The sequence below is a fragment of the Megalops cyprinoides genome, chromosome 22 (assembly GCF_013368585.1).
Source record: "Megalops cyprinoides isolate fMegCyp1 chromosome 22, fMegCyp1.pri, whole genome shotgun sequence".
NCBI classification, from domain to species: Eukaryota; Metazoa; Chordata; class Actinopteri; order Elopiformes; family Megalopidae; genus Megalops; species Megalops cyprinoides.
The window spans coordinates 16,441,743-16,513,110 of record NC_050604.1 but is presented as its reverse complement, the minus strand read 5'-3'; the positions used below and the strand labels follow the sequence as shown (position 1 = coordinate 16,513,110).

At 41.4% G+C, this 71,368-nt stretch overlaps 4 protein-coding genes across 4 annotated transcripts; 1 reads left to right on the top strand and 3 right to left on the bottom strand.

Moving 5' to 3' along the window:
* The first annotated feature begins 22,264 nt into the window (after nucleotides 1-22,264).
* Nucleotides 22,265-24,214, top strand: LOC118769482 (secreted frizzled-related protein 2-like). The gene is made up of 3 exons (XM_036516606.1): nucleotides 22,265-22,763; nucleotides 23,523-23,603; nucleotides 23,898-24,214. Exons 1-3 carry the CDS (start codon nucleotides 22,265-22,267, stop codon nucleotides 24,212-24,214), a joined length of 897 nt encoding a protein of 298 aa, XP_036372499.1.
* A 1,589-nt stretch (nucleotides 24,215-25,803) lies between these two features.
* On the bottom strand, nucleotides 25,804-28,191 carry LOC118769481 (toll-like receptor 2 type-2). Its single transcript, XM_036516605.1, has one exon. The coding sequence runs from the start codon at nucleotides 28,189-28,191 to the stop codon at nucleotides 25,804-25,806; it is 2,388 nt and encodes a 795-aa protein (XP_036372498.1).
* A 5,087-nt stretch (nucleotides 28,192-33,278) lies between these two features.
* LOC118769386 (toll-like receptor 2 type-2) lies at nucleotides 33,279-35,666 on the bottom strand. The gene has a single exon (XM_036516420.1). It carries the CDS (start codon nucleotides 35,664-35,666, stop codon nucleotides 33,279-33,281), a length of 2,388 nt encoding a protein of 795 aa, XP_036372313.1.
* A 1,242-nt stretch (nucleotides 35,667-36,908) lies between these two features.
* tmem131l (transmembrane 131 like) lies at nucleotides 36,909-68,503 on the bottom strand. Its single transcript, XM_036516418.1, has 34 exons — nucleotides 68,054-68,503; nucleotides 67,232-67,302; nucleotides 63,800-63,843; nucleotides 55,056-55,127; nucleotides 52,978-53,101; nucleotides 52,514-52,630; nucleotides 51,894-51,998; nucleotides 50,395-50,478; nucleotides 49,578-49,728; nucleotides 48,809-48,867; nucleotides 48,603-48,708; nucleotides 48,359-48,461; nucleotides 48,091-48,238; nucleotides 47,725-47,892; nucleotides 47,351-47,420; nucleotides 46,528-46,645; nucleotides 46,291-46,360; nucleotides 45,660-45,769; nucleotides 45,419-45,488; nucleotides 45,051-45,163; nucleotides 44,455-44,597; nucleotides 43,932-44,118; nucleotides 43,271-43,456; nucleotides 42,456-42,605; nucleotides 41,669-42,215; nucleotides 41,162-41,289; nucleotides 40,836-40,999; nucleotides 40,027-40,227; nucleotides 39,258-39,336; nucleotides 39,025-39,134; nucleotides 38,577-38,706; nucleotides 38,047-38,123; nucleotides 37,803-37,939; nucleotides 36,909-37,271 (listed from the first exon to the last, which is right to left on the bottom strand). Exons 1-34 carry the CDS (start codon nucleotides 68,175-68,177, stop codon nucleotides 36,981-36,983), a joined length of 4,557 nt encoding a protein of 1,518 aa, XP_036372311.1. The 5' UTR covers nucleotides 68,178-68,503; the 3' UTR covers nucleotides 36,909-36,980.
* Between the last annotated feature and the right edge of the window lie 2,865 nt (nucleotides 68,504-71,368).

The following is a 71,368-nucleotide window of genomic DNA, read 5'->3' as shown; positions in this document are numbered from 1 at the left end:
AGAGGAGAAACTAAAATAAAGCTGAATGCAGGTATTCCATCAGATTTATAGAGAATAAATGGTCACTTCTCCTCTGAGAAGTGCTTATTGATGGGCTCCCCACGCATAGGAACCAGCCGTACAGTCACATGCATGTGCAGCTGCTGGATTCTGTGATCATTGCTGTGGGATTGTGGGATTGAGAAGTGTCTTCTCATACAAATGTCTGCTAGCTGCCAATACATAGAAGTCTGTCTGTTAATACTTTGCATGTGTTAGTACTATTTCTGATTGATCACCAGCTGAGACTGTGAAAGGTATACAGCCTGCATTTTAAATCCTTCCCCCTTTGTTTAAATCCTTCCTCCTCTATTACCCATCACATGTTTGGTTTCATTTTTGAAGGTTTTGTGTAGATTAACACTGCATTACATCGGGGTTGCTAAATTCCACACAAAGGCAGCTATCTGCTGGACTGAAGTTGGACCTTTTGTATTAAGTGTTTTCAGGTTTACATGTATTTTTATAATGGCACTTTACTGTACAAAATGTGATTTTTTTATTCTTTCATAAAAAATTTTGTTGTATTTTATTAATATTTACTAGATATGTATATAATAAGCAGGTAGAGTTTATAGTGAAGATGCATGTAAAATAGTAATTTCATATGCAGAAATACTGAAAAGATGGGGTATGTGATTACTTGAAGGTATCAATATGAATGCAAAGGCTACATTGTTTTCAAATTGGTTTCCTTTTACATGATAGCGTCCATGGTTATGCATTTTGATTGAATTATTTTTTCCAGAACGAGAATGCTAACTTCCTTTGTGGATGCTTTTTAAATAAACATTTACACTGGACAATATCTCTTTTTTGAACATTTTGTTTTTTGCAAATTGTTTCTTTCTCTTTAATGTACAGAACTGCCAAATGAATGACTGAAAATTACACACTAAAAAGTAGTTCCAGAATGGAGACTTAGCTTTGCAATTAGAAACCTGATCATACCTGGTTACTGAAAATCTTTTCATAAAGATGATGTGGTCAGTGCATAAACAGGAAAGGTAATACTTTGCCTTGAAAGGTTTGTCCTGAAATTACATCAGCACACGATCCATGTTCATATCTGGGATTGTTTAAAAAACAAAAAAAGATCTTCCACATGGGCCACCCTGACTGTTTCCTGTAAACCATTCGGCATTGGAAGTGGATGCGTGACGTAGAACAATTCCTTGAATCATTTTAATGTGATCCAGATAGAGGAACAGAGCCACTCATGGGAGAAGAACAGCAGGATTCAATAGGGGGAGATGCTGTGAAGCTGTTCCCACTGCAGAGCGGATTAGTTCCTGTTGTGCTCTCTGTACTGGTTCCCTCGCGCTGACCACTGCTCCCACTCCCACCTTAATGGGCACCCATGCTTGATGTTTAAACCATCATCACACGTCACAGGTTACAACCTAGCATGTATGTCTACTTTGAGCTTGGTATGAATTAAAATGAAATTTTCATGAATAAGAAAAAGTAAATATTTGGAAAAAAAGAACCAGGGAATGTGTATGGTTGGATTTTTTGTGTAAAATGCAAGCCAAGCCAGTGGGCCTTAAAAGGTTGTGCCATAAAGGCTTGGTGTGTCCAACCAAACACTTTTACTGGGTTTATTTTATCATGGTTTAAGCTAATGTCCTTGGCATAGATTCTTAAAATGACTAATTTTCCAACCAACAGACTCCGTAAACATCTAAATGCTTACTATTATAGATAAAGCCTCCTCTCCTTGGTTGTTAATGAATACACATAAACATTGATTACTGTGATGGACCAATAGCATTATAGCATTATAAAGGATTCAGTCTTCAGATTAAATCTTTTAATCTTAATTTCGTAAAAACTATATATTTTGAAAGCAAAAACCCCCCAAAAAGATGATCTGGAAGTATTTAAATAAAGATAGCATGGGATGACAAACTCAGACAGGTTTGCCCAGAAGGCTTGGATCCCATACCTGTATGATCAATTCAGACCCTACATTTGATATCTTGGATAGTGAATTATAAGAGAAGGATGTAAACCACAGCTATGATTGTATTTTGAAATGAAGGCCAAATAGCTTAAACTGAACAGGCAAAATGTGAAATTGATACTGACAGGTAATTTACGGAAAACAGGGCACTATTTCTCATTGATTGCAATGCCTTTAGCAGGAGTCGGGAGCTTGTTAGTCAATAAATTTACAGGACTTGTTCATGGTTTTTCGTTTGTGAAGGAGGCTGTTAAATGGGCTCCAGGACCACCACAGAGGAAAAGGGCCGCTACACTAAATTTGTCCTGTCATCCAAGCCACCGGCTGTTGATTTGTGATGAATCTCAGCTCCAGTTCTCATGCCTTACTTTCTGTCTGTCCGTACAGCAGTGGTGGTCTGAACATCTCAGTGCTGTAAACCCAAAGGCAATAAAATCCAGGCAGGTCAATGTGGCTGCAGTGGGTCTGGTCTCCATCCAAAAAACATTATTGATTATTAACATGCTGTACACAGGGGAAGGTTTTAGTGGTGATAGCATGGTTTCATTAACAATGAAAAAACAATGAATATCTGTTGTGATCTGTTATTCAGATCATTGCCATATGGAGGTGAATTCATTATTGCTTTTTGTTTTCTCTGGGTACCTTTTATTTGAGGCTGGCTTTCTTTGGACTGTTACCGCCTTCCCATGTTTGTGATTTCAGCAGTCCATTGGTCTCCAGTCAGAGATACAGAATCATGTCAGATGATACTGTTAAGTACCTGTGTGTCAGCGCACAAAACAGAAGTCAGAAGTCCAGAGAGAGAGGTGAAGGCCATACACCTTCTATATGTCATTCCATACCACTTTGGATACCATGCAGAAGTACTGCAGGTAGCAGGTAGGATGGCAGGTAGCAATCGATGAATACTAGTCACAGGAAGGATAATGATAGTGATGACATGTACTTCCTGTATTATTGTCCCCATTCTTAGGTTGTATTAACAGGATTGCCAAAGGAAGCCATTATTTCTTTGTTTTTGTTTAGTCTACTCAATGCTATGTCATCTGTAGTGTAATTAGCAAACTTACTTCTGGCCATCCTGATCTGTGATGGTAACACTTAAAATTTGCATTGTGTCACTAACCCAGGAAGTGCGTAGCAAAACAATGGGAAACCAATGATTGCAATTGTTTGCAGGTCAACAGCACAAATGGTTGAGTGAGTACTCAGCATGTTTCACTAATGCATTACACATATTGCAACCATACCTCTCATTCCAATTGAAATATAAAATGTGTTTCAGAGAATGATCCCTAGTACACCAGCAATAAATAAATAGGGACCATTACAGGTAATTAGTATCTTAATGCTTGCTAGTGGACCATGCTCAAAGACATATGATCAGATAAGTTAGACAGCATTGAAAAGTTGATTTGACAGTTTTGTCTGATTTGTGAGCTACTGATGAACTTTACAATGAGAACAGTCTCATGTGTTACACTACCTCAGCTGCAAGGGGCATACTGGCAACTGTAACGACTTGCTCAAGTCTGGTTGAACAACAGCAAGTTCATTAAATCTGTTCTTTAATCCCCGCAAATCATGTCATGTCATAAGTCCATAATGCTTTTCCCAGTTACTTCACACATTTTGTGCTCTGTTAACTTTAACTCCGGGGGTCGAACTATAGTGATCTATATTAGTAAATACCTCAAATATCTGAGTGCAGGCAACTCAATGACTGTTAAATTTTAGCAAATAAGCAAAAACCTTTTAGAACTTCAAACTGTCATTGAACAGCAAACCTATTGCAATTGCAGCATACATACTTTCACACTTCTTGTAATTATGACTAAACAAAGGTTCACATCCTTAATAAACTATCACATGAAACCAGTGTCGTAGGAGCAACTGTGTACACAGGACAAGCAAATAAATGACACTGACATGCAATTACCAATGGTTAAATTGATGAACTTGGATGTGTAGTAAGTCTTCCAGAACAAAGACTGGCAATAGTTGTTCAACCTAAAACTATCAAATCAGGTAAAATATTTTAATGCAACTTCCAGAGAAAAGGGAGAGTGCTAGGCTTCTGTTGAACCTTTGAAATATTTTGAATTTGTGATGTCTTGGATCAGCAGCACAAAGTGTTTTTTTTTTTTATCCGTAAACTGAGAAATGGAATTTCGGACTCCACCTGTGTCGTAAATCGCAAGTTTTATTTGCACTTTTACCTCACAAATATAGCACAAAGGGCAGTTTGGATATGAAAGAGAGAATTCATGTCCATGGCTTGTTTTACTGGTTGCTGTGCAGGAATTTTACTGCAGTTGGCTGGTCAGCTCACTAAAATTCCATGTCCTGCTAAGGAACTGCTTTCTGGAGGTGTTAGTAAACCAGTCTCTTGATACAATATGCCTGTTAAATGTCTGTTGTTTTATTGACCTGATATATATTCCTGTAAGGGGAGAGACTTCTTTCTCCCAGTTGGCTTTATAGCTACTTATATGTTATAAATGAAACTAAAATGTGGAAAATATGTTTTCACCTGTACAGTGTGCTGTCGCTCTCTTATTAAAAGCACTCAGAGCAGCAAGCTGCTGCCAACCACTGTGCTGCACCGTTCCAACAACCTTAAACCTCATGGGCTTCTCCTTTCACCAACTGTCATTTCCAGAAGGTGGGAGGTGAAGTCTGTAAAAATAGCTCCATCTGCTGGAGAAAATGTAGCAGATCGTTCTCGCCATCCCTCAACCACACGTTCAAACAGAAAGTTCAAAGTGAAAGCTGTAAAGAAAGTCAACTGCATGTTTCTAACTTTAAACTTAATAAAAAAAAGTGAAGTTGAGATTATTACCATCAAAAGTGGTATTCAGTTTACAGCTAGTAGTTCCCCAGTAGCTGCAGAGACATGGTGTATCCCTCAGTGCCATATTAGGTGAGATGGTTGTGAAAGTATTGGAAAATAAAGCTATTTTGACACATATATTAATCACCCCTAGTCTGTTAAGGAGGGATAAAGACTTTTTAAAGCTGTAAAAAAAGGCTTATAAATTTCATAGCAGACCAAAACTATTATGCTAAAAATACTTGCAGAGTTTAGACTAAGATTCAGAAAATATTGCACATCTTACTTAGAGTGAGCATATAGGAGCCCTGTAATTTTCCTACAAATAACCAAAGCATCTTATATTTATCCATAATTTACTGACTATTTTATATCATACATTTGCTCAGCAGACACAGAGCAACCTGACCTGTTTAAATGTTAAATATTAAATTCTATATTCTGAACTATTTTAGGCCTGAATTTGTACGTAAGAAATTATAGTTGTTAAAGGATGGAACAGGGTTATCCCCATTTCAAATGCACATGCCATACATTACAATCTCAGTTTCCATACTACTATGATGAACCACATGGAACTAATCTCATCAAGCAGTGCTACTTCCATCAATGTGAGAAAGATTTGTGCCTTTCCTTAAGCTTAGTGGTAATTACTCTTGCTTCGTACTGCATGTCAATAGGGACAACTGTGAGATACAATTATCAAATTTACCCTTTTAAATATACCCTGAAAAATATTTTTGCATCTAATGGTCTTTTTTCAGTTATCAATCAAGCCCTTTGGCCTACATGATGCCACTGGGACCAATGAAATGAACAGGAACATAGTAACCACTACTATCTGAGCCACTGTGCTATACAGCTCATTTATCACCATGATCTACAACAACATTGATGCCAACCCCAATTCAAGGAGTTCCTGAAGTTTATTACATACATGTTCAAGACAAAGGATCCCTGCACAGGGCTCCAAGACACCTGGCTGAGCCGTACGCTGATTACTTTTGCTTTCTCACCTCCGCCTTCTGTCTTATAACAGACTGTTAACTCCCCAGTTTGAGAACTAGTATGAGCCTCTTTGGAAATGGATGGTGCTGTAGTGAATGCAAGACTCCTGCTATTCAATGTGGCTGACATTTCAGCTTCGACTTACCATTTCACATAACACTGAGTTGCCCAATAGCATCTGAGTGACTCATGTCCACTGTTGTTTTCTGTCTAGCCTCACTGTCAGACTCAGCTTCTGTTCCTGGACTCACAAACTGATAGGAGAGCAGCAGGTGTGACTCACTTGCTGGTGTTAAGCAAAGGCACGGCCAGGAGATATGAGACAGATGCTTCTCAGATGGGTAACGCATTGAAAGAGAATTTTCCGTTGAGCATCTCCCAGAAGAGACTTGCAGTTTTGGGAAATTATGCAGATTCCTTTGTGAATGTTTGCTGGGGTTTTTTTCCACAGTATTTAGCCAAAATCGACCTTGAAATACAAAACTCGATGTGCCTTCTACAGAACATTAAAGGGACCTAATTAAAGGGAGAACTTATCTGAAGCTTTCTTTTTGCTTTAATTATGTAAATGAGTTTGCTGTTGCATGGAGCATAACTTAAAATCAAATCATTGATCATTAAAGTGAGATCCTTAAATTAGGGTTATATTTATACAGTAGTCTGTCGCCTTTTCCTCAGATATCCTGCAGAATGAACATTTTATTCATTGACCTGTAAATATTTTAAGAAGAGTATTGCTATCAGAATTGTAGACTGTTGCTTGCTGTAAGAACAAGCACATGAAATGTTATACGGTCACTGTTAATTTCTAACAACATACTGCCATGTCACATGAGCTGCTTACTGCTGTAATTGCTGTCAGGGTATTTTGACGTAATTCAAAAAATATTTATTAAGTGGGTTGATATTGTGTTAGATGACACTCTTTACTGACATCTTGTAGCACTTAGCTTGTCTTTAAGAAAGACTGTATGTTGAGAAACTGAAAGAAGGGTAGAGGAAATGTTGTTCTATGTGTCATTTTGCAACATATAGTCATAGCACATATAAGCCCCATGTACCTCTTACAGTTGCTTTTACTTAAGCAATGTTTGAATCTCTACTACTTTAACTTCAAAATAAATTTTATCTGAGGCTGTAAATAAGCTTGTGCATGCTTATATCCATGCATGCCTGTTGGAAAATATTCCTGCTACATACTGTTTTGTCTCCCTTCTTAGTCTGTGGGTTTACAGAATGTGAGTATTAGTGTGCAGCAGTCCTAGGGCTATGCTACATTATACTATATATGCTACATATATAGGCTACACTATGTGTGTGTGTGTGTGTGTGTGTGTGTGTGTGTGTGTGTGTGTGTATGTATACACATACATAAATACACGCCAACATGCATATATATAACAGAGAATACCTCTGTGAAATTTTTAAAAACACACATCTGTGTTTGATTGTCCTTGTAAAAGCAATTTCAAACAGTGAACATAGATGAGTTCTAGTCCTTAAACAGAGCAAGTAATCTGTTTACTGTCTTTCATCACTTCTGTAGTGCTGAAAGTAAATGATGGGTGTCCATCTCATAAATCATTCTTAAATCCTACTGTTATACTTCAAACCATCAGCACGTCATGTGGCAAACTCCAAGATGTTTTCCTGATATCCATATAAATTCAGTTTAACGGACTAAATTTGTATTTGTTTTACAGTAAACCGCTACTTTTGACATACCAGCTTGATGCGCTTTATGAGGTGGAGACTTTCATGAGGGTTTTTTTCAAATAAACACAGTATTGGTAAGTCTGGGAACTCAGCGCAGAGCACTCTCAGAATCTACACCCGCCATCTGCTTTCACTTTGGAAAGAAAAGATCTTTCCTCACTGCCGGAAGGAATCGCGGAGGAAAGAATAACACTCTCGCAGCACAGAACTTAAAAATGGAAGAGTTCTTTCAAATGGCGTTTCGTGTTCACTGGATATACGATAAAATGAAATTCAGAACAAAACCTTGTTTTATAAAATCTGCATACAAAACTATTCAGTTGGTGTACACCACAATCCCTTGATGTGTGAAGGGGAGATGTTTGGATTATATTATAGTAGTGTGAGATCATACGTGCAAGCTTCTGCAACTGCTCTCCTAGCAGAACACCGAGCTCCTGAGAGTGGATCTGTTCTCAGGTTTTAAATTCTGTGAAAATCCACTGACATGTCAGCTCCCTGAGTGGTTAATCTCAAACAGCTGAAAACAATATTGTTTGATCCTCTTATCTAAAAACAACACATTATGAAAATCACCTGAAATATTGGGAGATCTGATTAAATTACTTATACAAGTACAATGTTTTGCATGAACAGCTAAGCTTGGCTCACCCACAATCACTAGTGTATCTACTTAACATATTGAAGGGGGTATGAAAGCTCATCTGTCAGTGTGTTAAAACTGTCACACATCATCACAGATGATAATCAAAATAAACCTCTGTGTAGTCTGTACCATTGCGGAGCTTGTTAATTTGCTGGGAGTTGGATGGAATTCATTTAAGGCTGTCTTTGAGACACCTTGGAATACCAGTCTATGAAGATGAATGCCAGTATACCCCCACATCTTAAATGTGTTGGTTTTAACACCCTTTCATCAAGATCCTGAGGAGAAATGGGGGTGTAAGGATCGGTGACCTGGGTTGGCCGAGAGGGGGTGGAGTGGTCACCACGGGACCTGTGCAGGGGGCAGGGGGGTTGTGTGTTCCTGTTCGCAGGGGAGTGTCTGCATTTCGCAGCACAGCTGCATCTGCACCGCACAGGACCTGCCAAGGGCCCGGACGGCCTGCATCTGTCTCCTAATTACAGAGCGCGAGCGCAGCGCTCCAGTGAGCACGCCTGGCAGGAAAGAGGATCTGGCTCACAGGAGATACACGAGGACAGGGATGAATGGCAGGATCTGGATCAGCACATTTGGCTCCAATCAGCCCATCAATATCTTCGCTGGCTTGAATATGTAACAAACGAACCAACGGCTGCAAACGTCAACTGTTCCCATTTTAAAAATTTGGGAATGAAAAGATAATGGTGTTGAAAAAAAGATGATGGTCAGCGAAACATTCCAAATTGATTTCAGTATTCATTTCTCTGCTTATTTGTGGGTTTTGTCTCTTTTTTCTTAGAGGGGGCTGAGTCTGTTCTTTTAATGCTGAAACAACATTGGTCAGCTATAACATGCATTTACACTGTTATGCTTTTCCCAAAATATATTGAAGCATTACTGCATACATAGCACAAATACTGCCTTTAACTGTGATGAATCATTGGTATAAAGGGTCAAAATACCACACTGGGTGAATAATTGGGCTAATACAGAGCCTAGATTGGACTAAAACCTTGCAAACATATGGCCCTCTAAGGAATTGAGTTCTCCTCAGTTCTCCCTGGATCATGACTATAATTCACCATGATTTAGAGTTAACTTATTTACCCTCACAGTCAGGGACCAGCAATGTGTGTGGTTGGGTCTATACGTGACTATCACAGCACCAACATGTTCCACAGTAAAGCAGGCCCTAATGGATTGGCTATGGTACCTGAGGGAGCAGCACTGAATTATGGGAACGAAGGGCTGTCCAGCTCACATGGGTTTATACTCAGAGTAGAGGCTTGACTACTTTTCAAAGTCAAGCTAATGGAAGAGTTGGGGAAGAGAGCAGATGCCATGTTCCGCCTGCCCCAGAGAAGGAATGATGTCATGGACATTCAGCGCTCCCATAAGACTGCTTCAGTAAGTAATGGACCTTGCACTTTGGAGCATTTTGCAGATCACCCAGTGAGAAATGGTCTGTATCAGACCCCCTGTTACACATGGGACTAACAGAGGCACAGATGATGTAAACATAGGGAGTATGGTACAATGTAAGCCTAAGTACGAGTACTCTGTGATGTCAGCTAAAGGAAGATTACCAGAAGTACCCATTCCTTAATATGACTTCTCCAGTGACATGAAGCAGGACACTTGTGGTGTTTGCTGATGCTTTCTATATGTAAAAATGGCAGTGCATCTGATGGCTCTTGACATCTCATCATACCATCCAGATTCACTTTATCAGACCTACACTCAAAATGACCATAGGATCAGTCCATGAGGTGTGCTATTCCTCTAATAAGATAAGCAGGAGAAACCTGTGCACTGCAAAACCAGCCACCACCTTGCCCCTTGTCGGGAAAACCCCAGATGTGGCTGCACTTCAGAAAATCGCTGACCGTTGAAATTTAGTTGGCTCAGTGGAGAGCTAATGAGATTCAGAAGCCAGGAGCCTTTGATGGACCCATTAGGCTTTACTTCATTGGAAGGTTTCAGAGAGAGAGTGAGAGAGGGGTATCAAACAATTAAGCGACCGCCACAGATGTGGGGAGAGCAAGGGGGCTTTCCAGGGCCGACTTACCTACTTAACTACTAATGGGTCCAATCTCTGTGTGGATCTCATTTTTCCTTCAGGGTATCTGCAGGGATCAGGTGCATGTGGTCTGAATTAATTACTAACGCAAATGTGGCGTGGCCTTCCACTGGGAAGCAATGTGCACCCCAAAAAATCCTGTTTAAGACTGAAAGGCTGTTCTGCTTGTTATTGTAAGCATCACCTTACTACACATACTACACATAGTAGCTACTAATGGCATAGGACAGGGGTACTTCATACGCCTGTAGGGGGCTTATTTGGGATTGAGGTAAGGGATTATAGATTTTAAAAAGCATTATAATATAATATAACTGATGGGGTATAATGTGTTACTGGAAGTAAAGCATTGAGCTAAGAAGGGTACAGTTCCAGAATAAGGTTGAAAACTACCGACACAGGAAATTAAACTATGAAAGCACCAACATTTCAATGGACCGTGAAAATAATTACATAAACAGAGAAAAAGACACTCACATCGCACCTGTAAACTGATGAAATATCTGCTTGTGAAGTAATAATAAAGCCAAGTTTTTGGCAAGAAAACAGCCATAAATTGAACCAAACAGAAACACAAATGCTGAGCCCCCACCATTGCCTCACTTGCAGCTATCCGGTTTCTGGTTTAATATATTGTTTATGAGCCTGGATATTTTATTCCTTTCCACTGGCATTAAAAGCAGAGTTTGCTAAATAGATAATCATTTTTTCCTAAAATATAGAAAATGAAATAAAGCTGAATTAAGATTTAAGATGGAAATATACTGAGTTTGTCATTCTTTACAATTCTTAAATGCTGAAATCCTTCAGTAAGTTAGTAACATGGAATAAAATGTAAAAACAACATGTATTGATGCCATACAATGGTTGGTCGATGTGAAGGATTCTGTTCTGTCTAGTATTCAGACAACATTCCCCCCAGCCATGCACTGAAAAAAATGATGTACTTCAACAGAGACTATGATGGAAAGGTAGATATATATATTTCATGAAATACATAGAAATGAGTATGACAGAGCATGTAACATCACACTGTATGTGGTGTTGAACTCTTATTCAAGGGTCTCATACACTTGAGTTTAAGCTCAACATAAACATTGACAGGTCTGAGGGATGAACCATTCCATTTTGTTCCCAATTCAATTGTAGAGGTTATATGACCCAGTGTATTGGGGAAAGGGATCATTACAAACTGCGCATTACTGGGGAGAACTAATTACACGGTCAATGCTGGCTCCATGAATAAAGCGTGACTCCTATAAAATAAGCAGACCCACTATGAACGCAATTACAGCAACGTGTGAGAAAGCACAGACTGCCAAAAGACAGGTCACTCTGCTAAGCTACACATGTCCAAGTAGGAAAGCAAACTTCTGGGGGAATTTTGGCTGTAAAGGGATTGCTTGTATAAGATTTCTATGCAGGAAGTACTATAAGTCTTATCCCTGTATGTAGAGAGCTTAAAATTGGTTCTTTGGGGGATCCATTAAAGAAAAAGTCTCCAAACAAAGTTCAGACCCAACACAGCAGCTGAAAGAAGATATTTGCAGCACCCTCCACGAAGTCACCATTCCCGCTCTACAAAATATGAATCATCTTACACTGTGGTTTGGAAATATTTTACTTTCAACATTTTCATCTGCACATGCAAGGAAGTGGGAAAATGAGGAACACTCAATCTGGATCAACATTCAGCAAGCATCCATTTTAAAGATGGTAATGAAACATAATCTTTAATCATGTTTTGCTGGTTGCCAATAGAGACTTTCCTCTTAATTTGAAGCTGATTCAGGGGATGGGGCACCAAAAGGAATTGTCAGAGCTATTTTAAAATATACTGGCTCTGATTTTCTGGAGATGTACAGCACAGTGATAAAGACACAGCATATCTATACTGCCTCTGACTAAACGGAAGAAAACTTTCTTAAAGTGATTTTATTACAGCTTGTGAAGAAGAGCCTTTACCTTTTCCCCCAAAACTGCTGATGGTTTGTTTAATTGTTAACTTCAATGTGTGGCTGAGGCTGTTTGTCTTTCCTAATTGCTGTTCTTTCCATAATTGACCTTATTTCACATCAGATGCATCAAAACAGGTTAATTGTTTCGTTGCTGATTGTCATTGTCTTGTGTGTGAAGCAGCAAATGGTTAACGAGCCTCAGCTGCCTAATCAGGCTTGTTAAATACAGGTGTGTGGCTGCATTGCAGGAGGCATACTTTGGAGGGTAGTTTGCTGCTGTGGAGCATGTGCTAAAGGCTGGTTGGGGGTTTTTAAAAAACGTATTATTTCACCTTTTTGTAGATTTTCACCTTTTGTGTTTATTTTTTGAGAGGTGTTGGCCAGCTTCTTAACACCTTAGCTTTACTGCTATTTACCGCTTGTAATCTAGAAAACATGAGGATTGCATTTATTAACCTTTTAATGTTAAAAAAACTATCAAACAGAACAAATCTGCATCCACAGTCTGCATATTTGGGGTTCTGTGGAAGCCTCTAGAACTATAGAGTCATTCAAAGACTTCATTTCTCTCTGTGCTATGAGAAGGAGGGAACATAGAGGCAATTCATCAGTAGCATGTATCATCAGGGTTGAGGTCAGATAGTTCTCTGACACCAGGTGAGTGGGCATTGACCTCAGTAAGTCAATGGCTATAAAGGAATTCACAAAAAGCAGAAACTACCCCTTTACACTATAGGGCCCATTACTTCATTTAATTAACTTTTCTGGTACAATGGTAACTCTGCCAGAAAAAGGCTGCATGTCTTGCCACTGTGGGTGGTGGTTCAGGATACAAACATAAATCCAGAGGCAACATTGGAGGTCTCTTAAACAAACTAGCAACTTTGGGTTACAAATATGTCAAAAAAAACTATTCAAAGTTCCATGCATGGATGTTGTATTCTTGGCCAGAGTGCAAGGAAGAAGCCTCTGTTGAAGGCAAGCCCCAAAGGAGGCAACATGAATTTGAGCTACATCTGAATGACAATTAGAAACATGTTTCACGGTCAGATGAAAGGATAATGGAGCTTTGTGGACATGCTGATCAGATTTATTTTTGGCTCAGAAAGGTGAAGTTTTTTTTTTTTTTTTTTCTCTGAGGAAAAAAAAAAAACTCATGACCATTGTGAAATATGGTGGGGCGTTTATTGTGTTTGCATGTAAATATCTTTGGTATAGGAGAATAACTGCAAAGACAATGTGAGGGTATGATTCGGACAGTGATGACTTCTCATTATTCATTTGCTGACTTTGCACACTATAAAATTACCGTTAAATCATTTTTATTTTGCAACGGGTTCTGCACAGCTGCAGCAGGTAACAGTGTGTGCACAGCAATGCCAGAGCATATAGCATATAGCACAGGCTGTGTTGAATTGTGTGTAGGCCCTTCTCCAAGAAAGGATGACTCAGCAGGGTGCAGTGTGAAGAGCCTTCGGCTTGTTCCATCCAGGGGTTCATTACAAACGCAGTCTGAACGCAGACCTCCGTACTGAGAAAGATGAGGAGCCCAGGCCGCTGTCAGTGCACTGGCGCATTGAGTTGGAGCTCTGATCCCAGCCAGTCTCTGGCAGGCTACAGTGTTTTTTGTTGCACGCACTCCCAACAGGGGGCAGTGGGAGGAGACGTTTGCTTCTGAAATAGTTCCACACAGGGCTTCAGTGTTATGAGTTTTAAACCTGCACTTCAGCTCTGTCCAGGGTGTTAAATGCGTGATTCATTTTGATAGACCGTGTCAAAAATAAATCTGGCAGATGCAGGGATTCTTTTCTTCACTTCCATATATGCCCATTAAACTACTCTGAAATTTGGCAACTAGCATATAATCTTTTGGGGTTGTTTTTTTTTTTTTTTTTTTAATATATCCATATTTAAAAGTATTTCCATAAAACAAAAGTATTTCCATGTTTGAGAAATAATTAGAAAAGCTATATTTGGTTAAAATGGAACTGCAAGTAAAATAATCGTGGAAAAAAAATCTGTTTCCCTTACGAAAATGTGATGGTTATCCAGACCATACCTTATCCATTTATCCTGGATTTCTTTTGACCTAATACATGTGTAATCTTTGGGACTTGGAGGATTCCAAATCCACTGCGGTAGATGCTGAATAAGAAAGGGAGTCCCACAGGTCAGTCACTGAATACCTCTTCAGCAAACTGAGAAGAGCCGGTTATTGCACATCCCAGATCTCATTCTGAAAACACACTCTACTCCCACTGATGTGACTGTTCGGAAGGCTATTCCAGGCTGACGCACACAGACACACACACACCCCTACACACAGACACACTTCCACTGTTCCAGACAGAAGCAAACATGAGCCTGGTGTGTTTCTCCAATTGCTGTCATCACTCAGCGTTTCAGGGAATTGAGGATTGCTATTCAAAGTCAAGGTCAAAAGGTCACGCAGGTGCCACTACTGCTGAACTGACATGAACAGTTTTTCATCTGGCTGTTTCACCAACAGGGCCAGTGTAGAAAATGGCTGAGTACTGATATGGAGCTACAGGCCAACTACACAACCATCAAAATGTTGAGGAGAAACATCTTACAAATACCCCTGTATGCTGGACCACAGGGATGCTGATCATAGCCCATAATATTATAGATTATTTTTCAGCCAAAAGAAGAAAAGAGTGCACAAATTAATCTTATTGTGTTAATTTGTATAAAGATGAAAATAATTTTAGAGATAAGTAGTAAAAAGTTGTTAAGTAGTAAGAGTGGGTGGTTTCCATTGCATGTTCTGACGTACACATGATACCCACATTGGTAAAAACAGACATGGGGTGTTATTTGAACTACTGAATTTTGAACTACTGAATTATCTGTAAAACTTACAACGTAGTGCTTCACATATTGTATCACATAAGCAGACTGCATTCCATGAGACCTCTGATATTTACATAATCAAATAATAACATTTGTTTCTGTACTAAGAATTGTTTCTTGTAGATTTAATTCTATACTCTCTTCTTTCATCTTTGCAGCCACTAAAACACCATTTCATATAATAATTATCATATTTCATGCACACGACTACATATCAGGGCTTGTTTGGCAGTAAATATTAGTCACCAATAGTCACTCTGAGTGAAAATTTAAACCACTATATTTATAGTTTTATATTTAGTTTAGTTTCATATTTAAGCTTCCATAGTAACTGATCCACAAAGTCCAAATGTTTATCTGAAATCAAGTTCTTGTTCACAAAACACAATTCATATTTTATTTTAGTATCAACATATAATATGCCATGAATTCACATACCTTTCAATGACTCAAATATTTCTCCACATGCTAACACATATGCAACATAATGATAATAGACTCAAAAGTTTTCACCCTCATGTCCAGGCGTTTCTTACAGTCAACTTTTACAAGAATTTTTCAGCTTTTGTCAGTATAATCTTTTTTTTCTGAATTCCCTGTGACCCTGAATTCCCTGTATAAATTGATTGATGTTAGTCTATCACTCATTTTCTTGACTGTGTAATAGATTGACATTGGCAGGTTTAGACACACATTAGGAGGTTTGGTATGGTTGTTTTTTATTTGGGGGGGGGCATGTTTTTCCTCAGGTTACACACACCAGTTCAGCTGATGTCTGTAAACCAGCTTCAGGTCTGTGGCAGTTTGGCAAGTCGTGCAACAGATGTCAAGCTTTATTTACCCACAAGCCCAAGCCTGGTATTCTCAGGTCAGCCTGGGTCATTTCTCAACCCCCGCTCACCTTTCCCTAAATGAAGCAAGGTTTCTTTTAACCCCGGCGTGTTTCCACAAGGAACCTTGAGATCATGTTTCATTACAAGCCTGTCACAAAAATTAGATGCTTGTTTTGTGTCATTGTAGCAGGCATCTGAGTGAGCAGCAGCTACTTGAATGAAGCTGAAACCAGAGAATCCTGTCATGCGCAAATGTATAAGAATGTTTGTCTTTAATCTTTTTTCCTTTAAAGTGTTCTATCTTTAGCCTTTACCCTTTCTGTTGTTCTGATATTTTACAGAAATGTCAGAGCCCATATCTCAGTATTGTGTACTCTTTAAATGAGACTGATGTCTTCATGAAACACACTCCTTAGTTCAACCAGGCAAGGACAGCAATGCCCAGCTTATTCACATCCATAGTGGTCCTGGGTAAAGGCAGAGTAAAAGATTGTTACAGGTTTTAGATTTGTTACAGGTTTAAATTGAGGACGCTAGCTACAGCTTTGACACCCTCCCTTTCATTTTTTCTTATTCTGACCTCTAAATATTCACATTTACTATTGATTATGCGCTATCAACATGAATGAAGCTGAAAGCATGGTATGGGAGACATGCAAGAGTGTAAGAAAATGGAACAATCAGTGTGGTAGGCAGTAAAACCAGAGTATTCACATCATGCAATGATTTAAAGTTTACTGCAGAGAACCATAACTGTAATCATACAAGAACTGAATCTTGCCTAATTTATCACTCAATTTATTACCACATTCCATGCCCTTTTATCATTGGCTGATTTAAGCGGCAAGCTCTTTTCCCACAAGGCTTAGATTAATGTGCAAAGGTCTTCTCAGTTGGAATGTATCTCTGCTGGGGTATAATGAGGTAGAGGTGATTCAGACACAAGCTTTTAACCATATGGACTCAGACCAGGCCAGGGTCACCAACATCACTGACTGCGTGTTTTTTTTCTCTTTGGCCCGCATTGTAAAGCATTTAACTCTTCACAGCATGAGACGTTAGCATCTATCTGGATCAAAGGTGAAAGGGCACAGACATTACGATCATTGTGTCAACATCCTACAAACTCACAACCATCAAGCTCAATTTTTCTTCCTGTTAATGCCATTTTAAAGCTTTTCGACATTTAACTCGGGGTGGTCCGTCTTTTCCACGGTTGCTTTCTTTCCACAACACTTTCTTTCCTTCTCCTCAACAACACTATCAGAGTAGTTCATTTACTGCCCCTTAGGTTGTATTTATTCATTTATTTACCTTTTTAAAATAGCAGGTGAGGTAAACTGAAGTGCGAGGGCTGTGTGGACCCACACGTACCAAAGCTTGCTGCAGCTTACCTCACTGCACATAGTCGCCTCTTTCCCCATGCTGAATCCATTATATCACAGCAATGAGGAAACACAATAAATTTACACTTAGTAAGCATAATCTGTGTGACTCTTTTTGAACTTCAGTTGCATGAATGACTCTTATATGGCATGAATTCCCATTCAAATGTCAGAAACAGGAGAGCGATCAAAGCTAACAAGCTCATTAATGGCTGCGTTTCCCTGTGGAGCTCACATCGTTTTCTGAATCTTAAGGCTCTGCTCAACTGAGCTTACGTGTCTGTATGGGGGGGTGGCCTACAGCTGTTCCTACTGATCTGAGAGGACCCTCATGTCTTCTTCTGAAAGCTGTCTGTCATCACTCATAAGGCCATGAGTTTGATCATGAGTAAACATGCAGAAGGTTGAGGTTGTATAAATATACATAGAATGGTTACAAAAAGACTGTATAGAATGGAGTAAACAGTATTTTGTCTGGAAAAAGGCAAATAACATATGAAACCATAAATGCAGGAAAAGTACAATACAACAAGGCTGACACATGATCTTATCAGCATTTTTCATCCAAACAAGAGGGCTATATTTCACAAGGCATTTTCTTGATGTACACAAATCCATCATTCACATCAAAAGTGTGTGAAATGCCAAAAGTTAGTATTTAAAAGCAGTGAACGACTTCATTGCCAGTATACTTTATCAACCGAAATAAAATCATTTGTTTTTATCCTAGCAGCAAAGAAGCAACATGATAGCAATGCTAATCAGGAAGAAAAATCAGAAATATATTAAGACCAAAGTACAGTAAACAAAAGCAGAAACACATCTCCTTTCTTCTGCAGAAAGAGAGTTAGAAAAGGCTCTAAATTGAGGAGCTATACTTTTATGCAAGGACAATAAAGTGGAGTGCTGCTGTATACCAGCGCCAGCGTGGAAGGCCCCCTCATACTGAGGCTGGCTTTATAGACGCCCGATGAATTTATTCCTCAAAGCCTCCCTGCGGATTTTGTGTTTCTCCTGAACTCCAGAAAACATGCATTCCCTGATTGGTTGTGACAGCAGCTCGAACAGAAAATTCTCAATAAAAAAAATGTAAAGGGTGAAAAGGAAAGGTTAGTGCTCTGCAGATGGAGGATCGGTTCGACAAGCTGCGTTTCATTTTCACACAGAGCCCTAATGAGAAACTCCTGCCCCGTGTTTCGTGGCTATGGAAGACGATCTACGCATCGCGCTCTGCTCGTCTGACACCAAGATTATGCCGACTTTAATCAGCTACATAGTTCTGCGGTCCAGACGACCACAGTTGTACGTCCAAGGGAATTTTTGTTTTATCACATAAGGACGTTGCCGCTGACACCATCTACCACAAATAATAAATGGAGCTGGCCTGATGACACAGGCAGCAGCACTGGATGACTTATCACAGAAGATTCAAATTTAAGTTCTTAGGTTTATTACCATTTAATCAGATGTGGAGGGAGAAAGTGACCACCTCATTTTCTCCAACACCTATTTAATGCTGAATATGCTTCTGGCATTTCAAGGAAATAACACGGCTACATTTTCTTCCCATCCGCCTCAAACACATCTTTTTTTGGCACATTTGACTTTTTTGATTGCCCCTCTGCTGAGTAATTCTTACCACACATCTCAGGCATTTTTCAGCTGTGGTTGGGGATGTGCCGCACTGGGAAACTGAAGGTGGTAGAACTCCTTTGGAGCACGTTTCAGTGTCATACCGGTTTATGTTGTGTGATGATTAATGAGCTTTACAGCCTGTTTAATTGGACTGTGTAAAGGTTTATTAATGTAAAACATATGCCAAGTACCCCCTTGGAAATTTAATAAAATCAACCATGAGCATCCCTAGAAAATAAAAAAGAATAAAGTCCCTGGTGGACAGAAAGAACATCATTGAGTCAGTGCATGTCGCCTCTTCTGAGAGGCACACTCATTGGCCGTCAGAGGAATCGAAACAGGAATGCGGTTTTCCCTCTGATGGGTGCAGCTATTATGTGTGATCAGTCTTGCTTGTTTGAAACAGCAATCAGTGTTTTGCCGTTACAAGCCAAGTCAAAGACTTTCAAGGCTGCAGTGTCACCAACGTCAACCCCAAGGGCTACAGACTCAAAGGGGACCATCACTCATTAAGCATCTATTGACTTATAAGTGCTAAGTGGTGCACAAACATATGCACACAGATTTGAATCAATACTCAATGTTAAATCCCCTTTACTGATCGTTGCTGGTGAAAATCAGACTGATTCTTGTGAATTAAACAGAAATGATTCCTGTGAATTAAACAGAAATGTCTCTGAGCCTCTACAGTGGAATTCATTACATTGCATTACATTACATTACACGCATTTAACAGATGCTCTTATCCAGAGTGACTTCCAGTACAATAGAACATAAGTGTATCCATTCAAGAAGAATGAGCAATAGTGTCAGACCAGGCTAACACCACTCCTAGACCAGTGAGTGTGAGCATAACGCCATTTAACCATTAAGCCCTACCACAGGTTAACTAGTGCAATCTGAATTCTGCCATCTGGTTATAGTAATTTACAGCAACACATGTCATGGGTCATAAGGATAAGCTGTGGCATTTTTAACCTTAAGATCGTCCACGACACATCGAAGACATCCATGAAATTTGTTTCCCTTGCTGGTGTCATTGTTGTCATAATCAGCGTTGTGTGTCATTACGATTAATTCACCATATTTCACTTTTGACAACTGTTCTGCCTATATCCAATGCAACCACCTTTTTCACTCATCTGAATTCTTAGACTTTAAAATGCTTTGTGATTGTGGAGTGAAGATGCACAAAAAAATTATCTAAATTAAATCCACAAAAAGCATGTTTATTAAAATTTAACTGAGTTCCCTTATCAGCATGACAATATATAATGGTAAAATGTTACATGGTTCCAAAGTGCAAGAGGTGCGAGTGAAAGAAGGTATAAGCAAAGAAGCATAAATGAGATGGATGAAATTACAGCATTAAGTCTGGCTTCACTTTTTTTCCCAAAGAATGATGTGATGACTTGTTCCAACTGAAATATGGAAGGATTTTATAATCAGCACCAAACAATAAAACACCTAATTTACAGGAATGGGCCATTGCTATAAGCTATTCATTTGCAGTAAATGACGGTTTCTTGACTGCATCGCTGCCAGGTGCTCCCAATGGTTTATATTAGTTTGGCCATGTTTTATAACGGAAAAAAATAGTCCAATGCTTTTTTCAAACCAATCGTTCCAATTCCCTCTTTCTAAACTTTGGCATGTTGAAGTACTAAAGGGTAATGATAGGTTTAAAACATATGCTACAAAATAAGTTTCAGTTTTCACATGAATGATATTCTGCCCCTTCGTTAACATCCATTTATGTGAATGTCATGGATATGTGGCCCTGCCTATGGGTGCTGTTGCCAATGGAGTTTGAAAAATGACCAGAAAATGGTATGACCCACATGGGGATACAGCAAGAACTTCCATTTCCTACATGACAGTTTTAGCAACCTTCAGGATTGTATTAATGCTACATCCTTTTTTCCATTGAAATTTTGGATGCCAGTTCAACTCTTTGCTAGTTTATCTTGGACAGATTATGTTGGAAGGCAGCTTGAAGTTTATGAACCCGGTAAAATTCTCCACATTCTCAGAATAAAAATTAGCCATTGCCAGATATCACACTGAGATGACTCAGTCAAATTTTTTTTTATTTCATTTGGAGTCCTGATAACATATATTTTGCCACTGCTGAGCAATATATTCCTTTACAAAATAATAAACACTACACTGTTTTAACTTGCAAAAGATTTATGATTGTCTTTTGCTTTAGGTTAAATGACACCTTGTTCAGATTTATGGGTCTAAGTTCTAAATTAGTACCATAGCAAGGAAAGAAATAAACAAACATGAATAAATGAGAATGTTATATTAGTATTTCGTTTCTGGGGATATTTTAGCTTGCACAATGATGCACATATAAAATGGATGTGAGACAGGGCATAGCTGTCAGATGTCAGAGTGAGACAGGGCATAGCTATTGTCTGCAGTATGACAGGGGAAAAATCTTCCTCTGTCCATTCAGTCACACTGGAGTTTGTCTTCAACTTTGAAAAAAAGATATTTAAGGACATTTTATTTTTTTGTATCATTATACATTTTATTCAGTAAAAACAAATGTTGAATTAGTAACATAGTGGGCGTACTGCAAGTCAAAAAACTGATGTAATACTTGCTTAAATTCACAAATTCAGATTTGTGGGTTTAAATGCAGGGTGGGTAACTCGGTGCTGCTATTTCGTTGCGCGAGAGATTTCCAGCTATGAACATGCATTATAAAAATCTGTCATTTTAGGTTAGACAGTTTCTTAAAAAAATAAGAGGAACTTTAGGTTTGTATGGCTTTGAGGGATATTCCTGTCAGCCTTACCTGCTTTTTTGTTCCTTGAAGGTAAGCGATTTACCTCCTTGAATAAAATGTATTTGTCCAATATCCGATTTCCAATAATACTCTTCACTTCCCAGTCCTATACTGAAGTGAGATGCACAATAAACCCTCCTGATCAAGGTATTCATACTTTGTAAGATAGCCCACGACAGCACGTGGTTGAGCAGGTTCAATACATCGCGCCGTGATGAAGTACCTGACCCTTAGAAGTGTGACCGGATTAAGACAGACCAATCTCAACTCGACCTTCAAATGTAGCTCCTCCCAACTTCATTTACTGGAGAAGACCTCGCATAAAGTCTTCATTCTGTCAGCAGCGTCGCTGAACTGCACTGAGAAGAAACCTCTGCATGAAGCATATGATAAACCATCCGATTTATAGATGTAGCTTTCCACCGCATGCGTACTAAAAGTAGTTAGCAGTAATATACATAATTATTTTTCTCTCTCATAAGCTTCTCACAATGAATCGATTCACGTGTATGGTGTTGTGGACGATGACGTTACCTGTCTGCATGGAAGCAATCCACGGGATATACACTTTCGGTCAACCCGAGTTATTTCACAAAAAGAGTAACTGCAAATCTATTCCTGAGACTCTCCACCTCTGTCACGACATAGAATATGCCGAGATGAGGCTACCGAACCTTCTTGGGCATGAAACTATGAACGAGGTACTACAGCAAGCATCATCCTGGATTCCTTTGGTCCAGAAACAGTGTCATCCAGACACCAGGAAGTTTCTCTGCTCCCTGTTTGCCCCCGTCTGCTTGGACGATTTGGACGAGCCTATTCAACCTTGTCGGTCCCTCTGCGAGAACGTAAAACAAGGCTGCGCCCCGGTGATGTCCGCTTTTGGCTTCCCGTGGCCAGACATGCTCGACTGTAGCCGCTTCCCACCAGATAACGATCTGTGTATACCTCCAGCTGCCACGGACAATTTAGTGCCCGCTACTAAGGAAGGTAATATAACACACATTAATGCATTTAAAATTGAACACATGGAAACGTATCATGTGATGCGACACTTTATTTGACCCCATTGCGGTATAGTCAAGCAGAACAACAACTTTGCATGCTTAATGTATTTTATGTGGCGAATGTTCTTTACAGCAGCCTATCTCTAGAATGTTGACTATTTATCCTTATTTCTGTGGCCGAATTCCCGTGGGTTATAACTATGGAAGCTGAAACGTATGGATCATGTCCAGAGTTCTCGTTTATCATTTTAAATGGTCATTTGATAAACTTGTGGAATAAAAATCCTGTCGGAAACTCAGAATTTAAAAAACAAAAAAACTTGTGTAAATGTACAACGCTAGCACCATTGATTGACAAATCGCTGTCGATGTAAGACATACATTTTTCAGCATAGTCTTGTGGCGGTGCCATGTCATCTGAACTCGTTTCTCAGTTGCGATTAATTTAAAGGCCAGTGGTTGTAGTTCTCTGTTAATAGGGAATATGTATACATTATGGGTTATTTTCCAGATAAATAAACAGCTCCCTGAAAGGGTTCAGTGATACTAATACCAAAATGTATTTATAATATACAAAACATGTCACTTATTATTCTGACTTCACTACTTTCAAAATTTATAGTGGTTTATAATGACATTATAGTGCTTACGCCTACTTGTTGTCCTCGTATTTAAATTCAGTCTGGTAGTTATTTATTAATTTAGGAACCCCTGTCCTTTGCCTATACATTTCTTCTTTTAGTGCCAAAGGTGTGTGATGCGTGCAAAGAAAAGGAAGAGAACGACAACGAAATTGTTGACAACCTTTGTAAAAATGACTTTGGTAAGCTGTCCCATCTACTTCTTCGTAATGTGTAACCTATCATGATAAATGACAGAATAGGGAAGAAAATACGATATAGGCTGCAGCATAAATTTGGACGGACGGTTTATTTGGTGAGTCAGCTTTGGTTGGGGCCGGGGTTGGAGGGCGAAGGAACGTCTTTTTTGTTCATCTAAATGATCAACAGATGCTTTGCGGGTTAATTTATTCGGAGTTGCTGCAAAAGGCCAGTTCTTGCTTTATAGTAGTCACTCCTTTACCTCTTGTTAACGGCGTCTTTGTTTTTCTTCCCAGCCCTAAAGATCAAAGTAAAGGAAATCGCTTACATAAACGGAGACACCAAAATCATACCGGAGTCCAAGAGCAAGACCATCTACAAGCTGAACGGGGTGACGGAGCGTGATCTGAGGAAGACTGTTCTGTGGTTGAAGGACGGTCTCCAGTGCACCTGTGACGAGATGAATGACATTAACGCTGCTTACCTTGTAATGGGGCAAAAAGTGGACGGGAACCTGATCATCACTTCCCTGAAGCGATGGCAGCGTGGCCAGCGCGAATTCAAGAGAATTTCGCGCAGCATCCGCAAGCTTCAGTGCCAAATGTCCACTTGATTTTCCGAACTCCGACAATCAAGGCAATGAAGCTTCAGCACTTTTAAAGCTGTCGGCGGGTTTATCAAAGTTTCCGCACGAACCACTCACCATTTTCCCTTGTATGTGTGATGGAATTCTGCATTTACCAATAAGGACTCTGTTAATGATTAAAGAGACTTTGCTGAAGGCAGTGGTACTTTTACAAGTATTTTTTTAGGTGAATCTCCGTAAACATGAGAAATAGCTGGCTATATTCTCAGATCACGCTTCTTCAAATGTACCTTTCCTATTGTAAGAGCATAGAAAGCCAAAGCACGCTTTTAACTCCAGCATCGAATAGCCTGAAGTCCAGCTTGACTACTTACCCTGGTCATTTGACCTGAAATGCATGAGTACTTTTTGTTTTTATTTTATTTTATTTTTAATTTGAGCCTCTGTACTGCATAGTCTCAACCGTCGGTTTTAAGTCTTGATATAGGCTATTCCACTGATAAAATACATGATCTTATGTCATTGCATATTACACCTGTCTTGCCCTAAGCAAGAAAACATTTGTTACGTTAGATATACATTTAATCACTGAATTAACTTTTTATCTTCTCTTTGTTTGACCGTTAAAATAAAGGTCTGTGTTATAGCTGAGTTGAATGTGCATCTTAAAAATGGGCCTATGCCGAAATGGATCGAGTCTTGAATGTTGTAAAATATTGCTTTGAGTTATTTAATCTGTAAATGTATATACACACTCTGAAACATATACATTGTATACATTTTGATTTTTTGTACATGTCTAAAGATTGTAAAAGTCAGAACATTCTAAATAATATTTTATAGTTTCATTCTGAACCAATAACCAGATTTCCATGGTGCATTCAGAAACTTTTAATATGCAAGCAGTCTGAGGCCTTTTCTGTTCTAACCAAAGCATTTTGATTATTACACTGTCAATATGATTTCCTTTTGTTCAGGTCTTAAACAAAGGAACAAAATAAACTAATGTATTGTATACAACTGTGCTGGAATCATAACTAAGGAAACTAAGGCGGATCTATAATGTGAACGTATGTAATAATTGGTGCTGTGCCCCATGTTAATCTTGTTATTATTAATAAGAAATGACACTCTATACACATTAAACACAAAACAGTGAGCACTAGTAGTTAACCAAACTGAATGAGGTATAAAATTAATCAGCAGGTACGGATGCATTTCTTTGTTTCAACAATCATGAGCAATAAGACAGGTGTTGGTTTAACGATTATATTTATTTTTGGTCTGTAGCGCCCTCTAATGGAAAATATGAATATCATTCAAATAGATTTGGTAATATGTAGGGATGTGCATCTCCATCACTGAGGCCAATGCGATACACATCTCAATGCATTGCCAACGATCCAATACATTAAAGATTTATCAGTTAGAAGAGCAAGATAGTGCAGCACCAACTCACAGGATACAACACAGGAAGCATGCACTATATACAGCACATGCTAAGTCAATGAGAGAACAAATGCACAATGTCAGTAAGCTGCTGTAATTTAAATGACATAGGTGTAGCATAAACATGTAGTTTTTTTTTTTTTTTACCAAAAACAATGCTGCATCATTCAAGCAGCACCTTCACATTCTTCACTGTTCATTGCTGCTTTAAGTTTACACCAGAATGTAGATCTCTGGGCCTCATCTTCAGGCCACTCCAGGTAGGTTCTGGAGTTCATAATCTTCCGCAGCTTACAGAGCCTCTTTGGGATGGTTTCCTTGTCAATGGGCTCCAGCAGAACCAGTATAGCCGTGTCATCACCCTTGTCAAAGAGACGGAAATGGGAGAAATCCAGTTCGTACTTGCACCACTCACTAGAGACAAAGTGATTGGAGAGGACAAAGAGAGTTCTGCGGCTTTTCTCGATGGCATCGATGATATTGTCCGCTATCCATTTCCCTGGCAGAAAGTTACGTCTGTGCAGGCAGAGTCTGAACGGTGGCTGGGTGCTTTCGAGTTCTTGAACCAAGAACTCCTCCACCCACTCCGAGTCTCTCTCACTGTAGGAGACGAAGGCATCATAGCAAATGTCATTCCTTCTGTTGATAGCCGGTTTCCTTTTTGCAAGAAGCCAAATCCAAGTCATCCTTACGTACCAAAAGGTGTTGAATCTGTAGCAAAGGATACCACATACCAGAAACAGCAAGAGAAAACCAGCACACAGAACAGACACAGCCGCTTTCATGTGACACTCAAAGATGGACAGATGAACATTCCTGACCAGCTCCCCTCTGAAGGCTACAGGAGAATCACATATGTAGCTCTGCCGTCCATCAGACAGTGTGACTAGGTGTCCAACATCGAACTGTAGGAAAGCCACAAACTCACACGAACACACAAATGAGTTATAACCAGCCTTCAGATCCTCCAGCTTGATGTATTCCTTCAGATCAATGCTGCTGAACATATTTAGAGCATTTCTATGAATTGACAAAATTTTGAGACTGGGATACAGCCTCCCTGGAGGTAAACTCTTGAACTTATTGCCAGACACAAGCAGTTCTTTGAGGAAAGGAAGTGCAACATCAAACACAGTCAGGTCATTGTTGCTTAAATCTAGGATGTGCAAACTCCCTGGAAGACAGCTTGTTACTTTTCGCAGCTGGGAAGCAGATAGGTTTAAGTAATGGAGACTTGAGGGCCAAGCACACCTTTCAGGCATGTCAAAGTAGACGTTTTGACTTAAGTCGAGGGACTCAAGCTTGTGAAGATTGGTGAATAAATTACCCAAAAGGACAAGGGAACGGAGTGAGTTTTTACTGACGTTGAGAGTCCTCAGTTGCTGCCACGCTCCTTCACCTCCGCATGCTGTCTCTCTCATTGTCGGGTCTGTGAGAAAGTTTCCACTCATGTCCAGGTATTCCAGCCTTATGAGAACTTTTGAAGTTTCACATGGTACGCCAAAGAGCTTGCAGTTAATAGCTGTTACTCTTTTCAGGAAAGGTAGAATATTTGTAAGATAAGTAATGGTACGAACTTCATAGAAATATTGAAAGTTCAAATTTTTTATGAACACAGTTTCCAGATGTGGAAGATGCGTGTCTGCATACCAATTACCATGTCCAGAAAAAGTAGAATCCTCCATTGCAAAATAAGACAGGTTTGACCTGTCCATTTCTTTCATGATGCCAGTGATAGCTGAGTCTGTGATGGTGATGTATTTCAGAGCCACCTTTTTAACGCCCTTAAGTTTGACTTCCTGGAATGGCATCATAGACCGTTCGCTGATTAGTGTGGTGTTAGTGAGGACTAAAAGAGTCTCCGGGGAAGACACGTCCCGTAGAATCTTTGAGGCGAGAGATGAGTCCCTTTCAACAAGCTCACGGAGGACGAGTGTGACCCTGGCAATGGGTCCGAGTCTGCCGAGACTCCCCTCCTCATACTGCTTCAAAGCACTGCCATGCAGAACCAGCTCTTCAAGATGCTTCAGTCCCACCGTGTCCTTCTTAACCACAGCAGAGAGAGATGGATTCCCAAACTGCAGGGTCTTCAGATGAGCCAGTTTCTGGAAAAGGAAACCCTGCCCTAACCTTTGGTACTTATTTCCTAAGAGGTTCAGGTGTCGAAGAGAAAAAAGCTGGTCAAACCACGTTGTTAACAAATTGGTCAGCTGGTTGTAGGACAAGTCCAGTCTCTCCAGGTTAACTGTAGAAGTGAAAGCTCTGTCGTGGATTGATTGAATCCTGTTGTTTTGCAGGTAGAGCATTTTCAGATGCACATACCCAGAGAAGTCATCCACCGCTATATTCTGAATATGGTTGAAAGAGAGGTTGAAAGAGAGAATGAGGTTCCTCCAGGGCACGTCAGGGACTTGCAGTCGCTTCTCAGCAGAGCAGTCACAGGCATAGCGTTCATTGTATCGCTGACAGTATGTCCTGGTGTGCTGTACACAGTGACTGAGCAGCTGACACAGAAGCAGCAGCTGGAACAGGGGAAAGGCCAGCAGTACTCGCATCCTGAAAAACAATTTTTATAAGCACCCATTTCCAGTGACACCAAATGATTAATGCATCCTTTGGGCTGCTTTCTTTGAATACACGTATGAATAACATATACTCTCAGTGATTGGGTTCGTGGGTTACCCAGTAATAAATCAAGTAACAAATTAAATCATCAAAAATTGACACAATAAAAGTATTTTAACAATTAAAGCAAACAGAAATATACATCATATAAATCTTGTACCTTGAGAGAGCCTGTGGATCTTCTTTGCAGATACAATACACAAGGAGTCTGCCACTGGGTGTCTTTATGACAAACACTGACAGAGTTAGTAGACTTACATGATGGATGCTCAGAAAAGAGGAACATGAAAAAAGTGTGAGAGAGAGAAATGGAAAAACCACAAAATGTGCTGTAGCACAGACAGACCACTGGACTGGTGATTTTAGACTCTTTTTAGGAGTGCTCAAGCACACCTAAATTTCATCTCAGCACCCCTAAATAATAATAATAGCAGCAATAAATTTATTATTGTTATTATTTTCTTAAATCATTTTTAGCCCTGTAACGTTAGTTTTTGCGAACTTGTTTGTTAGAGACGGGACAAACAATTACAGGTTCAAATGGCTTTATTTAAACAGGTTTCATGTCCAGTATTCTTTATAAAGTCATCATGTTACACACTCCGGTATAGGTGGCATGCACCTTTAACGTTGGTAGTCCGCCAAGCCAGTGAAAGGAGAAGGAGAAGAAGAAGCAGGTTTGTGAATTTCATGGCGCAGATTAAAAACACATGTAAATTGAAACGTTAGCAAATAAAATTGATGAATGTTCTGAGAACGTTGGATAAAATTGGTCGTTATCACTATGATTTATACCATGGCTTGGTTAAATACTCGTTTCTGATTGGTTGGAGGTGTGTGCATTATTTCCCAGTAAATGCACGGTAATAATGCACGGCTATGAGGTATTTCCAGTGAAAGTGGCCTTATCACCGTTCGAAATTAATACGCAAGCTCATTCAACTTTACTTAAGATTCCATTTACAACCGAACATAACGGCAACATTGTAATAACATTAGATAACGTTACAGTTAACAGCAACAACATAGCTAGAGCATCGAGCATAGAGATGTCTAAGTGACATCGCCAATACACGTGACATTTGCCACTTAAAACGGAGAATTTCTCAGAAATAACGTTTAACCTTTTTGGCAAGAATGGAGACTTTGAGACTTGGATGAAAACCAACGTACTGGACAGTCCAAAAAGGAGGTGCGCCTGTCAGAAGAAAAATTAGGGAACAAGCGGAAAAATACAACAAAAGGCATAACACCATCAGTGAAGAATAAATTAATAAAACAGAGGAAGAGGACAACACAAAGAAATCAACAACATGGGCAATTTAGGTTTTAAGAGACTGGGTAGTCGAAAACGACGAGAAACATGATTTTGAATCATTAAATGTTAAGGGTCTTAACAAGATGCTGTGGTCCTTTTATGCAACAGTTCAAACGTCAACCGGACAAGAGTACACAGTCTCAGCTTTTTTGGCCTGGAGAGGAGGGCTACTGGGCACCATCTGTCGAAAAGAGGAAACGCTGGAGCCGGGTAGGTTACTGTCATCGACAGAAACAAATGCTCACCCTTTCCGGGTGTTCCGGTCATGAAGCAACGGCTACCACCACAGCGAGATCAGAATTCCAAACGTCAAGTCTCCCACGTACCTCGTTTGAACTACCATTTTCAATGTCAAATTTTACAATAAATAGAAACGTTCAGTTTAATTTCAATAAATGAGTACGATGTCGTTTATAGTTATCGTTTCCACATTCGGACGTTTAAGATGACGGATACGAATGTAACGTTATCCACTTAACCAGCTAAGCGGACACTGTGTAGCTGGCTACATCAGAAATTTCTAGTTAGTGGGCTAAGTTACTGTAGTTTAAGTAGCCGATCCTAAATGTGTAATTTATAGTATTTTTTTATGTAGGCTAATATACTACATTTTAAAATAATTAAATGTAACGTTTGGATGTGTCAAGCTAGCTATATGAACGGACTGTATTCTGCGGATGTGCACATATTGTAATATATATTTTTGTTCAAAGATAATAAAATGGTAGCCTAATTTAATTTGAGCGCTGAATTATTTCTTTGGTAACTAGCCGTGGTATAAGCGGATTAAACCACTCCTGGCGGTGCAGTTCTAAATAACCCACTTCAGGATGGTTAACTGCCCCTTGGCTTCGCTGCGGGGCTGCATCACACCACCCTGTCGTGGTTTATTCCTTACTTAGAAAGTGTCTGGTTATAGTTCCATGGTGTGAATAGTGTCAAAGAACGTTATCTGACGTAGTTCGCAAGAGATTATCGGATAATGTTAAACTCTCCTGAGCTAGTCTGCTCGCACAGTTGCCAGCTAAGGGGCTAGCTGCTGCACTTTATTATTTTAGTTAAAGTAGTCACAATGTTTCTTATTCTGATAGATTTGGGCTTTGTGATATATTTAGAGTACATTTATGGATATTGAATTGAAGCATTGGAACAAACCCTGACTCGTTGGAAATGTTTATTTTTCCATAGATGGATATACGTTTATTTATTTTTTTTTTTTTTAAAGAAAAAGTTTTTGTTAAAGCTTCAGGTGAGAGAGTAAGGTCAAAATGACGTTACCTCACTGCATTGCCCACAGCAACCCAAATATTCAATTAGAATGATGTTGATATGGATCAATTTATAGTTTTTATTAGATTATACATTCTCTGGTTGTTACGTTTGGCTTTTGGTTGACAGCACAAAGAGGGAGAGAGGAGGATAGAGAGGGAGAGAAGGAGAGCGAGCAGGATGGAGTCGGTAGAAGGAGAGAGCAAGAAAAATATTTTGTGGTGTAAAACTCATGTTGCTTACTAGTAATTCATTAAAAGTATTATTGCTGTGAATTAAAATATCATATATAGAAAAATATTAACGTATTAATTGTTATCCAGTGAAATGAGTAATTTAACAGGGGAGTTGAACACTTTTACAAGGCACTGTATGCATGTCACATTCTCATTAGGGGCTGAGCCCTCCTAAAGGTCTGATCCTAGAATCGCCCCTGCGACTGGACTGTGTGAATACTGTGACCACACAGTAGTTACATTCTGTAAGGGCTAAACTGGTTCATGTAATGCTGACAGCCTGCTGTACATTACCTCACATTACTTACATTAGTAAGAAAATCCATCAATCAGAAAAAAATCTTCCAATACCAGGAAACAAAGCACGTATTTATCTAACATTTCATTCATGCCACCTTATAAATACCCTTCTAGTTTCCATTTTGTAACTTATTATTCTCTGAAAATTTTGTGGCCATCTTCGCAAAAGCCACATTATTAGGGAGTTCTATGTGTAATGCCCCAGCAAAGAGCTGAACAAATTGACGCTAAAGCTAGATTGCCATCAATTGCATTATGGAGTTGTAAATGAAAAGTAAATAGAAGTTTAGGACATGCATACAGCCAATCACTTTTTTATAATTAGCAGGTTATAGGTGTTGGATTCATTTAGTTCCAATATTAAACATTAAAAATAGAAAAATACTGTAATGTGTTGTATATATTTGTGCTGTAATCATAATTAAGGGAAGTAAGACAAGGCTCTGAGGTGAATGCTTGTAATAATTACTACTGTACTTCATGCTGATACCACAATTCTTAACAAATAATAAGACGTTTATAATTATATGTAAACTGATAAAAAGAAAGGACAGCTATTAGTGTTTCTTTGTTTCAACAGCGACGAGCAATAGGACAGCTGCATAAGGAGCATATTTCTTTACAGTCTGCAGCGCCCTCTTGTGAATATCGCAAACAGCTTGGTTGGGAAATAACGCAGTTTTGTGTATTGTACTTTTGAAGCAGCAAGCTCCGTCACATGATGAATAAATACACAGAATGCCACATTTTTCTATCAAAACACTGGCAAATTTACTTATACCTGGGTTAATTTAATTTTGTTTGTACACGATGCACTTGTCTTTATTAAAACATCACAAGCAGTAGTCGTTAATATTGGTAATTACAGTTTTAGCCAGGGTAATATGCGGAATGTTAAAAGGTAAAGAGTAAAAAAATCCTATTGCATGGATCGTTAATGGTAACATTATAACACGCAATCACCTTCAGCAACCAATCGGAAAGGTCTACAATAATGTTTGCCACGCACTGCCACGCAGCGCTTTGGACAGCTGAGATTTATTTAAGATATCAGATGTTTCCTGCAAAATAACTGTAACAAACGGTGACTGATCTGTTTGGTTATCTCAGACAGCATGACTGTGCTCACCGACTGCGATGTCGCTCTGAGTCTTGTTCCATATTTCAAAGAAATCTTGATTTCTGCAGGTGCTATTTGACGTGAGAATCAAATTCACTCAGAATTCCATAAAGTTACTGCCGTCTAACGAACTCCCCAGTTCGTCCCCGAGGAACGCTAGCTCTCATTCTCTTAAATGACCAAAGACATGAATCGATCGTCTGAGTAGGCTACCTCTCTATTTTCTTTCACTCTCTGGTTGTCCTGCTTAATTATTAAACGTTGGTGATATACCTGGTGCTCGATGTTTCCCTGGACGAAAGTCCATAATATATACCTACTGTAGAAAGACTCAAATCAACTGATTTTAATTTAAAAATCAAACCATGAAGTACTGAGGCCGGAATCTGGAAAATTAAAAACTGATACAATTGTCTCTTTTGTTGTAGTTTCTCATTAAAACCATAAAAATAACTAGCGATAAATTAATATTTTAATTATTCATGAATAATGCTTTGTGTACTTATTTAAATATCAAGGAGAAGCAGTTTTCAACAACAAAAAAAAGTATGTATTATCTTAGTTACTAAATTCATTTAGCAACCAGTCGTAAATTTTCCAAAATTGTCAGTGAATTACACAAATTCCGACATTTCTATTGCTTGTTATTTTGTACGACCTTGGTTTGGTATCAATGCAGAGTAACTTTTACACACACACACAGTAATTTAAATGGCATAGGTATAGCAAACAATTTTAAAAATATACTTTTAAAATTAAAATCAGATTGCATTCTCAAGGTACGCCTTCACATTCCTCACTGTTCATTGCTGCTTTAAGTTTACACCAGAATGCAGATCTCTGGGCCTCATCTTCAGGCCACTCCAGGTAGGTTCTGGAGTTCATAATCTTCCGCAGCTTACAGAACCTCTTTGGGATGGTTTCCTTGTCAATGGGCTCCAGCAGAACCAGTATAGCCGTGTCATCACCCTTGTCAAAGAGACGGAAATGGGAGAAATCCAGTTCGTACTTGCACCACTCACTAGAGACAAAGTGATTGGAGAGGACAAAGAGAGTTCTGCGGCTTTTCTCGATGGCATCGATGATATTGTCCGCTATCCATTTCCCTGGCAGAAAGTTACGTCTGTGCAGGCAGAGCCTGAACGGTGGCTGGGTGCTTTCGAGTTCTTGAACCAAGAACTCCTCCACCCACTCCGAGTCTCTCTCACTGTAGGAGACGAAGGCATCATAGCAAATGTCATTCCTTCTGTTGATAGCCGGTTTCCTTTTTGCAAGAAGCCAAGCCCAAGTCATCCTTACATACCAAAAGGTGTTGAATCTGTAGCAAAGGATGCCACATACCAGAAACAACAAGAAAAAACCAGCACACAGAACAGACACAGCCGCTTTCATGTGACACTCAAAGATGGACAGATGAACATTCCTGACCAGCTCCCCTCTGAAGGCTACAGGAGAATCACATATGTAGCTCTGCCGTCCATCAGACAGTGTGACTAGGTGTCCAACATCGAACTGTAGGAAAGCCACAAACTCACACGAACACACAAATGAGTTATAACCAGCCTTCAGATCCTCCAGCTTGATGTATTCCTTCAGATCAATGCTGCTGAACATATTTAGAGCATTTCTTTGAATTGACAAAATTTTGAGACTGGGATACAGCCTCCCTGGAGGTAAACTCTTGAACTTATTGCCAGACACATGCAGTTCTTTGAGGAAAGGAAGTGCAACATCAAACACAGTCAGGTCATTGTTGCTTAAATCTAGGATGTGCAAACTCCCTGGAAGACAGCTTGTTACTTTTCGCAGCTGGGAAGCAGATAGGTTTAAGTAATGGAGACTTGAGGGCCAAGCACACCTTTCAGGCATGTCAAAGTAGACGTTTTGACTTAAGTCGAGGGACTCAAGCTTGTGAAGATTGGTGAATAAATTACCCAAAAGGACAAGGGAGCGGAGTGAGTTTTTACTGACGTTGAGAGTCCTCAGTTGCTGCCACGCTCCTTCACCTCCGCATGCTGTCTCTCTCATTGTCAGGTCTGTGAGTAAGTTTCCACTCATGTCCAGGTATTCCAGCCTTATGAGAACTTTTGAAGTTTCACATGGTGTGAGGAAGAGCTTGCAGTTAATAGCTGTTACTCTTTTCAGGAAGGGTAGAATATTTGTAAGATAAGTAAAGGAATGAAATGCATAGAAATTTGGAATGTTCAAATTTTTTATGAACACAGTTTCCAGGTGTCTAAGATGTGTGGATGGATACCACTCACCCCTTCCAAAACATTGAGAATCCTCCATTGCAACATAAGACAGGTTTGACCTGTCCATTTCTTTCATGATGCCAGTGATAGCTGAGTCTGTGATGGTGATGTATTTCAGAGCCACCTTTTTAACGCCCTTAAGTTTGACTTCCTGGAATGGCATCATAGACCGTTCGCTGATTAGTGTGGTGTTAGTGAGGACTAAAAGAGTCTCCGGGGAAGACACGTCCCGTAGCATCTTTGAGGTGAGCGATGAGTCCCTTTCAACAAGCTCACGGAGGACAAGTGTGACCCTGGCAATGGGTCCGAGTCTGCCGAGACTCCCCTCCTCATACTGCTTCAAAGCACTGCCATGCAGAACCAGCTCTTCAAGATGCTTCAGTCCCACCGTGTCCTTCTTAACCACAGCAGAGAGAGATGGATTCCCAAACTGCAGGGTCTTCAGATGAGCCAGTTTCTGGAAAAGGAAACCCTGCCCTAACCTTTGGTACTTATTTCCTAAGAGGTTCAGGTGTCGAAGAGAAAAAAGCTGGTCAAACCACGTTGTTAACAAATTGGTCAGCTGGTTGTAGGACAAGTCCAGTCTCTCCAGGTTAACTGTAGAAGTGAAAGCATTGTCGTGGATTGATTGAATCCTGTTGTTTTGCAGGTAGAGCATTTTCAGATGCACATACCCAGAGAAGTCATCCACCGCTATATTCTGAATATGGTTGAAAGAGAGGTTGAAAGAGAGAATGAGGTTCCTCCAGGGCACGTCAGGGACTTGCAGTCGCTTCTCAGCAGAGCAGTCACAGGCATAGCGTTCATTGCATCGCTGACAGTATGTCCTGGTGTGCTGTACACAGTGACTGAGCAGCTGACACAGAAGCAGCAGCTGGAACAGGGGAAAGGCCAGCAGTACTCGCATCCTGAAAAACAATTTTTATAAGCACCCATTTCCAGTGACACCAAATGATTAATGCATCCTTTGGGCTGTTTTTGTTTTCTGAAAATACATATGAACAACATATGGTCTCCGTGAATGGGTTCATGGGTTAGCCAGTAATAAATCAACCAACAAATCAAATCAACAAAAATCGTTTCCAAAATATGAAAAAAGAGAAGTCTTTTTAAGAAATGGAAGCAAACAGAAATATATATAAAATCTTTTACCTTGAGAGAGCCCGTGGATTTTTGCAGATACAATACACAAGGAGTCTGCCACTGGGCGTCTTTACGAGCAATGAGAGTGAATAGATTTACATACTGGATGCTCAGAAAAGAGGACCATGGAAAAAGTGAGAGAGAAATAGAAAACCACAAGATGTGCTGTAGCATAGACAGACTACTGGACTGTGCGAATGTTCAGTCCACACAGTATCTATATATCCTCTATACAGCTAAGATAAACTGGTTCATGTAATCCTAATAACTTGTCGTACATTACCTACATTACTAAGAAAATGCAACCAATAGAAAAAACATGTGTTCCAATACCAGGAAACAAAGCAAATATTTTCCTAACACATTTTGTGGGTTCCTGCATGTCCTGCAGGAAGTTGTATGTGTCAAGTTCCCTAAAGAGATGAGCAAAGTTGATACCAAAGCTATATTGCTATTCAATGAATTATTAAGTTGTAAATGAAAAATATCATTTAGAGGAAGTTCTTGCTGGGAATCTCTTTTGTATGGTTATCAGGTAACAAGTGTTGGATCAGACACACAAAAGAGCATGCAGAGTCATTTGTTACAGTTTCTTAACTGTAGCACTCACTGTCGTGTTCTGAGTCATCTGAATGAAAATTTTTCCATGGAAATTGCATAATAAAATCTGACAAGTGAATTTATGTCAAACATCTTTATGTTCAGGGACATCCACAAGGTATGACATTGGCATAGATGATATTTATGTGACTTTGTGTAATTCAGCTGTATCTCATAGTGTGACAGTAATACTACGGTCACCTCCTATCATGCACGGTTTCCATCCTGCTACAACTGCATGTGCACATGCATCTGGCCACTCAGAAAGCAAACACGCAAATACAATGTCAAGTACAAAAACTTTGTTTATTTTTCTATGATCAAACCTGCAAAACACCTAGAAAAATATTCAACAAATGCTTAACTTTTCACAACACTGAACTTTGGGTTGGGGGGGTTGGGGGGGTGGGGGGGGGAGAAGAAAAAAAAAAAACACATTCACATTTTTTTTCCATTATTGATAAAAGCACATTCTTGTTCAGACATCGCCGCAATAACCAGAGTCATTGGAGAGCTGGGAGTTGGAGCTCCGGTTTGAGGAGGAGGAGTTCCATATGTCGAGGTTCATGTGCGGACCAAAGGGGTTGAAGCTGGAGAACTGGCCGGGCCTGCAGGTCCCTGTGGAATCGGTGCGGAAGGGAGACTGCGGTGATGGGGGAACCGAGCGTTCCAGCTGGAAGTGGTTCTGGTACGGCTCGCTCTGTGGGGTCCAAATGGAACCGAACAGGCCTGACATGGGGGAGAGGCTCCTCGTGCCGGAGAAGAAGCCCTGAAACAGAAGACAATCAGTGGCTGGCTGTATTATGTTCTGATTTTGCATAAAAATGCCATTCAAAGCATTTCTGTGTTAGTTACTACGAATATCTATCCATTCTCACATGACTCATATAGTACGGTAAACCTTGCAAGAAAGTGGAAATATGCTTCACCAGTCTGATCTATAAATATTACTTTCATACTGCTTTGGCTATGCAAGAAGCAGTTTCAGATCCCTTCACCATACATGGTATGTCCTGTTTCATTCTTCATAAATCTGCATTTACAGGCCTTCAGCATTTTATTAAGAAACAAAAAGAATGACTTGACCTTACCTTATGGGAATAAAGAAAAGTATGTATATGTAACTGAACTAAAATCAGCATATAATTTGTGTCAATTCAAAAGCTACCATAAAAATATAATTTTTTGCGTAAGTTCATTTTAGAAATATTACTAAACCTTGTATAACTTTTAAGTACAGTTGAATATGTGGCCACTTTTCAAGACCCATTTCAAGACTCAAGCCCACTTTTCAGCTCACCTTATTTCCCACACAGCTGGTGCTGTTCCAGGCAGAGGGCATGTCGTGAGCACCATCCTCGCCCCAGCCGGCCTGGGGCGTGTATGCCACATTTTGGCTCTCTTGGCACGAGAAATTATTTTGGAAATTATCATTCCCTAATTCAAAACAACAATAAAACACTGATTACACATAACAGCCAAGCAACAAATGAATACAGAAATGGATTTTAAAAAATGAACTGTTTTTCTCAGGAGACCCTTACCTCCTGGCACATAGCTATTCTGGTCACAGTATGAATACGAACTGGTACAGTGGCTATTGGCATTGCTCCAGGGAAAGCTTCAATAGGACAAAGAAAATAAACATTACCATCACAGATTTGTTCCAATATGCTATCCTACACCTAGACATGTAAATCTACATATCATCAAATATGTGTCTTACACACTGCTGCATGGTAAACACATCCAAGTAAGTTATAACTTATTATATGATCTAGAAACACCATGCAGCATTATTCTAATTAGTTTCACATTATTGCACCTGGACAGAATCAGAACCACAGAGGGCCTTGACCACTACTGATCACTAATCATTTCCTTGACCATCCTACAGCAAGAAGCATACTGATGCCACAGTGTTGATCTCTCTTAGAATTCACCCAGCATTACTGTATTGCATTTCAATCAGCACTACCTGTTTCTCTTATTGCCCAACAGCAAGTGCTTGGGATTTCCTGCAGATAAAAGGGCTCAATATCCTGTAGGCAATACTTGCTGAGAAAAGACATACCCATTGTAGGAGCCTGAGGACCCATGAGGTGCAAATGGGAGGGGCTCCGTGGTGTTGTACCTAAACTCATTGGTCAGAGGGATAGAGGGAGCTGACCATGCCTCTTCTGTCAGGTAAGGGCAGGTAATGTCTGAACACAAATATATGACAGCACAAAACATAAAAAAAAAACTGATTTGGGAATTGCATTACACCCACATGTCATTCAACAGAGGCCTTTATCTCACAATTCTCGATCACTCAAACGCACACGATGTCAGAACAAAAGATTACAGAACTTTCATCAAAGGACGTGTAATATTGACAACAGGACAACAGGACACGTTAAAAAAAAATGGAACTGCATATAATGTACAATTTAATCCAGCTGAGATTACAAATACAACAAAGAAAAATGTCTGTGAGAGTCATGTGTTATTGGAGGACCAAAAAATCCACTACCACTCACCCATGTTCCGCTCTAAGCCTCCAGTGATAGCTGAAAAGCTGGGGGTGAAGGCAGACAGGGGAGCAGGATCTGGGGTTTGGCAAGGCTCCTTCCTGTACAGGCTGTGGATACTACAGGAGAGAATAAACAGATATGCACTCGGTGAGGAAAGGCTCCCAGACAATAAACGCACACAAAACGCAGAAAAGCCACAAAAGCAATGTACTCTCCACTCTGTCATCACTACGCCTCACCTCTGGGCCTTGTAACTGGAGTTCAGTGTCTGGTAACAGTCTTTATCAGCTGGATACACACTGCACTGAATGTTGTCTCCTGCGGAAAGATGAAAAATGTCACTTTCATACTCCTCACATTCATCCGAGTTTGTCCTTAATGCGTAAAAGAACAAGAAAGTCTAAATGGATTCTACAAGCAAGAATACCCTTTCTGCTTGTTATCACCACTGAAATCCTAAACACACACAACCCTGGTAAATGTCACCTTGCTTAATATAACAACCTCACAAATATCATTAATATCTTAATGTCACTTTTTTCAAAATCACTTGCCACACAATTCCATGTTAAATGTGCTCTTTTAATATGATCTCAAACCCATTACTGCCATCTTAAAACTGCCACCTATATCTTGTTTTTACCCTTCAGTTGTATAGCAACTGGTCAAACCAGTAACGCCACACTTATCTGTAGAAGTACTGTTAATCAGAGTTAGTGGGATTGTGCTGCTCTCCAGAGATATCAACAGCTAAACAATGGTTAGCAAATTTGTAATACAGTAACTACACAGCAAATTCTGCAAGTCTACTCAGCTCAGTGCAGGTAACACAAATCTTTTTAGAATGAAGGTGAAACTTCAGCCAATGACTGTAAAGCTGACTGTAATGGAATGCCATGCCAATCACCCTTTGGAGTGGCAGACCGAAAAGAGGTTGTGATTTGGGCTGCAGCACATGATAAAGAGTTGGTATTGAGTCTGTGGAGTTGTGCTGGAGAGGGACCTTACTCGTCCTGGCCGGTGTGGTGCAGTGGTGCCTGACGCCGGTGCTGTGGTCTCTCTCCCCTTCCAGGCTACTGGCACTGCTCCAGCTGCCCCAGCTGCCCCGGCTGGCCCGAACGCTGCCCGAGGAGCTGCCCGAATCCGAACCCGACTCCCACTGCGGCCTCCGATCCACACCCTTCCGCCGGGGCCTGGCCGGGCACACGCCTGCAGAGACGGGGAAAGGGACAGAGAGAGGGACGTGTCGGGATTAGGACATGCCGAGTGACAGGCCACCCACTGCCTGCTTACTGAAAGACCAGGGACCTTATAATACAAATAACTGATCTGAGAGTTCCTACTCAAGTCAGATCAATATTTTTCATGATGCTTGGAGGATGAATGTACGCTGAGCAATGTTTTTTTTAATTGTTACATTAGTCAAATTACCAGAAATTTGGGGTATGTTGAAAAACATTCTGGACATATTGGTCACAGAAAACCACTTGCAGGTGGTCTTTTGGTTAACTTTTGATGGGTATACTGTGCAAGCCAATGAGCTGGCTAACTTCATCAGCTGTAATGTTCACAGTAAATGCTACCCAGCTAGTAGGTTAGCAAGAGATATGGACTTAATTCACAACCTTCATTTTTCCACAGTCTTCATTTTTTACAGTTCCCCTTAACCTGACACAAGAGAACTCAATGTATAAATTATATGTATCAAAATGGCAAAAACACAATCTGAGCTGTTCAAATAAAATCCACAGTGCAGGGACATTTGGGATGAAGGCACAGTATGGAAGCACCAATGCTTGTATAATATGGTTCCCCACCATTCTGCAGCTGTTTCAGGGGGCTGTCTGTGTTCGGTCCCAATTTGGGCGCGTCTGGTTTTCCACTGCAGCAGCGGTTCCGGGTTCTGTTGGTGTTCCTGCTCTCCCTCCATTCCTGGTCCCTGTTCCTCTCCAATACCATGGCTACACTGCGCTCAGGGACTCTGACAGTACAGGAGAAACAATCCTTTTCATTTAATTTCTTTAATACAGTCAGATTCACAAAAAATCTGTCATTACCTGCAAGTTCAGACTCATTCACTTATCCACTAAATATTAACACCTTTTATCTTTGCTGCTGTTCATAATCAGAAAAAAAGTCACACCTAGCCACGCCCTCTCCAGTCTTTCTGTGGCTCTTGCTTGCAGACTTCCTTCCCTTGTGGGTGCTGGCCGAGACATCCTGATCTGCTATGTCTGACAGTCTCCTTTGCATATCACAGTTTCCTCTTGGCTGTGCAGAAAGAAAAGCAACCAGAGACCATAAAATAATATGTGTAACCAAACTAAATGTTAGAAAACTCAACAAAGTCAGTTTAAATGTGTACAGGACCAGTTACATTACATTACAGTCATTTAGCAGACACACTTACCCAGAGCAACTTACATGTATTAGTTTTTTTTCAATGTGTTATACAGTTACAAGCCCTACTCCTTACCACTATGCTACACTACCGCCTTGCCCTGCGCAGCTTATGCAATGATTAAGATTAACAAGTGGAACTTCATTTCACACCTATATCCTTGACATTACTTCTACTGACTTCACTAACAGAAATTATAACAAGCAGCCCTTGACCCTCACAACATTGAGGCATTTTTACATCACTGACCTCTGTCTCTGAGGTGGCCTCCCTGTTCTCCAGGCTCTTGCTGTTGGCGTGTGAGTGCGCATTCTCGGCCGGACTGCACACCAACAGGCCTGGCCTGCAGTCTGTGGCCACAGCAACGTCACCTGGGAAGCTACTCTGTGTTTCCATGGGAAACATAACTGGCACCAGCTCAGCGTCCTCTTCAGTGCTGTGGGGGGCTTCTGTAAAGTGCGGCTTCTTGTCGGCCGGTGTCGTCTGCTCGGCCAGGCGGTGGCTGTTGTTGTTGTTGTTGCAGGTGTCGGGGTCGAGCTCAACGGCCAGTTCTGAACCGGGGTCATCTCTTTCCCCCTCTGCTGCCACGGCAGAGGCTGTGGAGCTGACCTTGTATTTAGCATAGTAAACCGACACCTTGTGCTTCTTCTGGGGCTGGGCGGAGCCACCAGAGCTCTTCTTTGATGAGGACTGGCCCCGGGTGGGAACGCCGGCCACCGCCGGAGACCCTTTTCCTTTGCCTTTGTCCGAGGAGTTGCACGAGTCCACAAACGCCTTGCAACTGCCTTTCATTTTACTAAAACAAAAGAGGAAAAAAAAATTCGGTCCATTGTTTATGTAAAATTACACATATGTTTGCTATTGCATAAGCTAAGGCTCAATATGAGAGCTGGGACAAGAGACCAGGTGGGAATCCTTATTCTGTCACAGGTGTGTCACTGAAAGAGTAAATTTGCCTCTGCCAGTTCCTGTGTCACAATGAATGGGCTGTAAGGGTTGTTAAGTTCTGGCTGGGCCTGATACCTGCATGCCTCACCTCATGGTGCTGGGGCTGACAGGGTTCACAGGACTGTTATCGCGAGACAATGCAGAGCTGTGATTGGTCCTTGGGCCCGGTTGCGAGAACTCTGTCAGAATGTACTGGGCTTGATGAAAGGCCATCAGGCACACACCACCTAATGAGCAACTACAGCAGAGACCAACACCATGTGAGTCAAACTGCACCTCACAATATGCAATTCATCACATGTACAAAGGGCTACTACACATGTAAAAGGGCTACTACATCCAACAGAGGCAGCTGGCAAGCAAATGACCCACTCCCAACTCAACAAGGTAGTGAGGGAAAATAAAAATACAGGATATTGTCATGAACACGGAATGAGCACATTTTAAATCCTTTAACAGTGATTCAGTGTTTATGGCAAGACCCAGTCTGACATCATATTGTTAAAAAATGCAACAGACTATACATAATCATTTTCATCACAGCTCGAAAAATATGAGTGTACATTCATTAAAGACGGTTAATTTACCTTGCATAACATGCAAGATTATTATAATTAGGTGTTTTTTCACTGTAAAAAATTCTTATGTGGCTCAGATTTTTCTAAAACTTATCTCAAGAATGCAGAGAAAACAGGTGTGACTTTGTAACAAACACAAACAGCTTTCAGAAAAAAACGTTAAAATAAGGAAGTAAGAAAATCACTTCTTGCAATGCTCGTTTCCTGTGATACACAGCCATCATACAATACAGGAATAACCACGCTGACAGCTCTGAATAACTTCTAATATACATCAGTGCAGGAACAGCTGTGGACGGGCAGTATGCTGGAGTCGCACACTGACCAGGTGAAGATCAGGGTGACCACCCAGAAGGTCTCCTCCCAGCTTGGGCCGGGCACCACCTGGGCGCAGAGGGGCAGCATGTGGTGGGGCAGGGTCACGTTGAGGGTGAAGGGGAAGGAGGACCCGCGCTCCGTCACTAACGTCAAGTCCCGGATCACCCAGGAGGACGTGAAGTCTGGGGTGAACCTGCAGGAGGGGAGAAGTGGACAGAGAGAGAGGGATACGGAGAGAGGCAGAGAGTGTGAGAGCGAGAAGGAGAAGGATGGGGGATGCTTTACTGAGCAGCGACCAAAGAAATCGAGAGACATTTTTGGGAATTGTATCCTGATTGTGGAATGTGCTTGAAGGAGGGCACAGTCATTACTCAATTCGCTATCCTTTATTTATTCTATATTTTTGATAAAATCCAAAATACAAGTAATTATCTAATTGGCAAGCAATCTTTGCCACATTAAAACAGTGATAGTGTCCCTATTTTTGAAAGGTATGAAGTATAATCATGTAGAAGAAGGGAAATGGTGCGTGTAATTAGGTGGTAAATGAGTATGCACTACTACCGAGTTTAGATGAAAACCTTTATACAAGCCTACTGAAGGCATCTGGACATAGTGTTCTGTGTTATGAAACAATAAAATAAAAAAGAATGAAAAAGCAGGCCTACGCGATGTTGATTTCCGTGGAGGAGTTGTGGTCCAGATGGAAAGGCCTGCACTGTAGCACCTCGAACCCAAACCCTTGGCACTGGTAGCCATTGATGTTCATGGACATCACGGTGAGGGGCAGCTCTCCCGCGTTCTCCACTTTAAAGCTTTTGCGGATGGCGAACAGCGGCTTGTTGGTTCGGAGCCCTGCAGACCACAGTCACAGGGGGCTGTCATCTCCCTTGCATCTACTCGTATCCTCAGTGTAGCTCAGTTTAGTTCAGCGCAGAGAACAATGCAGCATTCTGCTTTAAGTGGACTATTATAGAATATGGGTATTGGCTTGGTCAGATGGCTTGTTTTTACCCCTGTCTGAAAACCCACGTATATTATCTGAATTTCCATTTTTAACTTGTGTATCATGTTTGCGATGCCTTGACATGATTCTCCTAGATGTTGATATGGCATTCCAGGCATTGCAAGTAAGTCACTGTACGTAAGTAACTGCTATCTGAAACCAACATGACGCAATGGCAGCCTCACCATCTCTGCACTCCATGAGGGTGGACTGGGGTACGTTGAAGCGCAGAGAGGCCCCAGCTCCCGGCAGCTTTCCCCCCACCCGCAGCAGCTCCCTGGCTCCGTGCCCCCTCACCAGCACCATGTCAAACACCGTCAGGTTGTTCCTGTGAAACACAACACTGTCACTGGGGGGGCGGCGAGGGGAGGGGGTCCATAAATCAAATGGGAAGCTGTTAGCCCTGAGTCCCTGCGTGCTCAGAGCTGGTGTGGTGGCTTCTTTGTGTAACCCAAACAGTTTGCTTCAATAACGCATTCCTTTCATTTAATTTAACAAAAAAAATCGATGTAGCCAGTGCAACCCCTGCAGCTTATATACTGGCAAATTGTCAACTGATAGATGGATGTTTACTGAAGAAATTCAGGATATTGCTCTAAGGTACAACAACAGTGCCCCACTGCGGAACTCAACTTGCAACCTTGCGGTTATAAGTCCAGTAGTTAATCACACAACAGCACCAGATTTCTCCTGTGAACGAGAAAACTTCCACCTGGTGACGTCCATCCAAGACACAAGACGGCAGACGTGAGCGTCACAGAGGGGTGTGCTGTGCCGTTACCTGATGAGAACGACGGAGGTGACTGGCTTGTGCTCCGCAGGCGTGAACGCCACCCCCATCTCCACAGTCTCCCGGGGCTGGAGCACCAGGCGTGCGGTTCCGTCCCCACTCTCCTGCGGGCCACAGAGACGCGCAGAATACACATCCATCCCTACATTAGCACGGCTGCCAAAACGGCACGCAGTCACTCTTACAAGACACAGATGGCAGGAGAATGAAACAAAGATTTGGATTTCAGGTGGATCATAACCTGATACCACCTTCCTGGCCATTTAAAAATGAGATAATATGATGCTTTGCAGTTCTCTCCGGCAGGCCCAGGAAAACAGGTCAGTGAGGGATGATGGAAAGAAAGATGGTGAGCTCACCTGCCCATCTGGCTGCAGCAAAGCAAACTCAGCTGTAGAGACATTGATGGAGAGCGGGCTAATATTGAACCTAGAAGAGAGACAAAACAGAGAGACAGGCGATCTGACTGAGCCCACAAACAAAGAGCGGATTGCTGGCGTGCTGCTGTGCGCTGGTATACCGGCACTTTGGTCTGGCAAACGTCAGAGCGTGACTGTGTGTGCTGGTGGCTGTCTGGGCTGCTGAGACATGTTGCAGTACCATTTGGTGAGCAGGTCAAGGGCCTCCAGAGGGGCAGGGTAAGAGGAGAGTGTCCGCACTTCCACAGACAGGGGGGAGGCAGTGGGGTTCTTCAACATGAAGTACTTCACCTAGGACACATCATCATCATCATCATCATCATCACCACTTCATCTGATGAATGTAATACTTTCTTTAATTTACTTGACTGTCAATATCAAGAAAAAACACTAAAATAAGTACAGTGAAATTACTGCCATGTCATTTTAAAGGACATCTAAACATGTAAGTGATAATACTGTCTTACAGTTGCAGACAAATCTGTCAGCTGACAAGTTTCAAAAGCAGTGACACATATGCACACAGCATATAACACAACTGCATGGGGCATTAAGCTTTTTAAACAGTGAAGATTTCATAACACATTAGATTACATATACAACATTTAAGTATAAGCACACTATGCTATAGGTGCATATTACCTAATGCATAACTGTACACAAGCCAAACTATACTCAAAACAGCATTCAATATTTGCCATATTTGCCATATTAAACTGCACACACCATACCAAACCATGTATGAGAGTGAAGCTGTTTATAGTTCCATAGACGATATAGAAGAACATTCAACGTAGCCAGCGTTTACTGACCTTGCGCTCATTGACTGGAGTGGCACCAAAGTCGACTGGGGAGCTGGTTTCTACAGGGAGGCGTGGCCAGCTTCAGACAGCAGAGAATAAACAGTTAGCAAGTGGTCCTCCATTAGGACCAAGCTCCCATATCTGCAGGGAGTGCTTCCTGGAGATAAGAGCTGTCTGCATGCGTTAATGTGTGTCTGTGTATCCTACCTGCAGGTGTGTGTGTGTGTGTGTGTGTGTGTATTGTACCTGCACGTGAGCTGGTCCTTGCTGTTCTTCCAGCGAGTGCAGAGCTCTGTGGCTAGACCGCTGTCCACTTTCCAGGAGAAAGTGTTGTCCAGTAGAGTCTGCAACCACTGCACGTGTCCTACAACACATGACCACAGCCTGTTACATACACTACACACAGCATTCACCTGTGACACAGCGCAATCACATATACCACAACAGAGTGTTCAACACTTGCATAACACAACCATCCACATATACCACAACACAGCAAACCCTCAAACAATGCAACCAGTCACATATACTACAATGTAGTAGTTATACCGTAACAACAAAATACCCACAACACATCATATATATTACAACACAGCATTTAAAACAACAACAATCCATCAAATACACCAAAACAGAGGTTTCCTACCCAATATATCACAGAAGTGCAAAAATGTATGCATGCAACAGCATTATGCATGCAGCATTGAACACTTCCACTAAACAACAGGAACTGGTCATATACATTAAACAGCATCTGCCATTCAAATACAGTAGCACTAGAGCAACCACTGATGGATGACACAATTGCCGTCAGTTTTATTCAACACTCAGGAGAATGACTGAGTTAAATACAGACTGACACAATCTCAAAAAAAAGCTTTGGGACACAACTTGATCCTTGGCTGGTTTTTTGTATTACTGCTGACCTCTGACCCTTTCTCTCACTGTGATTAAGGTGAGTGTCCTCTAACGTTATGACATGCGTAAGCATATTAGCCATTATACCACAAAAAGCGAAAGGTTCCCTTCTAAGTCAGTCACAGGTCAGGGTCACGCTCTAATGTCTCACCTGCATCAGGCAGTCTGAGAGGGCACGGTTTTCTACACTCTGCACTGGCCTCCAACACAACGTCCCCCTGCTGGAGACAGAACACATTACACTTTAAACTCCATGCAGCGTCCAGAGAGAATCTGGCACTCTTTCAACAGCAGGAGAAAACATCAGCACACAGCACAGTTTTGGCTGAATACTTCTACTGGTGAGATAACACAGAATGCATTCAGCTCCTCATATCTGCTACAGAGGTGATTAAGTATGCATTCAGAATTGCACCTCTACTGGAGGGGTAACACAGTATGCAGTTAGCACTGCTCATATGCTGGAAAGGGGTCTTTAAAACAGAACAGGCCAGACAGGAAAGGGGGAAGAGACGAACTTGATACCTTTGAGACGGACTGAATGCGCAGAGGGATCTCCAGAGAAAGGCCGATGCTGGTGACCAGGACCACGGTCGTCACGACATTCACAGGCAGCTTTCTGTGGTTGAGCCGCAGCGACAGCACCTTCCAGCAGCCCCAGGGCACCGTCACAGGCCTGCTGAAGTTCGTCACCTGAAAGAGCGCAGCCACGCTTCAGCACACACCAGCTCAAACGAGGATGAAATGATTCCTCCCCTTTTGCATTTTAAAGTGCCAAATATCTTTCACGGGACCAGATTACCCATGAATCCTTAGGGGGCCTTAACTTGAAAATATTTGCAATTGAAGGCTTAAATCAACATGGCACCTGTCTGAGAGATGGATACGTACCTTCAGCACGCCTTCCACGTCCCGATGGAGCGTGACCTCATTCACAGAGAAGCTGAAGTCGAAGCTATTGGTTAACCAGAGGTCCACGTAGTGGTGTCCATTCTGGCTCTGTTTCACATGACACAGGGCGGAAGCATCGTACCTAAACCTACAGAAATACAAGAACAGAGTCAATATACCTCAGAAACAATGAGTTTCTGAATAAATACACACGCATACATACATAATACTTACACAATTACTTTTTAAATCATTTATGTGTGCTTACCCATGCATGATGTCTAAGGCAGGGTAGGACTTCAACGTGGAGTTCCCCAGCACGTGCAAACTGATTTGAGAGGAGCACTTCGTCCGATGAGTAGGTGAGGACCCTGAGGCAAAGCAAGCAAAGCAGACAGGTGCTGGTATGAATGACACCCAGCATCAGCTCCTGGAAACCCTTTTACAGGAGATATACTGTGCAAACGACGGTCCTGTACTGGTACCACACTAAACATGTGAACAAGACTCACCTTTGCAAAGTAAGGTAGCCACCTGTGTGAAATTTGTTGCAGAAGCTTTCAGTAGAACTTGTTTGAATTCTACAGCACCTTCTGCCTCTGATAAAAGTTGCATTTCCTTTTAAAAAAACAACAACAACAAAAGATTGATAAGGGTAAACAATATTGCTGATGAAGTTGCTGTATACTGGCCCTGAGGATTCTTACAATATACTCACCTTCACATATAATTTTTTATCTCCTGAATTCAACATATATATAGTTATCCTTGGCTCCCCTGTAAAAAAGAAAACAAAAATCAATCTACTGAGAATGTCTGTAAATACAGCAGATATGTATAGGACACTTCTTTCTCTCTTTCAAGAGACACAATGCATGCACTGCTTTCTTCTGCCTGTAGATGGCACTCAATCAATACAAAACTTGGATGGCCCAGCAGTTGCACTTTAGGGCCCTGCCCACTGTTGCATGCAGACTTACGCACACAGACACACACAACACGCACACACAATGCTAGCGGTGATCTTTATTCCACTTTTGTACACGGCCGAGAATAGAGCTCTGGTCATAGTAGGGCATTGTTCTGTACTGTGACCACAGAATGAAATTCACAATGAGGGGGAGATCGGCCTCCGGCCCTCAGCTGTGCTACGCTCTACATAGAGACGAAACACCTATCACCACTACATAGCCAGTGCCTTCCCTGATCGCTGAACACTGCACTCGTAACCTGCCCTGTCCCATCATGTGATCCACCCTGAAGATCAATATTTGCAGTAATCTGGCTTCTTAACATACTGCAAAAAAGTGATGAAACTTCTCTTAGGTCCAAAATGCATTTCAAACACTCAACAGCAGTCACACCAGCAATCCTCATTTTCTCCATCACCTTGTGTTATTATCATTATATATATATATATTTTTTTTTTTTTTACTTTTGACAGTACCATGAGGATTTAGATATGACGCTGATGGGCCTGTACTTACGTAAATCACTCCTTCGTGACGAGAGCACAAACAGCACCACAATATTCTCAATCACGTAAGGCTTGAGCTTCTCCAGATCTGCGCGCTTTTCCCCTCTCTCTGATAGGCTGATCTGCACACTGAGCTTCTCCTCGGTCAGAAAGCAAGACCCCTGGGAAATAACAGGAAGACATTCCAGTCACGCAAAGGGAAACACTGGGCCCTGACACCGGGGGGGGGGGTCAAAGTGCCGTGCTCCAGCAAGGAAAGGGGCAACCTGCTCCTCTCTAAGACAGCAAGTGTCCACCGACCAGCTGACTGACAGGGACAGATTTCTACCTGTTGTGCAAAGCCAGGTGCCAAACTCTCTCTGTTTTATGACAGACACACTGCATGCCGAACTTGCAGTACTAACACTAATGGGAACGGTTTATGCATGCTGTAATATAGACACACTACAGCAGCTAAAAAATAGCAGAAGAGGCATTCAGCTCCCATAGAGAAACAGCCCTGTCGTCAGTGCAGCTATAAGCTCCTTGGGTACATGTAAATACCCATATATAAGGCAATATGTATCATCAAGGAAAGCTGAAATGAAGGGGATCAGAGCAGCATTAAATGTACATCCCCCTCGGCAACTTAAATCCCCGCAACCTGAACGGCCAATCAGCAGTCTCCTCAGCCTAGACAGCAGCAGGAGGGGTCTCAGTTTGGGCACTGTGAGGACGGTCATCAATCTATGAGCACCTGCCTGGCAAAGACATACTTTAACCTTGGCCATTGATAATGATCCTGTGAATTGTGTGATTTTAAACCCCTGTTTTCCAAAGGTGTCTACCTGAGGATGATGGTGTCTGTAGGTGCTTTCGGGTAGATGGCACTCCAGCAGCAAGCCCAGGATGGTGATATTGGAGGCGCCCTCCTGTGGAAACAGAACACTTGAATGCAGCAAAGCAGGTTTCACTGAATCTTCAGATTCACACATTGAACTGTTGGTCTAAATAAGGGTCATGGTCACCTACCAAATACATATTAATGGTTAATGCTAAGGTGTGTATTCTCAGCTTGCACTGTTCATGCATGCATTCAATTGAAGGTAGCACAGGAAGCATTTCTATGACACTGTTTAGTGTCAAAAGTGTCAAGTGTCGTGACCTTCTAGCAGGAGTAAACACCAAATTCACCTCCCTCTAATACAAAAGTTGGGTGTACAGCTGTCATATGATTTGAAGGCATGGCAATAGTTTATCACAACCTTAAAATTCTACTCGTGCACACCTGAACATCAACGCCTTTGTGTTTATACAAATTACTAATTCCTCACTGATGTAAGGTGATTCTGCACTTGCTTAACGTCAATACCTTTCTGTTAATGCAGAGGAGTTATTTAACATCCATTTCTGAATATTTATTTAGTGGAGTTATTTAACACGGGTATTTGAGTATTTATACAAGGGAGTTATTTAATATCAATAATATCTCAATATTTATACAGAAGAGTTATTTAACATGTACAACAGGGAACATGGAGCAAAGCTCTCATTAAACTGTTGGCTGTCGTGGCAATGGCCTCACACACACCACCACTCTATGACAGGGACTCAATTTGAATCCCACTGCTAAAGTTTCAGCAAAATTTAAACCTGCTTATGCATTCGCCAGTCCACCAAAAACAAACAGCAAATGTAATAAACAGATCTATTCATCTAAAATCCATCTGATTGCAAAAGGAGCTCCTGGTTGTGAAAGACATTCTGGAAACGTAAAGTAACCAGTTATGAAAAGGAAGCCTTGCTTCAGACATCTGAAACTGAGAAACCCACCGCTGACTTCCTTTAGAACAACATTAGATCACCTTCGACAAGCCTCATTCACACATTCACTACAATGCAACAGCACTTCTTTCTGAGAGATGAGAGAGAGAGAGGGGAGGGAGAGGAGGCAGAGTTAGAAAGAAAAAGCAGAGAGAGGGGACAGATGAGACGGGGGGGGAGTCTGAAAGAAAGAACAGAGAGGGGAGACAGATAGAGATGGGGGGAGAGAGAGAGAGAGAGATATCCTTTCAGTAGCAGTCCTGACTCGCACTCAGTGGGTATCAGATCTGCTGTCCACTGTCTTTGCATTCAGCTTGAAATGGAAAACTCATCAATCCAACCTACTGCCCTTAGGCCTAGTTTTAAATTGATTTTGTTGATTAAATTTCTTCTTTCCATTTTACACTTTAATACTTTAATTACTGCCTACTTGTTGTTTTATTAACTGCTTTAATCCTGAATTGCTATCATCATTATCATTAATCCCAAGAGAGAGAGAAAGAAAGAAGGAGAGAGAGGGTACCTGAGTTTGTGTCAGTTTAATACTGTGGATGTGTGGGGATATTACTACACTGTTCTTAATCTGAGCAGTAACCAGGGGGCCAGAGTGAATGCCCACTCCAAACACCTGAAAAACAAAAGATGTCACAATTAACTGCCTACACCAAACCAATATCATGCAACAATATAAATGTTCCAGTTTAAGTAGTGCACTCCCAATAGTTTAAAAGACCAATTATGTAGCATCTCAGAATGTAAGCTCTTATTTCTTACACGTTTTCAAAGGTATAAAATAAACTACTTAAACTCATTAGCATTGCCTTGGGCCTGTATTCAACCTAGTTGAAATTTTCATGTTCCATTTAGACACTTTCAGCTAATTTCCTGGCTGTCCATCTCCTACAGTTGTTGTGTTACGAATGGAAAAACTTAGCACTTGTTTAAATCAGTCACACAGCTAAGTCCAGAGCACACTGAAGTTCCATTGGATCTCAGTCTCAGTATTCTTAAGTCTGTATCTTATACTGCACACAAGTCAGGAGAAATCAAACTGATGGGAATATTTAATTGAAATGAACATTTCAGTAATATTTAGATACATAATGAGCAGAGTCAGTGGTTAGCGGTGATTATGTCACTGACCTGGTAAGACAGAAGGCCATGTGATGAAGTGTTTATAAATAATGAGTTTTCTATATTTCCTTCTTCCGTAGGAAGAAAGATGACTTTAAATGATGTTTTCCCCCGGGGTGGAATCACCTGAAGCAGACAGAGGGAAACAGTCAAATAATATTTTGCATGGGAAGTCAACACAAAACAATGAAAGAACGCACTTAACTTTCAAATTATTGGCAAATCTACATCATTAAGTCCTACAACTACATCATCAAATCAAACCAAATCATCAATTTCTACATCATTAGGAATTTCACCATTAAAATTGACATACATAAGTAGCAAGCAGTGTTATAACGGAATAAACTGGTAAAGTGTATGCCAACGCACTGTAGGATATATATTTTTTTGGGGACTTGGGGAGAGTTAAGGTCACAGGGGGAGGGAGGGAGACGGAGAGAGACTAAGAGCAATCGCGAGGACATACTCACCCTTCTGTGGAAAGGAGGGATGTGTAAATGTCTACTGGACGTATACAGTGACAGCATAGTTACTGCCACTTCCTGGCTGGGGTTGTGAATGTATACAGTTTCAGCCCGTGGCAGACCCAGCAGCCTACAGAAATAAACACGGAGCTTTGACTTCATTCCTGTAGCGCTAGGAAAAAAAATCATACTCGGGGCTGGCGGATTTCTTTTGAAAGTGCGGTCGACCCCTTTGGACCTTCTCAGAATGACCACCAAGGACCTGAAATCCACGTTTACTCATGACCACAATGGTACATAATGAAGCTGCATTTCATTTAAAACTAACAGCTGCTTCACCAATAATACTGACAAAAAAAAGACAGCGTGGTCATCTAGACATCCCACGCATTCAGCACCAGACATGAAAGGAGTGGCTGTGGGACACGAAGTGGGCTATACTGATATAAGAATAAAGCAAAGACCTTCTTTGAACAGGAATAAAGTGACCTTCAGCACTGCGCTGGCTTCCTGCAGTTTAACGTTTCAAATATGGATCTCCACAGCAAAGGCTATATCAAAGTCAGGAGGAGTCACCCGATATCTCTCCATCTCCAAGAACCTCTGTAACTTTCCACTCTCAATGCCAGTGTTGGCTGGGCTTAGTCACACACTGACAGAGCTTTACACCTATCAGTCATGTATTAGAACAATGTTGGATGGTAAATAGGAGCACGAGAAATACTTGGCAGTGAGTAGCACTTGTGTAAATACGTAATGTATATAAAGGCCTGTTTTTTTTATTTCAAAAAAGATGGGCCTGGACAGCAAAGTATCAAAACAACAGTCTAATGGTGAGACGTGCAGCTGGGCGTGGTCTTGGTGACTTCATAACGGCCTTTTGCCAAGATCCAAACCTGAGGTGGAGCTTAACCACGAGTCACAACCATTGTCCACTGTGACAACAGAGGAAGAAAATACAAAACATTCCCACTGCATTTCCTCAACGTTTCAATATGAATGCACTGCCAGAGCAGGAGTGGGATGTCAACACGGGTTTCCCCTGTAGTGAAGGTGATAACATAGCGACAGCTTTCACTTCCACCTAGCAGTACTTTCACTGTTGTCCAAACCAAGCTAGAGCTGAGGTCTGAGTCTTGCATGGGTTAGACGATGCAGTGGTATATTTCTGTCCTGTTATTATCAACTGAGCAGGCTGCTGCTATACATGCCTCGTTGTGTACATGTAAGTATTTATACAGAGAGGAGCCCCCAGGGAAGGCAGCAGGGACAGAGAGATCTACTGCCACTTAGGCTGTCATCCGTACCCAATGACACACCTCCTCCTCTGGCTGTTTGGGGCCCCAAAGGCAGACTGTGTAACTTTCCTTTTCTCTGCACTGTTCCTCCCCTGATGAGAAAGCGAAATCCCCAGGCCATATTTGGCGATGGCTGTTCTGCACTGTTTTAAAGCCCTGTTTTATAAAGCACAAAGACTCAGGAGTCCTCATTCCAAAGGCTCTCTCTCTGCACAGACATCCTTCCAAAAGGTCTGACAACGCACAGACGTCACATTTGGCAAAAGGAAATGATTTATTACAAGTAAACAGTGCATGTTCTTATTAAAGACCAATATAGCTACATGTCTGAAATTTAACACGATGAGTGCACTGAGGTTCAAAGCATCAGTGGCACATTAATATGACACCATAAACATCTGCATTTTTCCACAATGGAAATGCAATGGGAATGTTTTGGTTTCACTACAAACAAAAAAAACTACCCTTACACAAGAAACTTTAAATGAGCACATATAAACCACTTTTTTTAGGGCTACATTTTGTTTGTACTGAACATGGAACAGAACTATTTGTTTCCAACAGTTTAACAGAATTTTTCTTTACACAGTACCATTTACTCTCCCCACTGGTAAACTCTGTCACACTACATTTTCAGGAAACTCGAGCACAACTTGCACTACCATTTCCTTTAATTTCAGCTTTCTCTCGGTTAAGTCATGGGGTCTTTCAGGGGCAGTGAAGAAATAAATGTGTCAATGTTGACTTAAGACTGAAGATAAATAAGGGTGTGCATATTTAACTCACTGTGTTCCAAACTCCAGGACCAGAGGCTGGAAGCGCAGGGATCTCCCACTGTCCTGCGCATAGAATGAGGAGCTGAGAAAAAGAGAGAGATAGGGAAAGGGAAGGAGGGAAAGGTTGGGGAGGGACGGAAAGAATGAGAGACCATTTTTAAACCCACATAGCAGTGTGACATATTCAGATCCAATGTGTTTTTGCATTCACTTAGTCATTTCTCAGCAGTGATGCACAGTGTAGGCTAATTGTTGTTGTTTTGCATAATAGAAAAGACTGAGCAATCCAGTTACTCTGCCTATCATGTGGTTATCGCTCTAAACATAGATTTGCACGCATATGACAAATTCAGTTTGTTTTTGCTACTTTACTCAAGTAGGTTAAGTGTGGCACAGACAAGACTGATGACATCTGCGGCGTTTTTAAAAACATCTAGAAAAACTGTCCGGATACAAAAAAAGGACAGTGTCATTAACATTTCGTAAAAGAGCAGACCATCTCTCGCCACTTCCTGTTTACCACGAGGATCCTATTTCTGCATTTCACCTCCATAACAGACAATATCAACTCGTTTTACCACAGTGGCAACAGAGCATCAGATACAGGTCCCTCTGTGGCAACAGGAAATGGTAGGTGAACATTAAAGCCCTAACAATACAGGCTCTCTACATTCAGACCTGCAAATGTACGGCAGGAAACAGAAGTGTTTAACTAAAACAGAAACTTCGATGAAGATCTGGTTTATATCTACATTCTGGCCTAAATACAGCGCTGAGTACCACCCCCCACCCCCCACCCCCGCACCCCGGCCTTGTGCCGGTGTCACACACCACCAGCCAGCTTTGCTCTTGGGGCTTAAACTCAGGTTCAGGTAATTCATCATCAGATATTCTACATCCCACAAGTCTTTGCATACATCAGTGTTTTAAGTGTCTAAGTGTACTAGGATCCATTTTAGAGGGCCATTTTCTTTGCATCTTTTGTACACTATTATATAACTTCTATGCTTTTACTATGCTATGTTTCTAATGTTAATAATGCTGGGAAAAACCCCCCAAGTGTTCAGGCCTGGTGGTGCTGCCAGATCCATACCACTATAGGGACAGTGCTGAAGCTGAGGACTTTGTCACCGTGATCTGATCTCTGCCCACACCGTCTTGCCCTTGCATACTTTACACATGACCCACGTTCCGTCCGTGGAACACTGAAGCGGGTGACTTTTTCTCCTCAAAGGCGACCCAGGTGGTTATGAGCCGAGCGCCCCCCCCACCCCATTCACTGGCAGCCAGCCACATGTTAATGGAGGGGGGAAATGGCTCCAGACGGATCCAGCGCGGGGTGGTTATTCTGATTATTAACAGCTCCTCATTACAAAACGCCCCTGCACCAACTGTCAAGCCGCTTATAGCATTCTAGAATCCGGGTCGTAAAAATGGCCCGCGTGCCCCTTGCGATGCCGTGTGTCAAAACATAACAGGCGACAGGATGGGACTGCGACTGCAAAGGACGAGCTGAAGCCAAGCTTGCGTCATTCTGAGGAGCACCCGGGGCGTCTGGGTGGGGGACACATTCAGACAGCGACCAGTGCATGCCTTTGCGTGATCCAGGATGTGGATCTAAAATGTAACAGCACCAATCAATTTTAGTAACCACACTGATTTTACCAGAAAAAAAATTAGAATAAAAATATCAAGGTTCTCCATTCCTTGACTCTTAAAAGCAGAACCAAATCGCTAAATCACATAAAAAACCTTAATCTGGTGAATGCATTAAGTTCCATGGTCAGTGTTGTAAGTGGTCAAATATAAGTCAAACCCAATAGCAATAGAGCCATCTAATAATGCAAAGCCAGGATGAGAATATAGCAGAACAGCAGACTTCAGACCAAGTGCTGTTTCAGTGGTAGAAAGAGACAGATGTAGGTGTGGTTCACTACATCTGTCTGTGCTGTAGCATGTCCCCTAATGCCATGCCTTAGGGAACCTGACAGATTTGTATGAACCTGACCTTAAGCCTGAACAACTGCTTATTTGGATGAACCACAACCAAAATCTATTGGCACTTTTTTTGTACTGGTAATCAGCCCATCTTTTGTCTTGAGCCCTGGTCACCTGTAAAATACACTTAGCAAGAAACATGCCAGTAAAACAAGTAAGTAAAGTAAAACAATAAATTCTATTTCCTGAGCGTCCACTGATTTATGTGTGTTTTCAATATTTTGTCATTTGTTCCCAAGTACGGCCCATTTGCTGAAAATACAACAACACTACATGTCTGGGAAATGTTTTCTTTTCAAAATTCTCAGTCAGAGAACAGTTACAAGGCACCTCCCACTCAAATCACACGAAAAAATTTAAGCATCACCATAGTACACACGCCTGGAGTAGTTATTTCCTGTGTGATAGAACAGGAAGTGCTATCCAGTCTGCGTGCTGCTGAAGCTGGCCTGTTTTAGGCTGTAGGGCAATCCGCGCAGCTCAAATCTGCAAGCCAATCTCATCTAAAGTGCTTTTTATCATATCGGAGGCATTCCTCTAGACAGAAGTCTGGATCGCTGGAAGGTCTTGTATCGGACCGTTGGGTTGATAACACTTTGACACGGATAACCTCTGAGCTCTTAAAATGACTTTTTATGTATCCACACACTGGGCGCAGCACAGCCAATATGAAATGCATGCCCAGCTGATGTAAAGAACAGAATATGTTTACATTAACAGTAGCCACAGCCATATAAGATGACCTGAAAGCATCTCTCCAAATAAGCCTCCCAGCCTGACAGGGCGTTTACAGTAAATCTGAAACTATGTAACACAGCCAGGAAGAAAAAAAAAAAAAGATTGATTGGCAATGTAAGTGTGACTATTATAAATATACATAGGATGCGTTTTAAGAAGTGTGAGATTTCTCCTAACACCGTCTTTTTATGACATATGACTCAATCAAATCCTTGAGATGTTTTGCCTTTAAAATAGACTCATGCGACAACAGGAAAACAACATGCATATATTACTGATACATACACACATATATCAGAGCTGTGTGACCAGACATGCAGGGAATTTATGTCAGTGTTACAATTGTACCAGGAGATGGCTAACAGATCCATGACAAACAAAAGGAAACCCTTACATAATGAATACATTTCTGAAAAACAAAACCGAAAATCAACCACTGTTACTCAATCCAAGTTAACAAACATATACCAGCAACAGAACAACTGCAGGTATGTTCAGACATTCTCAAATGTTAGTCCTGTACATTTTTCTTTTTAAATTTATACAAACATGCAAGCATTTATAACATAAAGGGAACAATCCCAAAAATCTACAGCAAGAGTGTTTGCATTTTTACATGAGTCCTGCTGAAAGCAAGCTACTATTTGTGGCAGGGTGAGTAATACGCTTGGCTGGCAGACAAATGCTGCAGCAGCGCGTGGGTGCAGGACAGCAGGAGGTGTGAAAATTAGCACTCCAGGCCCTGATGTGTCAGCACTGCGCAGTACCGACCACCGGGAGCAGCACTGCGCAGCACCCACCACAGAGAGAAGTACTGTGCAGCTGTCTGTGGCGGGTACTGCACAGTACCTGCCACAGACAGCTGCACTGCACTGCGCAGATCTCACACAGGGAGCAGCACTGCGCAGATCTCACACAGGGAGCAGCACTGTGCAGACCCCATAGAGAGCAGCACTGCACAGACCCCATAGAGAGCAGCACTGCACAGATCTCACACAGGGAGCAGCACTGCGCAGATCTCACACAGGGAGCAGCACTGTGCAGACCCCATAGAGAGCAGCACTGCGCAGACCCCATAGAGAGCAGCACTGCGCAGATCTCACACAGAGAGCAGCACTGCGCAGACCCCATAGAGAGCAGCACTGCGCAGATCTCACACAGAGAGCAGCACTGCGCAGACCCCATAGAGAGCAGCACTGCGCAGACCCCATAGAGAGCAGCACTGCGCAGATCTCACACAGAGAGCAGCACTGCGCAGATCTCACACAGAGAGCAGCACTGCGCAGATCTCACACAGAGAGCAGCACTGCGCAGATCTCACACAGAGAGCAGCACTGCGCAGACCCCATAGAGAGCAGCACTGCACAGATCTCACACAGAGAGCAGCACTGCGCAGACCCCATAGAGAGCAGCACTGCACAGATCTCACACAGAGAGCAGCACTGCGCAGATCTCACACAGAGAGCAGCACTGTGCAGAGCTTAAACAAAAGGAAGCACCACGCAGAGCTACTGTAGAAAACCCAGCAAACAATAGCAGCAGTTCTGGACAGGGGAGACTACAACACTTCTCACCACCTACTCTCTGGTCTTTGCCATAATATTTTGAAGACCTTATGATCTGAAAATCACAATAACAAAAATATATGGCCTATTCTATGAAATCTGCAGGTATTACAATAAAAACACATTTCCTTCACTTTTAACTCAGATAGCATGTTTATTGACACAGCTACTTGAGTCAGACTTTGCTTGCCTAACGTCACTCAGGGCTAATCAGAGGAGCCAGCTGACTCAACGCTCTGCTGGAGCTCTATCACGCCGTGCCACTTCGCTGTGGTGAAGCCCAGCACTTACATCAACCAGCCATGTCCTCAAGCAGGGGTCATGAGGCCTGACCACTTAACGTAATAGAGTATGCAGAACAAAACCAGATATGACCGGTCACGCACGTTCCCATCTACTAACCTGCTGTGGTTATACCTGTCTACTAACATGCTGCAGTTATGCCTGCCTGTCAGCCTGCCGGTATTATGCCTGTCTACTAACCTGCCAGCAATGTGCCTGTCTACTAACTTGATGCCGTTGTGCCTGTCTACTCCCCAACTAGAGTTACGCCTGTCAAATTGCCTGCATCACACCTGCCTGCCTACTTGCTAAGTCTTGCCTGCTGTATACCTGCTTCACCTCTTTACACAAAAACACTGGAGTGCACAACTTCACACACCGCAGGTTATGTGTACAACACTGAGTTATCACACACTTGTTCGTCAAGTAATTACAGTATTGTTGTATCGTAACTATTCAGGTTGAAGGAGTGTAAAGTGCCACTGCTTATGGCGCAGGTAGCATTGCTGTTCAGCATCCTCGCTCTGCTGTGGGTTACAGAGGTTAAGGGAGGCGGGGCAAAGGGAGATTATATTTAAGAATGAGGAAGAAGACCGGTTACAGGCTACATAGCACCAGCTTGAACAGTCTGAATGGAAATTCATACTGCGGAAAACACATCCAGCCAGAGGGCTGCTGTTAAGTTTCATGAAAGAGTTATTCCTGGCTGTCTTGTCCAATGGGATTCCGGAGCAAATGACACACAAAATGACACTATGACCTATGCACAAACACACAAATGAACATATATGCACCCATGCACTCAAATTAACATATGCACATGCACACACACACACACACACACACACACACACACACACACAGACACACGTACAATGTTAAGACAGCTTCACATCCTTGTATGAAATCTGCTTTGCATACAGCAGGACAGCATCTGAACACAAAAAAAGTTTGGAAATATTTTTTTTTATATACATCATATCTTCCATCAAAAAGGGATTTTGTGCATTCAGTTGAGCCGCCAGTCCGAAAGGAGTACAAAGGACCATTACACAGCTCAGAGACCAGCGCTCATTCATTTAAACAGCCCGAAAACTCAGGCCACAGGAAATGACTGTATAATAGCTGAGCAGACACCACCGCACGCTTGTCTGATGAGCTGCTAAGAGACGTGCTGACTTCAGAGAGAGCGTCAAAAGGAGGTCTACTCTCAAAAACACTTCCTTAGTAAAATTTGGAGGCTGTATCCCTGACAGCCTTTGATTTTCCGTCTAGGACACTTCACAAAAGAACACAAAAGAAGCCCCGTTCGTAGTTATGACGGACAGCTCCTCCTCGAGCGCTCGGGAGATGAAGACGCGATGGCCTCGAACAGAAGCCGTGTTTAACAGCTCGAGCTGCTTGTGCAGGGGCATTAGCGCCCACGCTCAGTCCTGTCGGGAGCGCAGTTATGCATCACCCAAGCTGTCAGGTTTATTCAGAGGGGGACAACAAACGCCTGTTAACAGTGTCAGAGAAGTTATGCAGATAAAACGCAGCTGTCAACAGCACAGAGCGTCTTATTTAGGAACTGACAAAAAAAAAAAAAAAACATGCATTCCTCAGACTTGCGTTCTGCTTCATGACATCACAGTCTTCATCACTGGGACACGACCACATGTGACGTAACATGGTGACATGGTGATATGTGATAACTGCGATATCCACTTTGACCCTCAGAGATAAGAGCATATTCTAAATAATAATTAATTCATTAACATACGCACTTACATAATAAAATCAAATCAATACACAAACATCAAGGTCACCCATTCTGTAGGTGGTGATGTTGTTACAGCACAGAGTAAATTCACACAAAGTTAAATATTTTGCTAATTCAAGTACTGTGTGGACTGGAGCCTGAACCCAGTACTGCCTCTCCCATTTGTGTGTAAAGATCACGTAATAGTTAATGTACAGAGCAAACTGCGAGGCCAAACTCAGCACTTATGAATACGGTGGTACACTCCATGGTCTACTAGGGACAATATTATTTTGACTGGAGTCACTACTCACCATTCCATAACCCCTGCGCTCTCTCCATTCAGTCATCATTGCAAGTTAATTGATACTCAAATGACATTATGTGTAGTGTACATTCGACATGGTGCATGATGTAACCACAGAGGAAGGACAAAGGTCAAAGGGTCATTCATCTGGAGAGATCTGCAAACACCAAAGCTGTCCTAAATCTCTCTGCAAAAGGTCTGACATGTCTCTGTAAATACACAGCCCCATAAAAATGGGTAATACTTCAAAATACACATTATGTTGCCCTGGACGTCCAGTAAGGAAATATGTAACAAAATGAAGTAGCTGCCAATCTGTGTGCTGGGACTGATGGCGCTGCTTTCTGGTCAGGAAGTCGAGGTGTGACCAGAAGTGAGAGTAGTGGAACCCTTTTTCTCCCCCTCCACTGTACTGTCCACGTTTTGTTTTGTTTTTAAACCACTTCCTCCCATGATTTCATGTACTAAAAAAGGCGAAACAAAGTGATGTTTGAAAAGGTGCAAAAAAAATCTATGATTACGTCCTCGGTTGCATAAACCCAGGGCCCCAAAATCCATGTTCAGTTTTGCTTTCTGAATACAGAGGATCTGAGGTGCCATTAGCTGTTGACCATTTTCACTAGGTGCCTGCACATTTGGGTGTGTATGCTGCACTGGCGTCCAATGCAACAACATTTGCCTCTGATTCATACACTCAATAGGAGCCAATAACCAGCATGTGAGATAATATCACAGATTACACAATTGTTTGCGTGAAGTTGTTTGGCCAAAGATGGCCGTGACAACGTAGACACTAATGGTTTGTCATAACTTACTGTGGCAGTGATGTGGTAAATACTGTTTACTGTTAACCGCTATACACTGCAAATGCAGTTTATTCATGTAGGGCTAAGGAAAACATGGTATGAGAGAGGGAGCAGGACAAGCAGGGTGTTTTAGGTGCGCAAAACACCACATTCAGCAGACTGGTCCAACCCACTCCTGTCTGAGGATAGTATTTCAAACACAGCAGAGCTGCTCTCTTAATTGCTGCTGGTCTGCAGAAGTGGTGACCACCATAGGCTTTGAGAGGACTGGAGTCTTGCATAATCAGCTGATATATTTTTAATAAGGTGCAAATTACACCATGACACCCTCTTCTAAAAAGGTAACACTCCATGCACGACTGCTCTACTTATGCAAAGGTTTATTTTTTGACACATTTTATGCATCTCATTTTTGAGATCCACTTTTTAAACAGAAGAAAAATGTATGACACTTATTAGTGCCATCTTTGTCCTGGTAATGTTGTTACTAATGGCGAGATGAGACACCCAGAGCAATGGTAGATTTTGCTCCGAGTAATTTCTTTAATGCTGTCTTCTATGTTTAATTTGTATGCAAAGGAAAACCATTAAATATATGTTTTTCTTCTTACAATAATAAGACGGTATAGGGATAAATGCAGTCTTCAATTATGCACCACATTCTAAACTAACTAAAAATTAAAACTAAACCCAAGTGAGAGAGTACAATTAGTGATATGATTCCAGTCATTAATAAACACACAGTATAGGACACCCTTTTCATGTTTATACACAATCATGATAACCTAGATGTTCAGATTCAGCATGGACATACATTCAAATTCAAACATTCAAAGTCTGTTGGAGAACTGAAGATGGAAAGTAAAGATAAGGCCTGCCCTGACATGCAAATATGACAATTTAGACCAAGATACACTGGCAAAACAGTAAAAAGCTCAGTCAGTGTTTTTTTTATTTTTTTTTTTTTACATCAAATCAATACAAATGACAAAAACTGACTGCCATACGTTTCACAATCCTTAAAGAGAGATACGTCAAATGCATTTCTGCATATGTGCATAATACCTCACAGCAATCAGTTAATGCTTTATTATCTTTCGCAGTCATCTCAGATTGTGTACAGACACATAGGCTGGCTTTCTTTTCATTTGGTCCCTACGCAATATCTTCACTGCTCAGGTGAACGATGACAGTGCCCTGCTGAGAATCAAGCCTTAAGACCTTTGGGTTTCAAGCCTAGCTCTTCAGCCACTATACCACTTTATCATCTTTCTGTTGCATAGTGACCAATCTCCCAGAAGTGCAGAAGGACCTTACCTCTCTTCTTGGGGAAGACTCTCTTTGCCACCCTCTTCCTCAGCCTAAAAAATAAAGACCCAAAATGATTCCATTACTTTTTAAAACATCCACTAGCAAACTGTTGATGAATGAGCAACCACAGCACCTGACCGCCACAGTTAGTCAGGATGGGTAGATATGAACAGTCAGGATGGTTAATCAGAGAATTCCTTGCGTGTGTTCACACCACACATCAAAATTCTTTGTGTCCATAGTAGATTAATAACAGAATATATTAACTATAACAGTGTACATTACATTAGCATTGGGTATCTCATTACAAAAACTGGAATGGTTTTGGGGTTAGGTTTAGGGTTGGGGTTAGGTTATGTGGTACAGTTTAAATTTGGGTTGAGGTTAATTTAAGGGAAAGGGGCTAGATTGGAGCTAGTGATAAAATAGTTCATATTATCTTGTGCAATATCTTAGCTGGAACATAGCACTTATGGTTCCTGTTTTGTAATCACACAGTTGTACTGCCGTCTAAATATAAAGTGGGACCAATCACAAGAATGAGGCTAAACAGATTTAGCATCAGCAGTTTTGATACTCATTCACAAAGGGCCAGTAGATCTGTCTGAGAGTCCATCTTCAAGAGGAATGAGTGAGAGGATTTAGCCTCACTGTTGATGATACACAAGGTTTGGAACTGGCTTTTGCAAAGGTCACCAGCCTTAGCAGTTGGTAGGGTTATAACAGTTGGTGTGACGCATGCCTTCTTCATCTCAGAATGCATTAGTGAAATTGAGAAAAGGGGTAAACTGCAAATGCAAAGAGGAACCTTCACTTACAGCCTTTCACTTGACATTACAGTATTTCCAAAGATCCTTATTTCTGCTCTCCAGCCTTAATTCTGCTACTGACGGCTGTGAATATTCAATGTGTTGATTACTTTTCTGTGAATGATCAGGAAATGCTTTCTTTGAGTAATAGAACAAATTGCCAACAGCAATTAAAGCATGGCTATTTAAGTCTGAAGGCTAATGTAATCAGGACGTTCTGCTGGGCGCAGCAGCTAATTTACTGTTGTGTAATACAGTCCCTGAAACCCATTAGCTATTTGTGTTTGTAAGACATTAACAAAATGAAACAATGGCCTTCAATATATAATTTAAGGTAACCTAAACTCTTTGTAGACCTTACAAAATACACACCATACAAAGCTTGTAAACTAAATTTAGCCCAGCTCTCTCTCTAAGACTGAACAGGCAAGTTTCCATGGGAACAAAGTTGGACACTCCGGCTATACCATGACATCATAAATACAACACATGGCTGGCAGCAGAGACTCAGTTTGCTTATTCAGTGTAAAGAGCACATTTACAAGTGCCTGTGTGGGGTATATGTAGAGGGTACAGGATTTAAGTACAGTGACTACTCAAGTATAGAGTCCCATTAACATAAACATGCAATCCAGAGGCTGAAATGTTCACAAAACTGTTGAATTTCACATCCTACAATGGTGCACAACCCATAAAATGGCCCAGAGTTCCTCAGCGATGAACACAGACCACTATGTTAAGATGAGCCACAGCAAATGCACTGTTAAATCATGATTTTTCTCCATTATATTTTCCAGCAACTCCAAATTAATATGCCCTAAGTGTGCCAGATTTCAAACACAATTCTCCTAACAGTGTCTACCGCGTGCTTTGAAACCTCACAGTCACACAGTTTGAAACCTCGCAGTCAACCTCGAGCAAGCACAATTAGCAGATCGATGTTCAATTAAAACCACGGTGGACCGCGATGCTGTAGTTTTTCCACATCAAGTGTTCATGTTTATAGAATTGTAATTAAACGAGTCAAGAAATGTCACATGGTGACAATTAACAGTTTCATCCTTCTTTATTGAAGTGTATGAAAGAAAATATTCTCAGTAGTAAAGGAACTATCAGAGGTAAAAATTTAGTCAAGGATATTGACTCATTTTGTCAGAAATGAGAGGAAATGACTCCTTGGCCATTGTTTATAATGGCCATATTCTCTCCAGCTAATACTAGCTTTGTTGCGTAATACGCCGCTACAATGTGCAGGGGGTTACGGTTTCCCATTCAGTGTGTGGAGCTCAGCTTACTCGCTCACTTGGGGACCTGTCCCTCAACCTGACTCAAGCGCTAAGGAATGTAAACAACTCGACACCTGTCAGTCTGGCAGTGACGGCTCAGGGTGGGGCTTGGGACATGCAGAGTCACACACATTGCAGGCTTAAAAACAATGCAAAATCTGCTGCAAACTGTCTTTTCTTCCTTGGGGTTAAGAGCAGTGACTGAAAATCCCTTGAATCATGCCTGTCAACAAGCTGTGATGAATGCTGGACTTACTGTCCTAATTTCACCATTTTATGAACAAAGGGAGTAAATTACACAAACTACCGTAGTATGAACACACCAGAAAAAATGTTAATGATGTAATGAAATACTGCTTGGAATCTCATGTGAACGAATCAGAGGAAGGTAAGATTCCGTCTCAATAAGAATATTTTAAAATGCAGTGTTACGCAGCTGCAATCAGAATTCATTCAGTTAAACAAGTTATTACATGTCTGTAAGACACAGGTGCATGCTGCTTAAGTTGATATCTCTGAAAGACAACTTCTCTTGAATCTGACTTTGTATCACATCTTTTTAATCAATATAAAAACAATTAATAACAAAGTAAAACACTACATTTCTACAGATACGGTGACTGCCAAAGCCACAAAATAACAACAACAAAATAACTGAACAATTAGCATTCCAGTGATTACATAACTAGTTCCAGGGAACAGAGGCAACAAAGAGCACCCAATGCATTCTAACAAAATGCAATGGATCCCACTTGCATGAAATCGCAAAAAACCCATGTTACACCATCAAGGCACAACATCAACAAGACGTGCAATAACACACACCACTGAAACTGCAGGTCTGGATAGCTGATCATTCTTTAAACGCCCACTGACTTTAAACGCCCACTGTTTAACCATGCACTGTGTGCGCGCACTCGGGCCACATGGCACTATGGAGCAGGTGGCTGGGACCGTGCTGAGATGTCCCGCCTCTCATCCCGCTTTTTCTTTATTATCAATACCCACAAAGCGCGGCGTGCTTCTGCAAACTTGCGGTCAGACCGCAGTAACAAAGACACTTTGACAATACCACTGAATATTCCCCACAACGCTAGCCAGTTAGCTAACTAGTGTTTACATTCGATGCTTAAGTAGATACCGACAGCTACCTAGGGCGAGTGACTCACTGCAATTAATTTGCAAGGGAAGAATTGTCAGCCAGAAGGATTTTATTAATGCATACTCTTTTCATATGTTACTAAAAAGGCAATGCACGCGTAAAGTTAGATGTGCTGGTCTGAAAGTTTTGCGCGTTTCTTTGTTTGTTTCAAATAAAAGCAAGGTAGAGTTGTTTATTGTACCTGAGTGGGCACTAAGAAGTCTGCGTCTTCAGCCTGCCAGACCTCGACCACGCCGGACATCTGAGTGAGAGCTGGGGCAAAGAGGAACATGAAAGAGAATATCCAACGTGAACACAAACTCAGCTGAGGAAGTAAACATTGACAAAATGTACTTTAAGTGTCACCTGTGAGCTTGCAAGCTATGAAAAGTCAACCACGGACTACTTAAAACGGTCAACTTGCAACCTCGCGAGTCAGGTAACGTTAGTTAGCTGGTGTTAAACAAAGTTAGCTGGCTAGCTACTTGGTTTGTTGCTGGATCAAAGTGGAGCGCTAGCTAGCTAACGGCTAATGATGTGTGAGAGAGCGGCATGGTAAACAGCAGCCGGACAGTAAACAAATCCTAACTGTAGCCACAGATTTTTCTAGAAATACAACTAAAGGTATGGCAATGGCATTTTGTCGTAGCTTGCTAGCATCCATTTATTTGAATCGCGACACTATCTGAAACGTGCCATACATGTCGCTAGCGAGCTAGCTGGCCAGTTAGCGAGCTATCAACACAGGAAACAACGGTCTGAACAATAACGATTTGTTCAGAATGAAGGTTAGCACAAATGGTTCTGGTAACGCTGTCACAAAAACACAGCCTATAACTACATATGTTTTAAGCACATAACATATAAGATAAAGCTGCACCCTTTTCCTTTCGCTACGCGACTTCTGCTTCCAAAATGCTTGTCAAAGTCAGCAGTCACTCTGTTCTTGCCTCTGTAAAGAAACATTTCAACAAAAGCAAGCCAGCTATAGGCACGTTTTACAACAAATGTCGCCCTTCCAGACCTTGTAGTTGCGCCCCTCCTTGCTGAACGTAGGGCAAAACCAGCTGCAGGACCCCGAGTAGAACATTTATCCACGTTTTCCTATGGCAGTTGCCGCCTTGCTGGAAGTCCCTCAGCCCCGCCATGCTGCTCTGTTCGGCTTGCAGCTCTTTGCTTCGCTGCGCGTTGTGCTTTCCCTTTCTCTCGCCCCCCTTCTCGCACCCTCCCCAGTTCCTCGCCCTCTCCGCTTTGCACTGTAGAGTATGCGCCGACAAGAGCCAAACAGCTAGCTATGTTTCTCCTACTTCTGTATGCTGCATTCCTGTGTGATAATCACAAAACAGAAAATGATAATTTCGTCCGTAATACTCATATAAAATAAATACCGCTGCACACATTGCATGCAGTGTCCCTGCCGCAAATCAGTAAACGTAAGTACGCGGCACTCCTTGAGGATCCGCGCCAGTGTACTGAGCTGTCATGCCAACTGCTGATAATGTAACATGCTTTCACCTATTGTTGTCTCTGATCTAAAAACTCCCTAAACAGACGCCCCTACCTCACTCACTGGATGTTATTAAATAACGTGAACCGATTTCTCATCAATTTGGCGAAAGAATTATTAAAACAACTCTGCCGTGCTGCCACGTAATAATCTTGATTATGTAGATAATGCAGTTGTGCAAAGAAAAAAAAATTGCACAAGTGTATTTTTATTCCATCAAGGCCCGAGATGCAATTAATTTACAAAGTGGTATAACTTGTTTACAAGTAGCAGGTTTTCTAATAAGTTGCGTGTGCCAACGTTAAATTTTCTTTAAAACAGAGGGTCCAATGCTGTCCTGCAGGATGTACTTGTCTCAGAAGTAATGCCGATGATTCCAAGATTGTCACTGTGAAGGCAAAAGGCAAAGCAGGTGAGTAATCTGGAAGTATAAAGGAAATTGCAGTAGTGAGAATATGGGCCTTGACACTAAAAAATAATGAGAGTAACTTGCATATCAGTTATTGATTGGCTAGAAGGTAGCAAAAGGCAAAAAAAAAAAAAAAAAAAACCCTGATCGTGTCAGCTCTTTGTAATCATGTTTGAGAAATTTATTACTATTTCACATGTGAGATCCACACCCAGCTAAATAACACGGAGGCACACTCTTTTAAAGAAAACTGTATGACCTCATCAAGAGATAAGACCATTCACGTTATCTGCTAAGTATTATTTCATAAGAATGGACTTTATTTACTCACCATGAAGAGACAAAGTGTGCATGTTCCCTTGGACTGCTGCACATTGCCCTTTGTTTTACAGAACAACTGCTACAAGTGCCTATACTTGCATTGAACGGTTATACAGATCCTACCAATTTGTTGATTTTTTTATTTCAATTTGATCCAAGCTGCTGCTTAGAGGATATATTTCACCTTGCTCCCAATTATCATGTCCATCTGTGTGATTAAGCCACATATCGGGGCCAACATCAACCTACCAAACGAATCATTCAAGGAGTGTGTGAGGGAGGCATGACTTTCAGAACCAGACCTCTTTAGCCAAATCACACTTCATGGAAGGTCTGACTTTTTAAAAAAAAAAAAAGAATTGGTCAATGTTTCAGCACTCTAATATCATTTGCTCTCAGCATACTTGAAAGGAATGATGAGCAACAGTCAAACTGTTACACATAAGGACAATACAACTGTGGATAGGTGCCTCTAAAACTGTGCCTTAACGTTGTATGTTATCCGGTATTGAGTAACCCAGATATATATGTGGTGCATTGATTTTCAGTAAGTGATCTTTTATGGCTACTACTTGACTTTGCTACTCCTGAAATGTACACACTATAAAACGGACTACAGGTGTGTGTGTGTGTGGGGCTGATGAAAAGCAGTAGGATTGTTTTTTTTTTCTGCAATCAAAGTATCTCAACAGCACAGCTTAATGGCAAAGATTTACTCTCCCCGTAATCACTTTTTATGTGGTAAACATGTGGATAAGCACAGGGGATTATGATAGGCTTTACATGAGCTACCATTAGGCTAATTCAAATATAACAATGCAAACTAAATCCTCATTTATCCTCTACTAGGGGGGAAATTCCAGAAATGCGTGCCTAAAATGGTGCTTCGCTGTAATTGGAGACAGGAACAATATTCATAAAACGTTCACTACTGATGAAAGTGGTTGTACATGTAAGTACAAATGCTGATTGACCTGTATACACAGAACTGAGTCAAAGTAGGTAGTGTGCACTCCTGTCACCAGAAGTTACCGTCCAGAGTCTGAGTCCAACCCTCCTCTCCCAGCTACACAGGATTCAGCTGACTCTGCTCAGTTATTAAGCAAAGAAAGGCTCCACAGCTGTTTTTTTTTTTTTTTTTGCTTTGTTTAGCACAAACAGGAAGGTGTAAAGAGCATGTATGCACAAAAAGTCATTTGGACACAACATCATGCAAACGCTACATGCATCTTAGAAAATCACACAGTGTGCTGCAGGGGTGACTCATAGTTTTGTACTTTGATTAAAAGATGTTGTGCAGCATTCCACTGCCAGGAGATTAAAGGCGATACATTCACCATTGGCTTGGCTCCCCTCCAGTTCATTGCCAATTTGAGGCATATGAAATCAGTTAAGATGGTACTCTGCAAAACATTGCACAACAGCTTAATAAATTAGGCAGAAAAAGGGGGCATTTGTCGTGGCAATATTTACTCAATAACCTCTCTTGAAATGTGGCCAACTTGTGTCATTTCCCACTTAAATAGGTTGGCCTGATGCAAAGAACAACAAAATTAGTAGTACTTTTTTGAGGGGGTGGGGGGAAAGACTCTGAATGCATCTTTTCTGTAGTGTCCTCCTCGAGTCCTGCAAGTTTCTGAGAAGAATGCCGGGAATCTTTTTTGGGGATTTTTGGCAACTTCTCTCCAGCATGCCTTTGTCCCTCTGGTGAGTTATGTGCTGGACATCCCATGGGGTTGCCCACATCTCACAATGTTCCATCAACAATTCACTCTCCTCAGAATATAAACATTTGAACAAGCTCTCTGACACTGTGATGCCAAAATTTTCTGATTATACCACCATGATTAAGCTGTGTGGATTCACCCACTTTGATGTAACATCCCCATTCTGTGATCGTGAACCTCAGCTGTGTAGAGCACCTCATTTCAATCAACATGTCCCGGTTCTCGGCTTTCACTTAAACAGGTGTCCCAGAAGTCTGGCTGCTCGATCAGTGCAGCTCCAGGACAGCCAAGGTTAGCATAGCAACTACTCGAGTTCCACGTGATTGGAATTTCACCCTGCCTAATACAGAATCTGTGTACCACCAACTACATATC

Coding starts and splice junctions, on each gene's coding strand:
- LOC118769482 (XM_036516606.1), top strand. CDS start 22,265: ATGAATCGATTCACGTGTATGGTGTTGTGGACGATGACGTTACCTGTC. Junction 22,764..23,522: donor AGTGCCCGCTACTAAGGAAG/GTAATATAACAC, acceptor TTCTTCTTTTAG/TGCCAAAGGTGTGTGATGCG. Junction 23,604..23,897: donor CCTTTGTAAAAATGACTTTG/GTAAGCTGTCCC, acceptor TTTTCTTCCCAG/CCCTAAAGATCAAAGTAAAG.
- LOC118769481 (XM_036516605.1), bottom strand. CDS start 28,191: ATGCGAGTACTGCTGGCCTTTCCCCTGTTCCAGCTGCTGCTTCTGTGT.
- LOC118769386 (XM_036516420.1), bottom strand. CDS start 35,666: ATGCGAGTACTGCTGGCCTTTCCCCTGTTCCAGCTGCTGCTTCTGTGT.
- tmem131l (XM_036516418.1), bottom strand. CDS start 68,177: ATGGCGGGGCTGAGGGACTTCCAGCAAGGCGGCAACTGCCATAGGAAA. Junction 44,598..45,050: donor ACCTCCGTCGTTCTCATCAG/GTAACGGCACAG, acceptor TGTGTTTCACAG/GAACAACCTGACGGTGTTTG. Junction 43,457..43,931: donor TCCACGGAAATCAACATCGC/GTAGGCCTGCTT, acceptor CCCCTCCTGCAG/GTTCACCCCAGACTTCACGT.